Source organism: Drosophila suzukii, assembly GCF_043229965.1.
Source record: "Drosophila suzukii chromosome 2 unlocalized genomic scaffold, CBGP_Dsuzu_IsoJpt1.0 scf_2c, whole genome shotgun sequence".
Lineage (NCBI taxonomy): Eukaryota > Metazoa > Arthropoda > Insecta > Diptera > Drosophilidae > Drosophila > Drosophila suzukii.
The window spans coordinates 36,961,417-37,033,505 of NW_027255896.1; the positions used below are offsets into that span (position 1 = coordinate 36,961,417).

General features: G+C 38.4%; 2 protein-coding genes and 4 long non-coding RNA genes across 7 annotated transcripts; 1 reads left to right on the forward strand and 5 right to left on the reverse strand.

The window, feature by feature from the left end:
- Window positions 1-4,499: 4,499 nt before the first annotated feature.
- LOC139354471 (uncharacterized) lies at window positions 4,500-5,555 on the reverse strand. 2 transcript variants are annotated; one of them, XR_011605428.1, is made up of 4 exons: window positions 5,247-5,555; window positions 4,844-5,014; window positions 4,698-4,777; window positions 4,500-4,643 (listed from the first exon to the last, which is right to left on the reverse strand). It is a non-coding gene; the product is annotated as an uncharacterized lncRNA (long non-coding RNA). The 2 variants fall into 2 exon arrangements; XR_011605427.1 differs by lacking the exon at window positions 5,247-5,555 and having other exon boundaries at window positions 4,844-5,119.
- Window positions 5,556-5,722: 167 nt separating this feature from the next.
- Window positions 5,723-7,258, reverse strand: LOC139354485 (uncharacterized). The gene is made up of 3 exons (XR_011605447.1): window positions 7,145-7,258; window positions 6,473-6,624; window positions 5,723-6,277 (listed from the first exon to the last, which is right to left on the reverse strand). It is a non-coding gene; the product is annotated as an uncharacterized lncRNA (long non-coding RNA).
- Window positions 7,259-8,207: 949 nt separating this feature from the next.
- LOC139354542 (uncharacterized) lies at window positions 8,208-8,760 on the forward strand. The gene is made up of 2 exons (XM_070998794.1): window positions 8,208-8,521; window positions 8,584-8,760. The coding sequence occupies exons 1-2, from the start codon at window positions 8,225-8,227 to the stop codon at window positions 8,758-8,760; spliced, it is 474 nt and encodes a 157-aa protein (XP_070854895.1). The 5' UTR covers window positions 8,208-8,224.
- Window positions 8,528-9,095, reverse strand: LOC139354543 (uncharacterized). The gene is made up of 2 exons (XR_011605514.1): window positions 8,965-9,095; window positions 8,528-8,910 (listed from the first exon to the last, which is right to left on the reverse strand). It is a non-coding gene; the product is annotated as an uncharacterized lncRNA (long non-coding RNA).
- Window positions 9,096-31,063: 21,968 nt separating this feature from the next.
- On the reverse strand, window positions 31,064-31,717 carry LOC139354445 (uncharacterized). The gene has a single exon (XM_070998681.1). It carries the CDS (start codon window positions 31,715-31,717, stop codon window positions 31,064-31,066), a length of 654 nt encoding a protein of 217 aa, XP_070854782.1.
- A 6,450-nt stretch (window positions 31,718-38,167) lies between these two features.
- Window positions 38,168-41,808, reverse strand: LOC139354146 (uncharacterized). Its single transcript, XR_011605228.1, has 3 exons — window positions 38,897-41,808; window positions 38,771-38,827; window positions 38,168-38,707 (listed from the first exon to the last, which is right to left on the reverse strand). It is a non-coding gene; the product is annotated as an uncharacterized lncRNA (long non-coding RNA).
- Window positions 41,809-72,089: the final 30,281 nt, after the last annotated feature.

The following is a 72,089-nucleotide window of genomic DNA, read 5'->3' on the forward strand; positions in this document are numbered from 1 at the left end:
AACAGCCGATGCAGCTCGGCTTAGGAAGATCCTCTCCAAAACAACCCCCTCCTTGGGGTACCTTCAAAAACCAGATGGCTCGTGGACAGACTCTAGTAAGGAGTCCCTAAGCCTACTACTAGACACCAACTTTCCGGGTAGTCTCCCGGTAGAACGCCTCCCACAAAATTATGCAGGTCTAAGCATTGACTTGGAAACGCTTCTTTCCGAACGCAACATAAGTTGGGCCATAAACAGCTTCAAACCCTTCATCTCTCACCTGCGCACATCCAACACGCAGGTCAACTTGCCATCAACTGGCTAAAGACAATTTTCCGTACCATTCTTAGGATAGGAACGTTGCCATCAACATGGAGGGAAACAAAGGTAGTCTTTATACCCAAAGCTGGCAAAGCCTCGCACACGATGACGAAAGATTTTAGGCCCATAAGTCTGACATCCTTTCTCCTTAAGAGCTTTGAGCGACTGATTGGACTGCACATCAGGTCAGTCATGGACTCGAAACAGTTATCAGCAGCGCAGCATGCATATTCAAAAGGCAAGTCCACCGAATCAGCTCTACACGCGGTAGTCAGCCAAATCGAAAAGTCACTCAATCACAAGCAATACGCACTTGCTGCATTCCTGGACATAGAGGGCGCTTTCAACAATGTTCTCCCTACAGCCATAACCGAATCCCTCACCGACCTGGGGGTTGAGATCCAAATCGTGGAGTTAATCCATAAATTGCTGATGAGCAGAATGGTAACCTCCACGCTAGGAATCTCAACACAAACAAGGGTCGTGAACAGGGGAACCCCTCAGGGTGGTGTACTCTCCCCCCTGCTATGGAACATCGCAGTAAATAAGCTGTTGTGCTACATGGAAGGGGGTGGATGCAAGGTTGTGGCATATGCGGACGATGTAGCCATTATTTTCTCAGGAAAATTTCCTCAGACACTATGCGATCTAATGACCGCCAAACTTAAAATACTCTCTGACTGGACAACAGAAAGAGGTCTAGGGGTAAACCCCTCGAAAACGGAACTGGTGCTGTTTACAAACAGATACAAGATTCCTCAACTAAACCCACCAATATTAAATAACTGCTCTCTCTCCTTTAGTGACAACGCCAGGTATTTGGGTTAGTATTAGATAAGCATCTGACATGGAGACTAAACAGCCAAGAGAGAACGAGGAAGGCAACAATTGCCCTCTACTCCTGCAAAAAGGCCATCGGAACGAAATGGGGCATGTCCCCAAAAATCGTCAACTGGATACACACAGCGATAGTTAAGCCTATTCTGCTCTACGGAGTGTCAATATGGTGGCCCGCGCTAATGAAGCAGACAACCACAACAAACCTAAACAAGGTACAACGAATGGCATCCTTATGCATAAGCGGAGATCTTCGCACCACCCCCAACGAGGCGCTAAATGCTATTCTGAACCTTCCAAGTCTGGACTTAGCCGGCATGGAACGAGCTAAGATAGCTGCGGTTCGGATGAGGGACTTAGGGCAGTGGAAACCCCAAATATACGGTCATGCCAGGATACTCCAGCAAGACACAATGATCCCACCCAGTACAGATCTATGTAAACCTATTGAGCTGGCCAGGCATGGCACTACAGTTCCTCTCCTTCCGGACAAGGAGAACATTGGTATGCCGATGGCCACCTGCAAGCTTAACATTAGAAATCAATATAAGAAACTTGCGAGCCTAGCATGGACACATGTTAAGCACTGTCGCATCTCTCGCCAGACATGGCCAATCATCGACGCGAAGAGAACTTCGGAACTATTAAGACTAAACCGTATCGAGTGCGGAATGGTAATACGAGTGTTAACAGGCCACTGGTTGGTTGGCACACACGCAAGCAGATTGGGCGCGCCCCGAAACGATTTCTGCAGAAGCTGCAGGGACGAGGAGGAAGAGGAAACGGTGGAACACCTGTTCTGTTCCTGCCCGTCCCTGAGCAGACTGTACCACTTAGGGAATCCCTTCATGAGAAGTCTATCTGAACTGGCGAACATAAGCCTAAAACGAATAATAAAATTCATTAAAGCAACCGGATGGGAATTATGCTAAGCCAGCTGCAATAATGGCAGCAGATTTTTAAGAAAGGGGATACAGATCCGCGCGGTACCACAATGGACCTTTAAGGACTAAGTGTGTCAATGATTTGGAAGCCGCTCTAACCTAACCTAACCTAACCTAATATTATTTAATAATATGTGAAGTTTTAAGAATATATTTTTATAAACCGATTTGCATAGTCGGATATGTCTATAAATACCCTGCTTTTATGTGCAAGATGCATAGACCAAACGGGAAATGCCAAAAAACAGAACAACAACGGATTAGCGGAACCGTTGTTGTTGTTGCTTGTTGTTGACTTTTTCGTCTTTTTCACTTGCGTTTACTTATGTGAAGGAGTTAGAATTGCACGCAATTAACGTAGTTAAATAAAATAAACCAGAGGTTTAAAAGTAATACCTATACGATTCCCAGGTAAGTCTGTCGCAGACCAATATTTATTTAATCAGTGAGAGTAAAAACAAGTTAAAGTATATTAAAAAATGGAACGGAAAAAAAGTAGCTGTGAAAAATATTAATTTTTGATGTGAAAAACAACAAATGATGCATATAAATAAACATATGAATGAATCTGTGAAAAAATTTGAAAATCTTATTGAGTGCTAAGTTCCTAGGGACCAAAAATAAGAGATGTTTGTTTTTATAACTTATGATTTTTTGTATTAATAACATTAAAGCACAATTTTTATTTTTGTGTAAGTAAACAAACATGGCTGTTTAAATAAAAACCTCAAACATCTCTAATTTTCCGTCCTTGGAAAAGTGGTATTTTTTCCGCATCTGCAAAATAAATAAATAATTTAATAAATAATAAAAAAAATACATAAATAATTTTTTACAACAAAATAAAATAAATCAAGTGACCGAAAACAAAAGTTTGCAAATTTCTTATCGATATTTTTTTCATTTTCTTATATTTTTAGACAAGGCTGATGGTAAATCTATAAAAAAATTTAAGGCTAAATCGTTCCATCTTAAGCTTATTATCCGAGGAACTTGTTCTGTCCCACAACTTGGGGGGGGGGGGCAAAACAAGAAGAGGCTCAGACTACCCAAATTTCGTCCGCGCCTTATTAAGTAAGTTTTTATTGAGGCTGAAAGTAATATTGTTTGTAAGTTTAATTTTTAAAAGACTTCTGGGATTTTTACATTAAATGCCAAAGATAACATTTCTTTTATTATAAACAAATCTTACAAATAACGATTACTTTCGGTCACTCGTTTTTATTCTCGTCTTGTTTTATTTTTAAGACTAATTTTTTTCTAATACTAGATGCAATCGCCCTGGTGGATCCCTTGGAGCCTCCCGAAAAGGCGCTGCAGAAGGCAAGGCGGTGCGTTAAAAACTTGAGTTGTACCAAAAAAAAGGCAACGCCGGCACCAGATGCTGAGGAGGAGGTGCCAGCGACCCCGATTGCACCGGAAACCCCCGAGCTCAAATTTTAAAATAAACAAATAAAAATAAAAATTACAACTGAAATTTTATTTGCTGCTAAGAGCTCAACGTGTGCTGAAAGTGCGCTTTTTCGCTGCTTGAATGAGCGCTCAACGTGTGCTGAATGTGTGCTTTTTCCGCTGCTCAATCGAGCGCTCAATATGTGCTGAATGTGTGCTTTTTCCGCTGCTTAATCGAGCGCTCAACATGTGCTGAACGTGTGCTTTTTCTGCTGCTCAAAAAAGCGCTCAAAAGGGTGCTCAAAAAAGCGCTCAATGCGTGCTATTTTTTGAGCACTGATGAACCCTAGGACATGCCTATGTTAATTTAAGCACTTAGTTCCATACAAATTGTGCGCTCATTGAGCGCTCAGTGATGAGCTTTTTGCAGTGATTGAGTGCTCAATAAGCGCTGAATGGTGCTGCAGGGTACTTATGTAGATACACTGGCAAAGCACATGTTTAGGATTGCATTAATAATTGCGATCCAGTAATAAAGTTTTGCGGGTTTTTATTTAACAACCCTTCAGTTCCAAAAAAAAAGTTTCACTTGTGAATCACCTTGTGAATCCCGTGGGACATGTCCTCTTGCACAAGTGAAGAACAAGTGACGCTCCATATAGAAAATTGTATGGGATGTCCGCATTTTCACAAGTGAAAATTCAAATGAAAATTTTTCGAAGTCCTACGGGATTTCACTTGTTCCTTATACTCATTTTTCGTATGGCCTGTCACGTGCCGGTGACTCGTCCCAAGTGAATCACTTGGGAAAATCAGAATTTTTCCTTGAGTTTTCACTTGTCAAATCACTTGCAAGGGACACGTCCCAAGTGAAACACTTGGGAAAATCAGAATTTTTCCTTGAGTTTTCACTTGTGAAATCACTTGCAAGGGACACGTCCCAAGTGAATCACTTGTGAAAATCAGAATTTTTCCTTGAGTTTTCAATTAAAAAAATATAGAATTTAATTCATTTTATTTTAATTCATTTTAATTATATGGTACTATCTAGATTTTCAAAAATTGTACAATTATTGTTTCTGTTTTTTTGCTTCGTAAGCTTATTTTTAACGTTAGACATCGCCGTTCTTAAACCTTTGTCCGGGTCCTCTGAATCCTTGGCCAACGCTCCTGAAAAAACATATGTTTAAAAAATGCGTTTTATTTGTTTAATTGTATAATTACCTTTTATAGCTTGTTGCAGAATTTTTATTGGCACAAAACATTTCGTCATCCACTTTCGGCTAACGGAACCCATTGAATACCTTCAAAATTTACGTACTTTAAACTAAGATCAATGCACAACATCTTAAACTTAATGTAGCACTTACCTGTGTTTATTATATTAACTAAACGATTAAAGTAACTCTGCTGCGCACCATTAAAATGGATGCTTCCCTTTCAATCACTCAAACAGAATGCACCAAGTCTTCTCACCCCTTTACTAGATTTCTTTTGTTTTCTCTTCGCTGTTGGCGCGTGCCACTGCACCTATACCCTTTCTAAAGTGAAATATATCCGACTATATAGTTTTTACTTCTTGAGTAAAAAATACAATACGATTTTTTCTTAAATGTTAATACTTAAATGTTTTAAATACTTAAATCAATTTTAACGGACTAAATTTCTATAACTTAACTAAAAAATTATATTGTAATAAAAATGTATAATAAGTAAATATAACATTATAAGTAAATTCAATATACTAAATTTTACTATAATCAAATAGTTTACTTTTATAAAACAATATTAGTTGTTTTTTTCGATACACAATAATGCTCCTAAAATATTAGGGCATTCACATGTCGCTGCTCCACGAAAATTTTTCCGCCGAAATATTAGTCGCTAGCCGAACATAACGGAGAGACGCAAAAAAAATAACGGACCAGCCGAAATTTGTCTCTGCGAGCGCGGAGTGCAGGCAGATTATAAGACAAGAAAGAGAGGGATATATCCGAATATCTGCCTCTCTTTGTTGCACGATCGTTTTCGTGGGCAGTCTTCTACGCTGCGCCGACTGCTCTGCTGACGTCAACAGCGGCACAGCGTTTTAGGCACAAAAAAAAAACAAAAAAAGCTTTTTGCCTTGAGCCATGTCACCGCGTCCCTACTGCAGAACTGAAGGGAAGTTATACTATATACTTTTTATCGCAATGGCTTATGCAAGCCTGACCATGTGCTTTACCACCCTGCAGTACCATTCAGCGCTTATTGAGCACTCAATCACTGCAAAAAGCTCATCACTCAGCGCTCAATGAGCGCACAATTTGTATGGAGCTATGTGCTGAAATTAACATAGGCATGTCCTAGGGTTCATCAGTGCTCAAAAAATAGCACGCATTGAGCGCTTTTTTGAGCACCCTCTTGAGCGCTCGATTGAGCAGCTGAAAAAGCACACGTTCAGCACATGTTGAGCGCTCGATTGAGCAGCGGAAAAAGCACACATTCAGCACATGTTGAGCGCTCGATTGAGCAGCGGTAAAAGCACACATTCAGCACACGTTAAGCGCTCATTCAAGCAGCGAAAAAGCGCACTTTCAGCGCTTAGCAGCAAATAAAATTTCAGTTGTAATTTTTATTTTTATTTGTTTATTTTAAAATTTGAGCTCGGGGGTTTCCGGTGTTATCGGGGTCGCTGGCACCTCCTTCTCAGCATCTGGTGCCGGCGTTGCCTTTTTTTGGTACAACTCAAGTTTTTAACGCACCGCATTGCCTTCTGCAGCGCTTTTCGGGAGGCTCCGAGGGATCCACCAGGGCGATTGCATCTAGTATTAGAAAAAAAATTAGTTTTAAAAATAAAACAAGACGAGAATAAAAACGAGTGACCGAAAGTAATCGTTAGTTGTAAGATTTATTTATAATAAAAGAAATGTTATCTTTGGCATTCAATGTAAAAATCCCAGAAGTCTTTTAAAAATTAAACTTACAAACAATAGTTTTCAGCCTCAACAAAAACTTACTTAATAAGGCACGGGCGAAATTTGGGTAGTCTGAGCCTCTTCTTGTTTTGCCCCCCCTCCAAGTTGTGGGACAGAACAAGTTCCTCGGATAATATGCTTAAGATGGAACGACTTAGCCTTCCATTTTTTTATAGATTTACCATCAGCCTTGTCTAAAAATATAAAGAAAATTAAAAAAATATCGAGAAGAAATTTGCAAACTTTTGTTTTCGGTCACTTGATTTTTTTTATTTTGTTGTAAAAAATTATTTATGTATTTTTTTTATTATTTATTAAATCATTTATTTATTTTGCAGATGCGGAAAAAATACCACTTTTCCAGGGACGGAAAATTAGAGATGTTTGAGATTTTTATTTAAATAGCCATGTTTGTTTACTTACACAAAAATTAAAATTGTGCTTTAATCAAAAAATCATAAGTTATAAAAACAAACATCTCTTATTTTTGGTCCCTAGGAACTCAGCACTCAATAAGATTTTAAAATTTTTTCACAGATTTGTTTATTATATGCACCATTTGTTGCTTTTCACGTCAAAAATTAATATTTTTCACAGCTATTTTTTTCCGCCACGTGTTATTTTGGGAATCTTGTATTTCCCTTATTTTAAATATAGATTATCTTGTTTTTTACTCTCACTGTTTTCAATATTATTAGTCTGCGACAGACTTACCTGGGAATCGTTTCTTTTTCACTTTTAAGGCACTAATTTAATTTAATTTAGTAAATTGCTGGTATGTTTGCTTCAACTTCTAACTCCTAAACGCAAGTGAAAAGACGAAAAAAGGCGCGTGCCTTCCAGAAAAACAACAAGCAACAACAACAACGGTTCCGCTAAGCCGTTGTTTTTTTTGCATGTCCCGTTTGGTCTATGCATCTTGCACATAAAAGCAGGGTATTTATAGACATATTCGACTATGCAAATCGGTTTATAAAAATATATTTTTAAAACTTTACATATTATTAAATTATATTAATAAACATATAAATTTGTTTAAGAAATACAAATATTTTAAAACAGAAACCTATTATTTTAAATCGTTGTTTTAACATTTACGAACAAATGTCGCATTATTCAAAAGGCAAGGGTGCACAAAGGTCTATATATTTTAGTTGCTGGGCCTCCTTCCCTTCACGCGCACTTTTTCGTCTGAGACTTGACGAGAGAGGGAGAGCCCAAAATTACTTTTTTGTGCGTTCTCTTTGCGGACCCGACTGAGAGCGCGTCGCTTTGCCGCCGTTGCGCTCAGCTCTGCCGGCATCGCTGGCTTCTCTGCCGACGTCGCAGTCGGCTTCGTGATGATTGGGCGCTTAACTCAATTTTGGAACTGCAGGGCAGTGTATCTATATATGTACATATATACAGTGTATAACATTAATATTCGGTTTTGTTTTCAACTTCAAACGTGAACAAATGTTTTGAAACAAATAAAAACAAAAAATGTAAGGATGCAGAATTAAAGCTTATTTTATTACCTTTTCATAGATTTATATACATTAATACTTTTCTTTAAATTTAAAGAACAAACATGAATAAAAAAACCGAATAATAATTTTATACACTGTAAGCATGTACATATTTAAGACTGAAATATAATAAATTAAACATTCTTAGGTGCACAAATTCAATGTGATTAAAAAAATATTTTAACTAAGGAAGATTTAAAGAAGCCGTTCCACCTTTGGGTCCTAGGTTAAGATTTCGAGAGAAGCTGCTGCCTTGGAGAAAATCAATAGTAAGTAATTTTTTTGAATGCAGCTTGGACCAGATGGTGAATCGCAGTTGCTTCCCACAAACATAACCAAATCGCCGGTGACGCCACCAAAATTTTATTATAAGGTGCTAGGCAAAACCTTGGAGACCAATAGAGGGAAAGCTATTTTGGATCAAGGAAAAAAACAGATGTCTTTAAGCCTGGATATGAAGAACGATCTTTTAAGCATTATCCTTGAGGAGATCTTCTCAACAGGGATAACTATCAAATATTCTGATTTTAGTCTGCTGCTGGACGAAATTTGCTGTCACTTACCTGGCGAAGAAAAATGCAAGGTAAAATTTAGTTGAAGAGCTTTTAATATTGATTTTTACTGATATTTTAATCAATTTTATAGGATTACTACTTCATTTCCCGAGACGGTAAAAAAAATCCATCGGGCAAACTGTACTCCAAATACAAAAATCGAAGGTCAAGAATCAAGCTAAAGCTAGCACAAAATGAGTTGTTTGAAAAGTATGAAGATTTGGAAAACCAAACCCCCAAGGTCTCAGAATCGGATCGTGTCTCTTAACAGAGACGATGACAATTGGGACTTGGTGTGCGAGAAATGGAAGAAGACCTTCCATCTTTGCCAACAAGAGATCAAACAACTTGACAGCCAAGACTTTTTCGCAGCCTGGTAAAAATTCGCCCACGCACAGGCAACTGACTTGGTAAGTTGCTGAAAAACGGGATAAAATATATTATATGAATATATAACCATTTCATTTTTTACCTATATATTGAAATTGATTTTGAAATGATGTACCCGACGAGAAGCTCGTTTATGTTTTCGAAATGGGAGCCGTTCAAAAATAAAATTTTCAATTTCTATGACTGCAACATTTCAAACGAAGCTCGTAAAAGGTTGCTTAAACAAGCAAAATTATTTTAAAAAAATTGGTAAGTATTTTAATTTTTATAATTTGTCTTTACTAAATTAGCTATTAACTATTTTGTTTTGTTTTTATTTTTATGATTTTTCACAGATTCCCAGGATTACTTGATCAGCACTCATCTATGCGCGGTTTTACCATCAACTGCGCGCCTGTACATATATGAAAAAAACATTCAAGAATTCATAATTAAATAATTCTAGGTCTTATATAAGGCTGAAGTATGTATAACATATAGCGCTACAAAACTTATGTATGTATTATTTTCTTTTTAAGTTTACAGTATTATACTACAATAAGAATCAACAAACTCAATGAAGCGATACTTTAAAACAAGAAAATAAAACAAAAATAAAAAAAACCGCCTTTTTATTTCTGCAAACCCAATGCCTTCTTAATTGAAGAATTATAAGTTCTTATGCACAGATCTTTTTCGGCTGGATTTTGGAATTTTAAACTCTTTAATGGAGCATGATTTGTTCTTATTATAAGTCCAAGTTATGTTAAAGATAATTCATTTTAATACTTTAAGTGAGAACATACTGTTCTTAAGTGTAATATGAATACGTCATTTCTGAAGACTAAGTCAAGTTTAAAATGGGAATTATATATTTTTGATGGAAGTTGCATATCATCTTGATATAAGCATTGGCCATAGTTCATTTAAGAACATTTAAGACCTGTTTTAAGAATATATATGGCTATATTACGGCATTAGTTATCTTTAATTTTAGTACAATTCATACTTGATTTGAGAATTCTTAAACTTAATTAAAGTACAATTCATACTAAAATAAAGTTGTCTTTATACTTAAATAAAGAAGATTTCTTACTTAAATCAAGTAGAACACATTCTTAATTTCGCCCAAAAATGTTCTCAAATTGAGAATGCCGGTTTAAGAACAAAACATTCTTGAAATGAAAAAACAAGCCCATAATGTACCTGTCGAAGTTTTGTGACCATTTGGGCTTGAAAAAAGCCCAATGTGCTTGGTTTTTTCTTTGAGTGTAGGTTCTTTTGAGGATCTCTTAGTTGCACTTCGAGCTAGTCGATTAAATAGCTTCCTTTTGGGCAATTCCACGCGCTGATCTGGATATCCTAGCAGTTTAGAAATATCCTTTTAATTGATCAGTAAGCTCCCGACTTCGTTTTTTCGCAAGGGTATTTTTTTAAGAGATCCTACCGGCTGCGTCATTTACATGAGTCGTTCTTCGCCCGAATAAAAAATCAGGAGATTTTTTTATATTTGTTGGTTATTCTTTATTATAACGTTGGAAAAAGACTAATTGTATGTTACAGAATTGGTTAAAATGAAACCTCGGGTTGCGTCTTAGAATTTAATGTTAGTGCATTAGGCGACGCAATGTTAACATAATTCGGTCTTGTTAGATTTTGCGATCTTATTGGATTTTTACTTTTATGGAACTACGTCATTGTTGCCGTTCGGTTTAATCGATTTTCTTTGTTTGTTTGCATTGCAGGATCTCTAGCTTCTGTAACATTTTTAAACAAAGCCGAAATTGACGATCCTGTTTGTTTGTGAACGGTTTCGTTCTTTGAACTGGTCACTATATATATATATGTATATATATATATATATATTTTCATTTTGTTCTTTTGTTTTGTAACTCTCTCTCAAATGGCAATAACGTTGCATTACATTAAAAGCTCCCACCATAAACAGTTCTCTGATGATGCGTAAGACCTTTAAATCAGTGTCAGAAAGTATATCTTCAAACTTCTTGCAAAATTCGTCTATTTCTTTTTTTAGTTCGTCACCCTCGCAATCAGCATCATCATCATCACCAACAATGTTAGAATTAGTCATTATTGACTATTGCTTTTTAATAAAATGTGAGTTAACAAGGGAGAACGCTATAGTCGAGTACCTCGACTAACAGATACCCGTTACTCAGGTAAGGGGACCATAGGGAAATGGAGACATGCAAGCGAGATTAAAATGCGCCACCTACCCGTGATCTCAACATATGTGGGCGGTAGACAGATTTAAGCGTTATGGGCGTTAGAGTGGGCGTGGCAAACTGTTTTTTGAATCAATCGATAGGTATTGACGAGACCAATACATTTCAGATAAAGTTTTTTATCTAGCATGAAATTTGTGGGCGCCACAGGTTTGGTCGGTTTGTGGGCGTGGCAATCTTTTTTTTGGATCAATCGATAGGTATTGACGAGATCAATACATTTCAGTTAACATGTGGGCTGTTTGTGTGCAAATTTGCGCTGCGTACAAGGCTACGGAATTTAAATCTGAGATCCCATTTCTCTATCTTTGATAGTTTCCGAGATATTTGCGTTCATATTTACGATTTTTTGAAGTTTGTGGGCGGTTTGTGGGCGTTGAAGTGGGCGTGGCAAACCTTTTTTGGGTCAGTCGATAGGTATTGATAAGAACAATACATTACAGTTATAATTTTTATTCTAGCATCAAAACTGTAGGACCCACAGTTTTGGGCGGCTTGAGGGCGTTAGAGTGGGCGTGGCAGTTTTGATGCTAGAATAAACATTCTAACTGAAATGTCCTCATCATTGTCCTCATCAATACCTATCGACTAAGTATATTTGCCACGCCCGCTTTAATGCCCACAAACCGCCACAAACTTAAACAAATCGTAGATATGAACGCAAATATCTCAGATGCTTTAGGAGATAAAGAATTGGGGTTTCCGATTTAGATTCCGTAGCCTTGTACGCAGTGCAAGTTTGTCACGTGAAGATGCCACGCCTACTCTAACGTCCATAACGCCTAAGTCTGTGGCGCCCACAATTTTCATGCTAGAAAAAAATGTTAACTGAAATGTATTAATCTCGTCAATACCTATCGATTGATCCAAAAAAAAGTTTGCCACGCCCACTTCAACGCCCACAAACCGCCCACAAACTTCAAAAAATCGTAAATATGAACGCAAATTTCTCGGAAACTATCAAAGATAGAGAAATGGGATCTCAGATTTAAATTCCGTAGCCATAAAGCCTAAATCTGTCTATGTCTGTTATGTGGGTATAACCATATATTGAGATCGCGAGTAGGCGGCGCATTTCAATCTCGCTTTACTGCTTGCATATCTCTATTTTCCTTTGGTCCCTTTAGCTGAGTAACGGGTACCTGATAGTCGAAGTACTCGACTAATAAAATTGTTATTTTAAAAATTTTGCGAGTTTTTACTTTTTTCTGTCTAGACGCAGCAGGTATGGTTATGGTAACCTACATGGGTGCTTTCATCAACGTTATTCTCCGGTACTTGGGTAAGAATTTGGAAAGCGCTGTCTTTTTCTTCTTTGTCATCCTCATCGGGGGTTTCATAACAGTGGCTGTTGCTGCAATTGCATATACAATCAATGCAACGAACTACTGCGCCTTTCGGCGGAGGCTGAGTGTTGTTCCATCTCTTGCAACATCCTTCTTCTTGCTGTTGCTGGAGTTGTTGTTGTTGTTGATCCATTTTGTCCTCGTTCTCGTTCTCGTATTAGGGGATTGAATCGAATGAAATTCAACTTTAAACTGATTTCAAATTTGAATGCCTAGCGCTATTTATTTGCAATTGCTATCTAGGATTTTTCTGACTCGATGGTGTTTATACCCGTTACTCGTAGAGTAAAAGGGTATACTAGATTCGTCGGAAAGTATGTAACAGGCAGAAGGAAGCGTTTCCGAGCCCATAAAGTATATATATTCTTGATCAGGATCACTAGCCGAGTCGATCTAGCCATGTCCGTCTGTCCGTCTGTCCGTCTGTCCGTCTGTCCGTCTGTCTGTCCGGATGAACGCTGAGATCTCGGAAACTATGAGAGCTAGGCTATTGAGATTTGGCGTAAAGATTCCTGAGCTTCTTACGCAGCGCAAGTTTGTTTCAGTAGACTGCCACGCCCACTCTAACGCCCACAAACCGCCCAAAACTGTAACTCCTACAGTTTTGATGCTAGATAGAAAATTTTAACTGAAATGTATTGTTCTCAACAATACCTATCGATTGACCCAAAAAAAGTTTGCCACGCCCACTAAAACGCCCACAAACCGCGAAAACCTGTGACGCCCACAATTTGCATGCTAGATAAGAAATATTAACTGAAATGTATTGTTGTCGTCTATACCTATCGATTGATCCAAAAATAAATTTTCCACGCCCACTCTAACGCCCATAACGCTTAAATCTGTCTACCGCCGGTAGGTGGCGCATTTTAATCTCGCTTTGCTGCTTGCATATCTCCATTTCCCTTTGAGTAACGGGTATCTGATAGTCGAGGTACTCGACTATAGCGTTCTTCCTTGTTTTATTTTATTTTCCCACACTTTCAACAAAGTTTTGGGTGGTGTTGGTTTCATCATAATTTACTGTGTTTATGCTATGCCTATTTCATGAAATCAATTCATGAAATTCATTCATTAAATGGGCAGATTCGTGTGTGCATGAACACCTTTTCATGAATTGAGTGCCAATGCACGAAATGTTGAGGCACAGGCTACTTCACAGCCTACTACTCTATAGAGCTCTATATCAAATTCAAAAAATTTGTCAGCTTTACTAGTATAATTTCATGAATTTGTCTGTGTTGTATCGGAGAATGCATGAAATTCATAGCATAAACATAGTAATTGTTTAAGTCCCATTCAAACAAAATAACTTTTCTCTAACAGGTCTCGATGACATTGCTTGCAGCATTAAAGTGATGAAAATAAATTCGCAATGTATTAATTTTGAAATCGCTATGACAACTGCATCGAGTATTGACAGCACGTCTCGAGTATTGTAATTGGAGATATCTACAAACCACAGTGGGCGCATCAATTAGTCCACCAATATCATGTTCTTTTTTAATTAAATCTCGTCGAAAATTTTCAACTGGATCTTTGACCGTGGGGAAATAATGTGGCATTCGCTCGTATACCACATCTCGTTTAAATCTATTGCCATGTTGATTTACGGTATTTAGATCAAGAATTAAATTTACTTTGATAGTCAATGTTTCGTTTACAACGAGATCAAATCTAGAGTATTTAATTTCCGTTTAATAGGGAATTTTGATATCTTATTCACTTCTTACTTGCGATATTCCAAACCCATGTACAAATAATAATAAAACCACAATTATTTTCATTTTTTTACTTTATTAATTTGTTGTGGGATTACATGTTAACACTGTTAAGGAGTAATTATAAGTCGATACAGATCTTGGGTGATTTTTGGATCACCCTAGTGTGTAGTTGCAAAATCAGCATAAACATCTTTAGGGGCCGTGCCTGGTTCTTATTGGTGCACTGTATGGTGAGTTATGTTGATTTTGCTAGTGTCAGCACTTTGCTGCACGAGCGGTCGGCTTGCCGGCCGCGCATAGCTTACGTAAAGTCAAATATGTTTTTAGTTTTACTTGGACATTCATTAAAGAGCATCGGCTTGAATATAAAACTCCGGCATTGGCCGTCAACATTTACTTTATTAATTGAAATTGGTTATCGAGCCTTAAGGGCCGTTAGCAACGGAGTTAGTTACTCCCGACGTAATCTTCATAAGAAGAGAGCCAGTGGCAACCGCCCAGCTCATCCATAATAGCAGCCAGCCACGGCGGCAACTGTATCATCACCCCTTCCCCCGGACCAGCCACGGTGGCAATTGGATCGCAACCCCTCACCCCCCACCCTGCCTTCAGAATGAAAACATAATTGGCACCCAACTTTAACACGAATTCACGACACAAAAATATGTAAGTGGGCTGATCAAAATTAATACAGTCAAACTTCAAATACATACAGGGAAAAAATAAATACGAATCCCTACAAATTATTTACACAAAATTAAAAAATTTTACAGTTTAAATAAAGCAATTGTAAAGGTGACTTATAGATAAAGTGAATAAATATCAGCCGTCCCTAAATAAAATTTTCTTTCGGACGCCAAGCACCCGGTTATTAATATAAAATTTTAATAAACAAAATTCATTATGTCGAATTAAAACATTCGGCCTTCCAATAACTTGTGTTTAGTGTCAACTAATTAGTGGCCTTATGAGTTTTCCAGGCCCATATAGGGAAACTAAAAAAAGACTTGACAGTGACAGTGAAGAAGAATTAATCCGTAGTTATCAACCAGCACGGGCACAACAAGAAAATAACGCAGAAACCATGAACGCGGCACAAATAGAGGCGGTAATTCAGGCCGCATTAGCTAGCCAAGAACAGAGGCTCAGAGCCGAATTCGCGGGTCAGATCAATGCCGTTAATCAACAGCTTCAGAGCTTGCGTATAGAAGCGCCAGAGGTAGAATCTTACCAGAGGGTAAAGGTAGTACCGGGAGCACCACAGTGCGATATACCATTACATATAGTGAAGTCAATTCCAGATTTTACTGGCGTACAAGATGAGTACGTGGCATGGAGGCAATCCGCCACCGATGCCTATGAATTATTCGAGTCTTACGAGGGCAGTTCCGCGCATTACCAAGCCGTTACTATTATTAGAAACAAAATTAAGGGACCTGCGCGCGCGCTGATAGTTTCTTATAATACAGTGCTTAATTTTAAAGCCATACTAGCTAGATTAGACTGCTCCTACGCAGATAAAACATCTTTGCGCCTATTACGGCAGGGACTTGAGTCGGTCCGCCAGGGCGACCAAACACTCATGCAGTATTACGATGAGGTCGAAAGAAAATTGACCCTCGGTACAAACAAAATTGTCATGACACATGACGACGAAAGGGCTTCATTACTCAATACAGAGGTTAGGGCTGACGCCCTACACGTATTCATTTCCGGTCTAAAAAAATCACTAAGGTCTGTTGTATTTCCAGCACAGCCAAAAGACCTGCCAGCAGCACTGGCGTTAGCTAGAGAGGCAGAGGCCAGTATCGAACGAAGTATGTTCGCGGCCACATATGCCAAAGTAGCTGAGCAAAGAAGTCAGAATACAGATTATCACAAGGGCCAGCACAAAGCTCCCGAGAAACAAGGGAAAAATTCTAGTGCCGACCACGGACCAGAAAAAAATCCCCATTTTTTCAAAAAGCCAAACAAGTATCAGAACAACGATTCATGGCGTAAACAGGACCACTGGGTAGATCAGGGTAAACAAAATCAATCCCAGGAACCTATGGATATTGATCCATCATATTCTAAATTCCGAAATCCTACGAGTTTTAGACAGGGAAACAACACTCAATACCAAAATTTGCAGGCCCCAAAAAGACCAAACTCTTCGGAGAGAATGACTGGCCAAAGGCGCCAGCGGGTTAACCACGTTGAGCAAACTGCAAACGCGGAAGAAACTCAAGATTATGAAAACGCGGCCACAGCCGCATTAAGTGCAATTGATGATGACAGTGTCTCATTTGACGGTAACGACCTTGTCAATTTTTTTAGAGGAAGGTCTCGCTTGCCCTTCATTGAGCGAGGGCTGGCGGGGAAAACTATAAAAATCCTCATAGACACTGGAGCGGTAAAGAGTTATGTAAAGCCCCTAAAGGAGCTGAAGAACATAATGCCTGTCGACTCCTCATTCACTGTGAGTTCCATTCATGGCTCCAGTAATATAAAAGAAAAATGCTTCATGCACATATTCGGCCTAAAGGCTCAATTTTTTTTACTCGATACTATCAACACTTTTGATGCCATAATAGGTTTCGACTTGCTAACGCAGGCCGGAGCGGCATTAGATTTACAAAACAGCGTAATCAGGTATGGAAACATATCTGAACAGCTCAAATACCACGAATGCGATAACGTGAACTTCACAAATATCGATGACTTAATAGTCCAAAATTCAGTGAAAGCTGCATTTAAAAAAATGATCCTTAAGAGGAAACAAGCGTTTTCTCACTCTAACGAGGCGCTACCTTTATACACCTCGATCATTGCCACAATTCGTACGGAGACTAACGAACTCGTATATTCCAAGCTATATCCCTACCCCATGGGAGCAGCAGATTTCGTTAACACAGTAATCAAACAGCTGCTAAAGGATGGCATTATCCGACCTTCTAGGTCGCCATTTAACAGCCCAACATGGGTTGTTGACAAAAAGGGACTTGATGCAGATGGCAACAAGAAAAAACGGCTGGTGATCGATTTCAGGAAACTGAATGAACGAACTATCGCCGACCGTTACCCTATGCCAAGTATTCCTATGATTCTAGCGAATCTAGGAAAGGCAAAATTTTTTAGTACCCTCGACCTAAAATCGGGGTACCACCAGATTTATCTGGCTGAAAAAGACCGCGAAAAAACTGCTTTCTCCATAGGAGGAAAGTATGAATTTTGCCGTCTACCCTTTGGACTGAAAAATGCGGGAAGCATCTTTCAAAGGGCGATCGATGACGTACTACGTGAGCAGATTGGGAAGATTTGTTACGTCTACGTAGACGACGTGATAATTTTCTCCGAAAACGCTGCCGACCACGTTATACACATTGACACAGTCCTTAAATGCCTGTGCGAAGCCAACATGAGAGTGGCACCAGAGAAAACAAAATTTTTCAAAGAAAGTGTTGAATTTTTAGGTTTTATTGTTACTTCAAACGGAGCCAAAACAGACCCGGAAAAGGTAAAAACCATTCAGGAGTACACTGAACCAAAAAATTTGTTCAGCCTCAGGTCTTTTCTAGGGTTGGCTAGTTACTACAGAAGTTTTGTCAGGGACTTCGCTACCATAGCCAGACCACTTACCTCCATACTTAAGGGAGAGAATGGCACGGTTAATAAACACATGTCGAAAAAGGTGGCTATCGAATTTGATGAGTCCCAACGCAGAGCGTTCGAGCGCCTGCGAGACATTTTGTCATCAGAAGATGTGATACTAACGTATCCAGATTTCAAACTCCCTTTCGATTTGACCACCGATGCCTCAGCAAGCGGTATCGGTGCGGTACTTTCCCAAAAAGGCAGGCCAATCACAATGATATCTCGTACGTTGAAAGACTGTGAACTCAATTACGCAACCAACGAAAGAGAATTATTGGCAATTGTTTGGGCTATAGGACAAAACTACCTATATGGCACAAAAGAGATCAGGATTTTTACGGACCATCAACCTCTTACTTTCGCTGTATCCGAGCGAAATACGAATGCTAAAATTAAACGATGGAAAGCATTCATCGAAGAACATAACGCCAAGGTGTTCTACAAACCCGGAAAAGAAAATTTTGTGGCCGATGTTTTGTCACGTCAAAACATAAACGCTATACAAAACGAACCCCAATCTGACGTAGCCACTATTCACAGTGAACTTTCCTTAACCTACACGGTCGAATCTACCGATAAACCCCTGAACTGCTGCAGGAATCAAATAATCCTGGAGGAAGCAGAGCAGCCTTTACGGCGACACTTCATAGTTTTCGGGACCAAAAACCGACACATAATCCAATTCAATAACAGGGACTCGCTGTTCGGATTGGTCAAAGAGGTAGTAAACGTAGACGTTGTTAACGCCATTTACTGCGACCACTCCACACTAGCATGCATCCAACATTCCTTGGTGACCGAATTCCCAGCAACCAAGTTCTGGCATTGCAAAGAATTCGTGAATGACATCACGGATGCAAATGAACAAAAAGAAATAATTATCTGCGAACACAACCGCGCTCACAGGGCAGCCCAGGAAAATGTTGAACAAGTCCTTCAGGATTACTACTTTCCAAATATGTCCAAAATCGCCAACGAAGTGGTTGTAAACTGCAAGACATGCACCAAGGGGAAGTACAACAGACACCCCAAGAAGCAAGAGTTAGGTATCACACCAACCCCCTCATATGCTGGCGAAATGCTGCATATTGACATATACTCTACGGATAAGAGATTTTTTTTAACCTGCATAGATAAATTTTCAAAGTTCGCTGTAGTACAGCCATTACTTTCTAGGGCCATAGTCGATGTGCGCAGCCCCATATTACAACTAATAAATTTTTTCCCAAACATTAAAACAATATATTGTGATAATGAGGCGTCTTTCAACTCTGAGACTATAACCTCATTATTGAAAAATCAATATGACATTGACATTGTTAATGCACCCCCTCTACACAGCAGCTCAAACGGGCAAGTGGATCGATTCCACAGTACCCTAACTGAGATAGCTAGGTGCATGAAAATCGACCAAAAGGTTCACGACACCGTTGAGCTTATTATGAGAGCCACGGTAGAATATAACAAGACAATACATTCAGTGACAAGACTGTCACCTAAGCAGGCCTTGCACTCAGCTAATTCCGAACAAAAATTGGCAATAATAGGTAATATTGAAAAGGCACAACAGGCCAATCTAGACAGGATCAACCCTACTAGGTAAAACAGAATTTTTGAGGTAGGAGAAAAAGTATACCTCAAAAATAACAAAAGGTTAGGAAATAAACTAACCGCACTGTACACAGAAGAGCGTGTACAAGCAGACATGGGAACGTCTGTCCTTATTAGAGGGAGGGTGGTCCACAAGGACAACCTTAGATAAAAATACCCCTCATCCTTTTTTACCTTTTTTACTTTATTTTCATATATACTTACACCTTAGCATAGTTACTCCATTTTATACACAGTAGATTAACATTTCGCCTTCTTACAGGATCGCGGGAATTTTATTGATAACGTTAACTGTAGTTAACGCTAGAGTAACGGATTATTCGCATGCTCAGTATATCCCAATTTCGGACGGAATCGCGTTGGTATGGGAACAAAGAAACTTGCTTCGACATTCAAGTAACTTGTCCGAATTTTCAATTATAGTAGAAGAAACTACTAGGTTGTCCGATTTATTCCCACAGTCTCATATGAAAAATTGTTAGACGTCGATACCGAACATGTTAGAAGTTTATTGTCTGTCTTAAAAATACACCATAGGATGGCCAGGAGCCTAGACTTCCTAGGCACCGCACTCAAAGTAATTGCGGGCACACCTGATGCGGCCGACTTCGATATGCTAAAAGTGTCCGAGGCACGTTTAATTGAGTCAAATAACCGGCAGGCTATAATAAATACGCAGACGCAGAATAAAATTAATGAATTAACAGAGGCCGTTAATAAAATTATCAAGGCAAAACAAAATAATATAGTTGACACTTCCCACCTATACGAAGTACTTTTGGCCAGAAATAGAATACTAATAACCGAGATTCAAAACGTAATGCTTACAGTCACACTTGCAAAAGCCAACATCATAAACCCAGCAATTTTTAATCAAAATGATTTGAAGTCTGTATTTGTTGATCACCCCACAGAAGTCCCCATCATTAGCCTACTAGAGGCGTCTAACATTAGAGTCCTTCAGTCCGATAGTATAATCCATGTGCTAATCCCATACCCTAAGATTAAAACTATTTGTAAAAAAGGTCACGATCTTCCCTGTATCACACCAACATACCATCCTGCAATTGAAGGAGAACACAGTAGCCGAATGCAATAGCGACGTCTTAGCAGTCACCGATTGCGTAACAACAACTTACGCGTCGTTTTGCAAGCTGGCGACCCATGATACTTGCGCTCGAGGCCTACACGCGGGGAGTACCGCACTATGCGAGACGCAAGCCAGCCACCTAGACCCCATCACGTTAATAGATGACGGAGTAATAATAATCAACGAGTGTCCAGCTAAAGTCAGCACTGACGACGGCCCTGAAATAGCCACCGACGGCACACACCTCATTACGTTCGAGCGAGTGGCTTTCATTAATGGCACCAAATACTCAAACCAACGTGAAGCCATAAGAAAAACTCCGGGCATGGCGGCATCCCCGTTACTCAACATCATCGGCCACGATTCCACACTAAGCATGCCACTTCTCCAAAGAATTAACACCCAAAACTTGGAGGTTATCCAAGGGCTTAAGGAAGAAGTGAAATCGGCTGGAACTATCGACACCTGGTTCGCGGTTGGCTTGGGAGCCAGTCTTCTCATCAGCTGCTCCTTCCTACTCATCAAGATGCTGAGGAGGAGACGAGACGCACGGGAGATCCAACAAGTCGTTGACAAATTCCAGATGACCGAGGACGGTCATATTCCTAAGGGGGGAGTTGTTAACACTGTTAAGGAGTAATTATAAGTCGATACAGATCTTGGGTGATTTTTGGATCACCCTAGTGTTTAGTTGCAAAATCAGCATAAACATCTTTAGGGGCCGTGCCTGGTTCTTATTGGTGCACTGTATGGTGAGTTATGTTGATTTTGCTAGTGTCAGCACTTTGCTGCACGAGCGGTCGGCTTGCCGGCCGCGCATAGCTTACGTAAAGTCAAATATGTTTTTTGTTTTTACTTGGACATTCATTAAAGAGCATTGGCTTGAATATAAAACTCCGGCATTGGCCGTCAACACTTACTTTATTAATTGAAATTGGTTATCGAGCCTTAAGGGCTGTTAGCAACGGAGTTAGTTACTCCCGACGTAATCTTCATAAAAAGAGAGCCAGTGGCAACCGCCCAGCTCATCCATAATAGCAGCCAGCCACGGCGGCAACTGTATCATCACCCCTTCCCCCGGACCAGCCACGGTGGCAATTGGATCGCAACCCCTCATCCTCACGGACAGCGGCGAGGGATAGATCGTGGCTTCAGAATTAAAACATAATTTACATACTTTCCCCTTTGGGCGATTGCCTAACATCTAGTTCTACAAAATTGTTTCTAGGTATATGCATGAATAAAGTATATATATATACAGTTGCGGTCAAAATAATAGTAGTGTCGTTCGCACAGAGAGTTTTTTATCATTATTTTCTTTATTTCTTCGCCAATCTAATTCATTTTTTCTCTTAAGTAAGTGTAATTATCTGCTCTCTAAGAATGTGCAGTTCATTTCGGTTCTCATACCTCTTTGTATTTGTTTTCGCCTTTATTTGCAATGACCCGCGTGCTTGACTCAGTCAAAATAATAGTAGTGCCAGAGAAATTATCAAGAATAATTTAATTTACTCAATTTTTAACAAGGTTTGTGTTGTTTAACAATACATTTAGATGTTATTTAATAGTCCCTAGCATTTTTGAATTTATTCTCTAAAATTAGTTCTAGCTACATGGGGCGTGGGAAACACTGTACTGCCGAGAGGCGAGATCTGATTAAAAAAATTGATTTCTGCTGGAAAGACTTATGTCGAAGTGCAAAATATTATTGGCTGCTCTTCTACAATGATTACAAATGCTGTTAAATATGAGCCAGCAAATGAAACGCGTGGTCGACCCAAATTATTAGACAAAAGATCAGTGGATCGCTTAACAAGACAGGCAAGAATAGAGCCTTTCGCGTCTGCTGCATCTCTGAAAAAAACATGTGACTTAAATGTAAGTTTGGAAACGGTAAGAAGACGGCTTAGAGATAATGACCTCATTTCAAGAAGTCCAAGAAAAGTGCCCTTACTCACAAAAAAACATGCCGCCAAACGTTTAAGGTTCGCAAGGCAGCACTTGAATTGGCCTTTGGAAAAGTGGAGGAATATTTTGTGGTCGGATGAGTCAAAAATAGTTTTGTTTGGAGGCCGAGGCTCTCGGCAGTTTGTTAGACGACCACCCTTAAGTGCTTTTTCTCCAAAGTATACGCTAAAAACGGTAAAGCATGGTGGTTCATCAATTATGATTTGGGCAAGTTTTTCACACTATGGAGTTGGGCCAATATATTGGGTCAAAACCATCATGGACCGTTACGTATACGTCAATATTTTTAACGACGTGATGCTCCCATATGCCTCCGAGGACATGCCTCTTATTTGGACGTTCCAGCAGGATAACGATCCAAAACATTCAAGTAAACATGCTAGGGAGTGGTTCGCAGCCAACCAAGTAAATGTCATGGAGTGGACCGCACTGTCACCCGATCTCAATTCTATTGAGAATTTATAGTGTGACGTTAAAAGAGCAATCTTAGAAATAAAACCAAGCAATAACTTCCAACTTTGGAAAGCTGTACAAAGGACTTGGGGCTCTATTCCTGTAAAGAGGTGCCAAGACTTGGTTGATTCCATGCATAAGCGCTGTGCAGCTGTTATAGCAAACAAAGGATATGCAACAAAATACTAAAATATAATATAAATATAGATGAATTATATACAGTGCATAATTCATCCTTTAAACGTTTTTTTTGGGCTGTGAAAATTTTGAAACTTTTCACTACTATTATTTTGACCGAACAATTTTTTGTAAAAATTCACATTATTATTTTTTTTGAAAAAATCCTTTGAATTATCCCTAGTCTTTTGCACTCTATCTGGTTCCGGCTCTCTAATGATTATCAGGGTCTGTTGTTGTCATCGACCTCTCTCTCAAGTGATTGTCATCTTATCAGTTTGTAAACAGTTGTTGATGTCTTCCATCAGGATAACTTGTTGCAGGGTGTCGGGGCTTTTTTGCACAACTGTTTGCTCAATCTCACCGCTTGCCAATACACGTTTAATTATTGTTGTCTCAAAATATTGGGTTCATTTTATATTTAAAGTTTTCTTCTCATAATTGCTTTTATACAAACAACAAACTGATAAAGCCGTCGATTTATAGAATGGTGCTGTTGCATTCAGTATTCCTCCAATATTTTTCTCTTTTTCTATCAGGTTTGTTTGAAACAATTGCCTCATCTGGCGTAAATTTAATATCATCGTCATCGTCCTCATCGTTAGCTGTTTTTGTTCTTAATGTTGATGCTGATGGTGTTGTATTTGTTGTCGTTGCTGCTGCTGTTGTTGGTGATATAGTTGTCAATTCAATTAACTCATCGGTTGTTGGTGTTGTTCTCGTTGATGGTTGACTCATGAACTCGAATGAGAGGTTTACTTTTAACACCTCATTGTTCGATAATGTTAAATTAAATTCTATACTTTTTGTATTTGTTTTGATATTATTGGTGATATTCAAAGAAATGGCAAAATCAGGACCAGAAATAGGATTACAGTTTCCTGAATAAAAACCGAATAGCAAAATAATTGGAACGATTATTATTATAAGCAACATTTTTATTTTTTTATTCCGTTGATTGTAGTTTCTAGCTTGCAGTTTGACTTGCTACTATTGCTTACACTCACAAAGAAAGAAATAGAAAAATATTTGTATATATATATTTACTATATTTTTCTAACCTCGTTTGATAGCGGTGTATTTTCGAATAATTTGCCATGAATTATGAGGCAGTATGGAGATGTTTTTGCAGGGATATTATTTAATGTTTTAACATCAATTCGTATATCAATGGGTCCACTTTTTACTGACTCATTTTGATGCGTTAAATCTAAAACATTAATAGGAGCCTTATCTTTGTAATTCTCCAGCGACATTAAAGGTTGTGACTCAACCATAATAACTTTTTTGAAAATTGATATACATATCTTATAAAAGTGTATATCTATGCAAATTAAAATTTTTATTTAATCCGTCATACGGATAAGCCTCAGAATTAAGATATACTTTCACATCGGTTAAATCACAATGAACATGCTTCTTGTCTCTTTTAAATGCAATAATAATAAAACGGGGGCTTTCAGTTTCAACACCTAATTTAACATTCCATATAAATGTAGTACTCTGTGAAACTACTTGATTATAATAAAAATCCCAACTCCTGAATGGGACCAATACTGCAGTTTGTTTGCTTACTACATTAATCTTATACAATTTGTACGCATCAGACGTGGTCATTTTCAATTGCGCCATAGTTAAAGTAGCGGCAGTGCGTTTATAAACATCATCGATATATTTTCCTTTTAATGGAATTAGATCATGTTTCCCATTAAGCAATATTTTGTTGTAGTCTTCGGCAAATCCAAGTAACAGGTTCAACGGCACACAAAAATTAAAGTTTCCTTTTTCAATTTTTAGATCAGCATCATCGATGGACCATCCAGAATTTTCTAGCAAAAGTTGTTGTTTGTAATTCTTCTCATACGATCGCAAATAAGGGGAATAACTATGATAATCTTTCTTTATTATTGAACTATCAATAGTGGGTTTATCGAGCACATTAATTAATTGAGACATTTTTATTTGAAGCCTAAACTCAATAAAAATTTTTTAATGCACTCCGTTAATAGGATTTGTTGATGTCGTCGTCGTTCTCCTCCACGTTGTTGTTGTTGTTGTCGAGTGACCGATCTGGTCAACGTTGGTAAAGCGAGAGAGGATAAATTAAATGATATAAAAAATGATAATCATCTTTTTATACCCGTTACTCGTAGAGTAAAAGGGTATACTAGATTCGTCGGAAAGTATGTAACAGACAGAAGGAAGCGTTTCCGACCCCATAAAGTATATATATTCTTGATCCGGATCACTAGCCGAGTCGATCTAGCCATGTCCGTCTGTCCGTCCTTCTGTCCGTCCGGATGAACGCTGAGATCTCAAAAACTATAAGAGCTAGGCTATTAAGATTTGGCGTGCAGATTCCTGAGCTTCTTACGCAGCGCAAGTTTGTTTCAGCAATGTGCCACGCCCACTCTTACGCCCAAAACTGTGGCTCCTTCTGTTTTGATGCTAGAATAAAAATTTTAATTGAAGTATATTGTTCTCATCAATACCTATCGATTGACCCAAAAAAGATTGCCACGCCCACTCTAACGCCCACAAACCGCCCAAACCTCTGAAGCCCACAGTTTTCATGCTAGATAAAAACTGAAATGTATTGGTCTCGTCAATACCTATCGATTAATCCAAAAAAAATTTGCCACACCCACTCTAACGCCCATAACGCTTTAATCTGTCTACCGCTGGTAGGTGGCGTATTTTAATCTCGCTTTGCTGCTTGCATATCTCCATTTGCCTTTGGTCCCTTTAGCTGAGTAACGGGTATCTGATAGTCGAGGTACTAGACGATAGCGTTTTTCCTTGTTTTTTTTTTGCAAATGGTAAGTATTTCATTTTCAATTGTACTTGATGTTTGTCTAATTGTAATATATTTATTTTTTGGACACTGTAACGTGCGCTTCGGTGGCTGACTACACACACTGCACTACACAAAGTCAAATATCCGGCCAAGATGCCGAACTGGGCAAGTTTGCGTCCACCACTTCGCTGGGAAGCTTCTATCGAGGACAGCTTCTATCCTGACGCTGATGCAAAGCTACAGGAGGCATTCGAGTACAGCGTGATCGGTCATTTATTTCTAAGTCCTGATATAATTTTTATAATTGATCCGAAATATATAAAAAATATATATTTACAGCGATCTTATGGGTTTTCAATATTTATTTGTTTATAAGATGCAAAAAACTAAAAACAAAACTGATTAATATTTATATTACAAACATATCAATATGATATGAAAGTATATCAGTTTGATATGAAAGCATATCAGTTGGATAATTAAAAAATACCACAATTTGGTCACAACTTTGATATGTGCCCATATCAATCTGGTATGAAAAATACCAAATTGACATGATCGAAAATATGAATATGATATGGCAACATAAGGGATCAAAATTGATATGCAAAAATACCCGATTGATGACCAGTTTTGGTATATTATTTTCTCTGTGTTGAAATTCTTTCACCACGAAAACTAATCAGATTACCGTCTGGATCAACGATTTTTAAAGTTATCGAATGTATTTCTTTTGTGTTTACTGGTTGATATATAACATTTTGAGGCACCTCAGTTATTTTATATCCAGGTCTAACGACATGTATCTTGTATTAGGTTTTAATATTTTCGAAGTGAATCCCAATAATGATCCGATTGATTGATTCTTATTGAAATGTATTAAGTCAGTTGTAGAAAAAATTTCCGATTTCAAAGTGTTGTAGCTTGGAACTAGATAAAATGTATTACTTCCAACGGGTTCATTCTGCGTTAAATTCGCATATTGTCCCGGCAAAAGTTCACTAATATCACTCATTTCATAATAACCTACGCGGATTTTTATCACATGTTTACCAATATGAAATAGATTACTTTCCACATTAACGTTTGGAATCGAATTGTAAGTGTCCAGAGTTATAAAGCCGCACTGATAGTTGTGATCAAGTTCAATTGGAGAAAAATAATTTGCGACAAGTTAATGTTATCGACATCATAATGCGTTTGTTTACAAATCAATCCAGGAATTACGCTGTGATGAGAATCCTAACCATTTAACAAATGATATGATATGTGTCGGGAAATTTAGTTTTCATCAACTCATTTTAGTAAAATCTTCCTTTAATATCATTTCCTTGATAATCTTTTAATATGTACGTAATAGAATTGGTATTTTGTTTGGTTTGTTTTTGAATATCTCAGTTGTCCAGTTTGGAGTTTAGCCTTTTTCAAATACATGTTTATATTTACTTATTCGCACATAATCATCAACTTTGAATTTTGGATTATGAGTGATTTTCAAATGATCGAGAAGGAATGATTCATTTATGAAATTTACGTCGTTTGGTGCCATCCGTTTTATTGTGTTATTATATTTCGCAATCAATGCATTGTAAATATTAATCCATTTGTAGGTACCTTGATAGCTGAACTCTTTCCGCATCATATTTTTGATGGTCCTATTAAATTGTTCATTGATACTATCTTTTAAAATACTATTCGTTGAGTAATGATTAATATGATTTAATTTCATCAGATTTTGAAACGTCTTATTGAAAAATTCTTTGCCATCATCTCTTTGTAAGTTTTTCCGTTTTCTTTGTACGTCATCGAAAATGCTTTTCATACTTTTTGTGACGCTGTCTCCTGTTTTGTTTTTAATAGCAACAGCCCATGCTTGCTTCGAAAAAGTGTCAATAACAATTAAAAGATAACGATATCCCTTATTATATAATTGATAGTGTATCATTTCCACTAAGGTTAGGTTAGGTTAGGGCGGCTGTCGGACTATAGTCCGACACACTTAGACCTCTATGGGTCCATTGTGATACCGCATGATCTCGTTTTTCCTTCTCTAGGGTCCCGTTTCTAGTAGTTTCAACCTGTTAAGCTGATCAGCATGTCTTCCACCCGAAAGATTTAATAAAGGCACTTATGTTTTTGAGATTAATCTCCGATATTTCGGTAAGATCGTCGATGAAGGGTCTTCTTAAGTGTTTCAGTCTAAGTCTGCATAGGGCTGGGCAGAAGCAGAGAAGGTGCTCTACCGTTTCCACTTCTTCCTCATCCCTACAGCTTCTGCAGAAATAATTTTGCGGGGCTTTTAGCCTGCCGGCATGCGCGCCAACAAGCCAGTGGCCTGTAAGAGCTCGGATCAACATGCCACACTCTGTGCGGCAAAGCTTGAGTAACTCCGAGGTTTTCTTGTTGTTTATCACAGGCCATGTCTGGTGAGAGATGCGACACTGTGGTGCGTTTTGCCAATGGGTGTTGGCTAGTGTGTTGAAGTGGTTTTTTATGTTTAGCTTGCAAGTAGCCATAGGCATTTTCCTCTCCTGGTAGGAGAGGCTTGGTGGTGCCCTGCCTGGCTAATTCGTCCGCTATGCAGTTGCCTACGATGTCCCGGTGACCCGGAACCCATATTAGGCTGATAGTAAACTGATTTGCCATCTCGTGGAGAGATCTGCGACAGTCTGCTATTGTACGGGAGTTGGTGTTTGTCGAGTAGATCGACTTAATAGCCGTTTGGCTGTCACTATATATGTTTAGGTGTCCTCTCTGAAGGCTAAGGTTCCTTAAACAGGTTAGTGCTTCTTTAATAGCGTGGACCTCCGCCTGAAAGACGCTACAGTGGTCCGGGAGCCTGAATGACTTCCTGATATCTAATTGTTCGGAGTATACACCTCCGCCAACGTGTCCTTCTAATTTGGAGCCATCTGTATAGAAACAGATTGCGTCCGTCGTGCCCGGTCGGCCCTGTTCCCATTCAGGGCCTCAAAGGGTGTGTGACTATATTCAATGGATTTGCATAGATCCGTGATCTTCGGAATCGATTTATCATGCTGGAGAATTTTAGCATGTCCATAAAATTGGGCTTTCCAATGCCCTGTGTCCCTCAGTCGAATAGCTGCCGATTTGGCCCTCCGTACAGTAGAATTGGCTTGACTACCGCTGTGTATATCCAGTTGACTATTTTAGGGGACATGCCCCATCTTAGCCCAATTGCTTTTTTACAGGAGTAAAGTGCAATGGTTGCTTTCTTGGTTCTCTCTTGGTTGTTTAAGCCCCATATGAGGCGCTTATCTAGTACTAACCCCAAGTACCTGGCGTGATCGCTAAAAGAGAGATTACAATTGTTTAGAATGGGTGGGTTAAGTTGTGAAATTTTGTATCTATTTGTAAATAGAACAAGTTCCGTTTTCAAGGGACTTACCCCGAGTCCGTTCGCTATCGTCCATTTTGATAGTATTTTATGTTTAGCGGTCATGATATCGCAAAGTGTTTGTGGACATTTTCCGTTAAAGACGATGGCGACGTCGTCTGCGTATGCCACAACCTCCTCCTTCCAGAATCCGCAGCAGTTTATTTACTGCAATATTCCACAAGAGGGGTCCCTCTGTTCACTAGTCTAGTCTGGGTTGTGGTCCCTAGTATGGCTGTGACCATTCTGCTTATCAGCAATTTATAGATTAGCCTCACCATTGGCGACTCAACCCCTAGTTCTGTGAGAGATTCTGTTATAGCAGTGGGGAGCACGTTATTGAAGGCTCCCTTTATATCCAGGAAGGCGATCAGTGTGTATTCCTTGATGCTGAGTGATTTCTCGATGCTGCTTACCACCAAGTGTAGCGCCGATTCGGTTGACTTACCTTTGGTGTAAGCGTGCTGTGCTTATGTGTAGGCTTATCATTCTTTCAAAGCTCTTAAGCAGGAATGATGTTAGGCTTATTGGCCTTAAATCCTTTGCTGTGGTGTGAGTGGCCTTCCCTGCCTTGGGAATGAAAACCACCTTTGTTTCTTGCAACGCTGTTGGTAGTTCTCCTACCGCCAGGATGGATTGGAAGATTTTTTATCCAGTTTATGGCTATTTGTCCTGCTTGTTGGATGTGAGCCGGTGTTATCCCGACCGGTCCCGGCGATTTGTATGGTTTGAAACTATGAATAGACCATTTCATGTTGTGGTCTGATAGGAGTGGATCTAATTTGATTCGCTCTCCTGCTCCTCTTTCAGGAGGACGACATGCGTGTTGGCTCCCTGGGAAGTGAGCGTCTAGGAGCAGGTCCAAGGACTATTTACTGGAGTCTGACCATGATCCATTTGCTTTTTGAAGATAACCCAAAGGCGCGGCTCATCATTTGTTTTTTCTATGTCAGAGCAGAAGGTCTGCCATGCCATTCGTTTTGCTCTTCTAATGGCCTTTTTGTAAGAGGCTAGTTCATACTTGTAGCCAGATAGTGTCCTCATTTCCCGCCTTTGCTCTGTTAAACAGGCATCTGGTTCTGAGGATTGATAGTTGTTGAGTCCACCAGGGGGGCTTTTTCCTTCCCCTTGGTCGGCAAGGGCGAATCAAGGGACAATACGGAAGAATAGGTTCGAATTTAGAATAAAGTCAAAAAGAGACTCACCTCTGTCGTTGTTGTTTGGGCAACCCTACTGGGTGTGATGGCCGCTGGCCATTTAGCTTCCGAATCAATGTGTATTACATTTGGCGTTGCGATGACGGTTCTAGGGATGGTTCTTAAACAGATAAATGAGGTCGATATTTCTGATATCGGTACATCGAGAATTATCGAGTGCTTATACATGACATAAGAAATTAAAAATTAAATTTAAATTATGGCGGCAACATTCCCCCTCCTGTAATTGATCCTAGGGGGTCAGTTACCATCTTCTAAGCCGACATCTAAGACCGCAATCTTGATGGCTGGTCGATCGAGGACCCCATGCTGCGTTTTAATAGTGGCTCGACGAACTTGTCCGTCCTTGGCGGGGATGGTGTTGGTCACGCGGCCCTTAAGCCATAAGTTTCTAGGCAAGTTTTCGTCGACGATAATGACTACGCTTCCGACTGATATAGGGGGACATCTTTCGAACCATTTTGTCCGTCTAGTAAGTACCGGTGTAAACTCCTTCACCCAGCGTTGCCAAAAGCGATCTCCAAAAAGTTTTACCTTGTTTTAATGACGTCTTAAATCCATCTTCTCTTCCTTAATTGGTTTGTACCCATTTGATGAACCCATTAGCAGGTGGTTTGGAGTCAGCGCGGAGTCGTACTCGGAGACCAGGCTGACGAAAGTTAACGGACGTGAGTTTATGATGAACTGTGCTTCCATTAGAGCACACCTTAGGCTTTCATCGTTGAATGAGTAATTCGGGCAGATGCTTTTTAGGACTGTTTTGGTTGTGCGGACTAATCTTTCCCAAGCACCGCCCATGTGAGGAGCTCCTGGAGGGTTAAATTGCCATTTAATGCCGTCGAACTTGATTGCTATTTTATCGAAGTCGATTTTGATCAGCTCCTCTCGTAATGCTTTCTCCGTGGCCTTGAAATTAGTGCCATTATCGGAATAAATTTCTCTTGGTGTCCCACGTAGTGCCATGAAATTCGTGAAACACATTACACAGGAGCTTGTATCGAGGCTGTGAGCGATCTCGAAGTGGACTGCACGCAGTGTTAAGCAGGTAAACAGCGCAACCCATCTCTTCTCCTTGCGTCTTCCAACGTTGACTAGGATAGGCCCAAAATAATCAGCGCCGGTGCACGTGAACGGTTTTTCGAAACTGGTCAACCTAGCTTTTGGAACCGGGGCCATTTGTGGAGGCTGTGGCATTGCGCGACGAATTTTACATAACTGGCAGGCTTTTCTTACGGATTTGTGGAGTACTCTTAGGCGCAGAATATAAAATTAGGATTTTATATCATTTGTCACGGTTTCGTGAGCGAGGTGATGTCTGCCCTCTTATTATTCAATTCAATTTTATTTTCTAAGCTTAAAATTTTTGTGAGTCGACGAATAACATTATGAGTTATAATTTTTCTTAAATCTTCTCCCAACTTTCCGAGGATCTCATCAGTATATTGTTTCGTTGCTAGATCATTGTTGTCTAAAGGCTTGGATCCATTTTTGATACGTTTATTTTGAGCATTTAGATTACCGTCCTCATCGATGAATAATCCCTCAGTAAAATTAACACGTCATTTCAAATTTTCTGATCGTTCCTTATCAACAGAAAAATGTCCAAACTTGTCGACAGACATGATGTTTATAAATGTAAAACATATTTGTCCTTCCTATTTATACCCATTAAAATATAATCCTTTCCTCACGCAATTCCTCTAATATGGAAAAAATTTCGTTATTGTGGCTGGTGTTACCCGCTCCTTTTGATGCTACTAAAATTTCCAATCGTTCGACTAACTCATTTACATCATTCCAATATAAGTAGGTAGTTAATACGGGAGCTGGCTCACTAGGTAAAATCATGTCAAAAAAGGAGGTGGGGGTGACCCTAATTAGTCACGCATGGTTGCACACTGACCCTAATTAGTCACGCATGGTTGCACACAGGTGTTCTAATGACCTACTTAGCATAATTAATTCAAAAAGGGGGGTGTTGCTGACCCTAGTTAGATGAGCATGGTTGCACACAGGTCACTTAATGAGGTTAGAAAGTGGTGTGTAGGAGTGTGAGAGAGTGGTGTTTTGATATGTCTTGTTTTGTCTTGTCTTTTTCTCAAGCTAAAGGTGCGTGTGTGATAGGGGTGTTTTGTCATGCGTGGAATTTTGTGGAGTGCAATGGTTGCACACAGGTCACTATGTTGCTTCTAACTTGTGTTAGAACGCGTTATGCGTGGGCGTTTTGTTGAGTCAATTAGGGTTGTAGGTGACACCTGGCTTGCGTGTGTGATAGGGGTGTTTTGTCATGCGTGGGATTTTGTGGAGTGCAATGGTTGCACACAGATCACTATGTTGCTTCTAACTTGGGTTAGAAGGCGTTATGCGTGGGCGTTTTGTTGAGTCAATTAGGGTTGTAGGTGACACCTGGCTACGGTCTTGTGGTCAAAAGGTGTTGGTTTGAGGGATATTAGACCGCATACTTTTGTGGTGTGAAACAAGCGTGAGTTCGGTAACCTCCCCCTCTTTAGCGAGCATTAGATGGGAAAGTGAGCGTGGGAGTGTAACAAAAACGTTGTTTTGTTATGCGTGGGCGTTTTGTTGATTCAATTAGGGTTGTAGGTGACACCTGTTAGTGTAACCTGCCTACGGTCTTGTGGTCAAAATGGTGACTGTGGTGGTGGTGGTTCCTAACAGAACAAAACCAAATGAGATCGTTTGTTTAGTCAAATACGTTTTTCTTTAATCATATTTGAAAATTTTTTCTCATGCGCTTACATGAGAGAGAAAACGGTTACCTTCTAAGTTTTCAAAAAATGTATGTGTTAAGGAGAAATGTGGAAAGTAGTTCAGTTTTAGAAAACTATTCGTTTTACAAGGGGTGTTTTGTCATGCGTATGAATTTGTAAAACTATATTTAGGCGGAGGAGGAGGAGGAAGGGAAGTTGTTTTTCTATGCGTGGGCGTTTTGTTGATTCAATTAGGGTTGTAGGTGACACCTGTTAGTGTAACCTGGCTACGGTCTTGTGGTCAAAAGGTGTTGGTTTGAGGGATATTAGACCGCATACTTTTGTGGTGTGAAACAAGCGTGAGTTCGGTAACCTCTCCCCTCTTTAGCGAGCATTAAGGGGAAAGTGAGCGTAGGAGTGTAAGAGGGATGGTGGTGGTGGCGGTGCTTGTGGTGGTGGTTCCTAACAGAATATACACATTTATACACAAAAACAAATGAGATCGTTTGTTTAGTCAAATACGTTTTTCTTTAATCATATTTGAAAATTTTTTCTCATGCGCTTATAGAAAGAGAAAACGGTTACCTTCTAAGTTTTCAAAAAATGTATTTGTTAAGGAGAAATGTGGAAAGTAGTTCAGTTTTAGAAAACTATTTGAGTTGAGCGAACCATCTAGAATCGTCGTGTGAACCCTCCGGTAATTCAAAGCTAAAGTAAAGTTGTGTTAACTTACGTTCCATCCGAATTCGATTTGTGCGAGATTATCAAATTGATAAAAATTAAAATACTTTACCAAGTGTAAAGTAAAGTTGTGTGAACTGTGAACTACCCAGATTTGTGTTGTGTAAACTTATCAAATTGATAAAACATAAAATACTTTACAGTAAAAGTAAAGTATAACAAAGTGAAAAGTACAAGTAACAATACAATACTTCCAAAAAAAAAAAAGGAAAAAATAAAAACAAAAAAAATGAATAAGTATTGTGGAAAGTGCAACATTACCCTATCGGGTAACATTTCGTGGGCTCATCATCTGCGAACGGAGCAACACAAGAAGAATGTTGTTGAACCAGTGGATTCAAGGATAAAAAAAATCAGTTCTGGATTTCAAGGAAGGATTGTTCACTACTTATATGAAAACACCAACAATGATGTAATTTATCCAACACAATTTATGGAGCAAGCAGGAGAAGCTTTTCTACCTCACTTGTATCCATTGTTGGAAAGTTATGCATCGGTGAAAATAAATTTTGAACTTTTTGGAGAGTACGGACTTTTGAAGGAAGAAAAGGAATGTATTGAAATAAAGTCATTTCAAAGTAAGATGACAATAATTAGTGCCTATTCGAACATTGAAAATGAATATAAGGAGCACATGGAAAAAATTTTGGCGAGGATGGAAGAATTCCAAGAAAGGGATAGTGGATGGACTTTGCTTCATCTCACTCGATTGGAGATGAATATTAATCAATATTCACCCTTAAGAGGATCATCTTATATAAAACTACCCTCTTGTTTAGAAGGAAAAAAAGCAATTATAAATGTAAAAAACACAGATGATGAATATTGTTTTAAATGGAGCTTAATCGCAGCATTAAGTAAACTAAATAAGAATGCGAACAGATGCACAAGCTATAAAGTGAATATAAATGATGAAGTAATTCAAGTCAATGGGATCACACTAAATTTCACTGGATTGCAATTTCCACTAAAGCCTGCGGATATATCGAAATTTATGGAAATAAATAAGGACATAAATATTACACTTTTTGGATTCGACGATGGAGTTATATTCGGGCCCATATTTTACTCTCCTGAAGTGAGGAGAAATCATATAAATATGTTGATACTGGAGGAAGGATGTAAAGCACACTATACTTGGATAAAAAATCTCTCAAAGTAAGTTGTTTTATTATTTTATCATTATTATATCTTTTACCTGTTTTTGTTTTTAAATTTCATAATATTTATTTGCTTTCATACTTAAAAAAAAAATTTTTTTTTTCTTGTGTTTATCTTTTTTTTAGTTTGGTTTCCTCTCAAGTTTCGAGAGACAAATCAAAAAAATGGTTCTGTCAAATTTGCTTAAATTACTCATTGAGTGAAGATGCTGCCAACCGGCATTCAGAAGTCTGTGGGAAAAAAGTCTCGCGTTTACCCAACATGAAGGATGCCACTTTACGGTATACAAATGTTCAAAAGGAAGTGATGGTCCCATTCACAGTTTACGCTGACTTTGAATCCATCCTTCAACCAATTAATAAAAACGAAACATTAAATTTAAATATTATAAATATACATAGACCTGTTTCATATGCATACTATATAAAGTGTGCACATGATAACAGTTTAGATAAGTTTGTCTTAGAAACTGTATTTAACTCGGGAATGAATTTCCTGTTATCACTAATAGAAAATTTAAGTTTTATATATGAAAACTATATTTCAAAATCTGTTTCTTTAATAATGTCAGATGTTGAAGAAGATGATTTCCAAAAATCGAATAATTGTCATATATGCAACACTCCTCTTTTATTAGACAGAGTTAGGGATCACTGTCACTTCACAGGAAAATTTAGGGGGGCAGCACATAATGAGTGTAATTTAAAATACACAGTTCCAAAATTTATTCCTGTTTTCTTCCACAATTTCACCAGGTATGATTGCCATCTATTTATTAAAGATTTGGCAGTCATACCTGGTGAAATAAAGGTAATTCCATTAAATAAGGAACAATATATATCAATTTCAAAAATTATAACTTTAAGTAATGGTGATAACTTTGAAATCCGTTTTCTAGACTCGTTTCGATTTATGCCTTCTGCTTTAGATACATTAGCTTCAAATCTAGATAGTGAACAAATGTGTATAACAAGATCATTTTTCCCTAATGAAAATCATTTCAACTTAATGCGACGAAAGGGTGTATTTCCATATGAATATTTAGATTCAGTTGAGAAATTAAAAGAAAGTAAATTACCTCCTAGAGAAGCTTTCTATAGTTCCTTAACCGAAAATGAATGTTCAGTTGAAAATTATACTCACGCACAAAAGGTATGGAATGAGTTTTCTTGTAATAATCTTAAAGATTATTTAGAATTATATTTAAAAACAGATGTTTTATTAATGTCTGATGTCTTTGAAAACTTTCGAAGACTTTGTAGTAAAATTTATTCACTTGATCCAGCACATTTTTTCACTACACCAGGATTATCATGGGAAGCTATGTTAAAATGTACTAAAATTGAATTAGATTTATTAACTGATATAGATCAGTATAAATTTATTCAAAGTGGTATTCGTGGTGGCTTAGTTCAATGTACATGTAGATATGCTAAAGCAAATAATAAATATATTGAGAATTTTGATAGTACTCAAAAATCATCATATTTGATTTATTTGGATGCAAATAATTTATATGGTTGGGCTATGTCACAATCTTTACCATATGGAGGTTTTGAATGGATTTCAAGGGGGGAACTTGATAGTATTAACATTGCTGAGATTGCAGATGATAGTGAATATGGATACATTTTTGAGGTAGATTTAAAATATCCTTTAAAATTGCACGATAAACATAATGACCTTCCATTTTGTTGTAATAATCAGTTACCAACAAAGTCAGACAAAATACAAAAATTAATTGCTGATTTAAGGGATAAAGAAAAATATATAATTCATTATAAAAATCTTCAACAGTGTATAGAAAATGGATTAATTCTAACAAAAATTCATAGAGGTCTTCGCTTCTTTCAGAAACCTTGGCTAAAAACATATATTGATTTGAATACATTCCATAGAACTAATGCAAAAAATACATTTGAAAAAGATTTTTTTAAACTTTTAAATAATGCTGTCTACGGTAAAACGATGGAAAATGTAGATAAGCGCGTTAATATTAAATTAATTACTGAATGGGAAAGTGCTTCACCATCCGATTCTTCTGGTCCAAAAAGGCATTGCGGTAGATCTCTTATTTCAAAGTCAAACTTCCATAGTGTCAAACAGTTTTCAGAAAACTTCTTTGCCTTTCAAATGAAAAGATTAAATGTGTTGTACAACAAACCTTTATATTTAGGTTTTGCTGTATTAGATTTATCGAAATGGAAAATGTATGATTTTCATTATAATTATATCAAACCTAAATACAATGAAACTGTTCAATTAAATTATATGGATACAGATTCTTTTATATATACCATTAACACTGAAGATTTTTATAAAGATATTCGGAATGATGTTGAGATGAAGTTTGATACATCAGATTATTCTGATGAATTACTTAATCTCTATAATTTTCCTAAAGCTAATAAAAAAAGGTTGGGTTTTTGTAAAGATGAACTCAATGGAAGACCTATGACTGAATTTGTTGGTTTGAGATCAAAAATGTATGCCTTTAAAACATCTAATAGTAATGACAGCTCTGAAAAAACAGTGAAAAAATCAAAGGGTGTTAAAAGAAGTGCAATAGATCAATTAACTTTTAATAGTTTTAAAAAATGTTTGTTTTCGGAAGAGGAAGTGGTAGGCTCTATGTCAATGATTAGATCTAAAAATCATCTTTTATCAACAATTAAATGTAAAAAAGTAGTTCTCAGTCATAAAGACACAAAGGTTCTTATACAAGACAATAAAATTAATACACTACAATATGGCCATTATAAAATAGATGAAAAAAGATTAGAAAATAAACTTAATGAAATGGATTCAAATATTTATGTTTATGAACAAAGAATAAAAGAAATAGAGAATTGTTCTAATAGAAATAATTATCAAGAGAATGAAATAGAAAAATTTAAGAAAAATATATATGAATGTGAATTTGAAATGTTTTATACAGAACTAGAATTAAATTTATTAGATTGTAAAAAAAATGAATAAATGTACTCTATAATTGTAAATAAGACAGAACAAACAACGCTTTTTTATTTAAAGGGTAAAATGTAAGGTAATGTATAAACTAAATATTACAATTCACAATATTATTATTATTATTATTATAAAATTTTTATTTAACAGAACAAACATCGCTTTTACTTACAGGGTAATGTTAAAATTTATGAGAATTAACAGAACATGAAAATTTGAATTTAACAGAAGAATTACAATATTTTCTTTGAATTACATTCAATTTGTTTACTTTCTTCTATATTTAGTGGTATAGTTTGTTTATAGTTATCTATACCACCCTGTAATCTATATACTTTATTGTCATCATTACTTAAAGGAATTGATTTAATGTATTTATCATTATCTTCATCTAAATTAAACGGTATAGTTTGAACATAGTTATCTATACCACCCTCAACAAGAATAGTTTCATCCTCACTAGATGATCTTGGAATACATGGTTCCGGATTTTCATCATCATAAAGGATTGTATCATGGTCATCATCATCATCATCATCATCATCGTCATCACCATACAAATTATGAGAAAATTTACCATCCTCTTTTTTATTAATGTTTTGGAGATCTGAAAATATAAATATTTTACTATATATATATACAAATATTATTTTATATGTATTTAACCAACCTTTTTGAGCTCCATCCGAAATATTATTTTCAACTTTTTTATTTATGTTTTGGAGTTCTGAAAATATATATATATATATATATTAGTATATAAAATTATATATATATATATATATATTAAACTCACCTTTTTTTAATTTACTCGAATTATTATTTTCATCTTCTATTTTTATATTCTGTAAAAATAAACATATTTCCCTACTAAATCAGATTATGTTATAATATCACTATTAGTTATTTTGAAATCGTTAATATCGTTAATTGATATTTTATCTGTACTAATCTGACTTTCTTTTTTATTTAAATATTCAAGCATCATTTGAGCTGCTAAATTTCTCTTTCTTAAATATATCCCATTAATTCTTTCTGCTTCCTCTATTTCAATTTCTTGGATTTGTGGACCATCACTAAGATAACCTGTTTCTTCTTCTTCTATCTCTTCTCTTTTACTCTCTTGTTTGGAGAGAAGATCAGCATCCTTTGATATTTTTTCATAGACAATCCTGTCTTTTCGTCTCTCTGCATTAATTACTGTTTGGGATAAAACTTCTGCAAATTCAAAACAATTTATTCTTAAAGTTGCTAAGGGGGTATTAGTATTGCGTTTAGATTTTTGATGGCGTTGGCGATTAGATAAATATTTTAAATTCATACGCTTAGATTTACTTAGACTTCGTCTAGAATGTGTTCTTCTATAAATATTATTGTAATGACATTTAACTCCTACTGTAGCAGTTTTGTATTGGATGGTAAAGAATCTGTTTAGACCCCTTCTTCCCAAATCCATATGCCCTCCTATTCTCCTTTCATTTTCAACTAATTTTTGCTTAAAATTCTCAATTATAGCTCTCTTTGTGAATTCGATTTGAGAGTTGTGTATGTTTTCAGTGCTTTTGAATTTATGAGTAGTGTTCCTTTTTATTGGAACCCGACTTACACTTTCAAATTCTGTATCACTATCACTGATCCCCAACACTAATTCTTGTGACGTATTACTAAATGTTGGTGCTCGACTTACGTTTTCAAATTCTCTCTCACTATCAATTATACCCATATCAATTTTTTCTGATTTTTCTTCTCCTATGTTCTTATTTTCTATATGATCAACACTTTCATTTTCGCTATTAAAATCAAAAAGATTGGTTGGGGTTGTAGTTGTTGATGTAGCTGTTTTTGTTGTATCTTCTTCCAGAAGTTCTTTTTTTAATGTAGTTGCTGCTGTTGTAGTTGTTGTTTCTTCCTTCTCCTCCTCCTCCAGAATTCCCCTTCTCATTGTAGGTGTAGTTGCACTTGTTGTAGTTGAGGTAGATGTAGTTGTAGTAGATGTTGATTTAGTAGTTTCTTCTTCAACTGTACTTGCACTTGTACTTGTTGTTAAGTCTTTTTCATTAATGCTACCATTAATAGCATTAAATATTTTAGTATCGAGTTCACTTTTTAAGTTTGGTATCTCCTTTTCATCACTTGTCTTGTTTATGAGATCCATAAAAATATGACTGTCCTCTAGGATCTCAAATTTTAAGTCAATTTTAATGATTTTTTTTAGTTTTGGAACATTGATAAATAACCCAATCGAATTATTGGAAGTCGATGGGTTTTCAATTAAAGTCATTTCATTGGGGAGTGGTACCATTTTCACCATCGGATTAAAGAGGGAAAGTATCACAAAAAATATTATAAAAACCGTCATTTTAATTTTGATTTTGTTTTTTTGACAATCGAACAAACGAACTATCGAATGAATAAGCAAACGATCCGAAATTGAGTTGCGTGAACGAATAGATGGAAACTGAACACTTTTTGAAATTCTTCTGCCTTTATACCCTCCAGATTTGTATATATAAATATGTAACGTTCTGTTTAAATTCTTATCTGTACATGCTTTTCTTCACACTTTATAAATAGGAATTGCGTGATTGTGAAGAAACATAATTTATTTCACGCATTGACGTCAATGTCTACATTTTTATTGTTGTTTATAGAATTTCGTTTTTATGAATCCAACTATCTTCTGATTTTGAAAGGCCTACCCAACGCACAAGCACATAATCAAGTTCCACCCAAAATTCTTATCTGTATATACTCTTTTAGTCTAGCCAACGCACAAGCTCATAATCAAGTTCCGTTCCGTTTATAAATAGGAATTGCGTGCTTGTGAAGAGGAAACATAATTTATTTTCACGCATTGACGTCAATGCCTACATTTTAATTGTTCTATGCTTCCACTTGTTGTTTATAGAATTTCGTTTTTATGAATCCAACTATCTTCTGATTTTGAAAAGCCTAGCCAACGCACAAGCACATAATCACCTTTTTGTTTCACAATCTTTTCAACAAGATAAGTATTAGGGAATTTTGTTTTTTTAATTTCTTGTTTATAGAAACCGCCTTGTACTGGATCACCCTTCAAGTCCTCAAGTAAATATGTGGTGGGGGATGTATTTTGTACTTTCCGAATTCGAAAAATTTCCGTTGTCCAGTTTGGGGTATAGCCTTTTTCAAAGACATGTTTATATTTACTTATTCGTACATGATCCCCCTCTTTAAAGTACCCATTTGTAAATATTTTTAGATGATTGTATGATCTCATCAAAATCTGTTTTTCATTTTTAGCATTGACGTCAATAGGCTTCATTTTAATCGTTCTATGCTTCCTGTTATTATAATTATTAATCAACTCTTTGTATATTTGAAGCCAAGTATATTTTCCATTAAAACTAAACTCACGCCACATAAGTTCTTTTATTGTTCTATTAAAACGTTCCACAATAGATGCTTTAAGAGTACTAAATGTTGAGTAATGATTAATTTCATATCTTTTCATCAATTCTCTAAATTGTTTATTATAGAATTCATTTCCATTATCTGTTTGTAAATTCTTTGGTACTCCACGACCAGATTTCATTATTTTTTCCATTGCTTTTGTAACTTCATCTGCATTTTTTGATTTTATTGCTTCACCCCATCCATATTTAGAAAATGTATCTATTACTGTTAACAAATACCTATACCCCTTATTTGATGATGCATATGCCCCCATTTCAATCAAATCAGCCTGCCATAAATCATTAATACCCTTTACTATAACTCTACGTCTTGGGAAATTCTTGAATGATGGGCGATGTAACTCATTTACAATATCTCGTTTACTCATAGCTTTATTTTATCTGGTATAAATGGTTTCTTCTCTAAAGATTCAGTTTCACCTTTTAAAACTGAGGTTGGTGCAATTATATAATTGAAAATGTTACTTTCTATTTCATTTATATCCTCCACTACCTTATTAAAAGTTTTCATGAGAAATTCCAATTTTTTAGAAATTTCACTCACTTTTCCCTCAATATTATTGATTCGAGGTCTTAATCTAAAGATTTGTTGTTTCTGCGGTTGCTTAGAAATTTCATTAGATGTATTCTGTACTACTTTACTTATTTCATCATCAATATAAATCTTTGTTGCAATATCATTTTCATGAATGGGGGGTAGGGAATTTTTAAATCGTTTCCTCTGAACATTTAAATGTCCATCATAATCATTAAGTATACTTTGAAATTTTTCTAGACCTTTTGTTATATCTCTTGAGTACTCTTTCTCATTTAAAAAACAACCAAACTTATCAACTGACATTTTAATTATAAAATAAATAATGAAAGAGTGGTATATTTATGTATGATCCACATTAATTGTTAAAACTTCTTCTTCGTTTACACGATGTGCAAATGGACTTTTCCGAAGTATTATTCCATCTATTTGTGTCTGATCAGAACGAATGATTGGTGGAGGTTTTTTTAAATGTTGGTTTATGAATTTGTTAAAATTTTCCAATTTATCAACAAACTCTTTTATTGAATTATGTATATACTCCATTTGAGTTATCATTTTTATTACTTTACTTTCCAGCTCTGATACTCTTTTATTTCGTAGTTGAAATGGTTTAGTTATAGTTTCCATTTGATGTGATTTCGCTTCATTAATTTTATCATCAACATACAATTTAATAGCCAAATCATTTCCGTTTATTGGTTTTGAAGAGTTTTTAATTATTTTTTTCTGAACATTTATGTGACCATCAGTGTCTATATATATACCTGTAAGACTCTCAACTTCCCTTTTGAAAAGCAAGGAAAAATCTCTATCATTTGAAAAGTGACCAAACTTGTCAATAGACATTTTACTATTAAACAAAATGAGAAAATGTTTTCTATTTTATTAATATATTATTTTTGCTTCCCGCAATTCTTCTATTATGGAAAGAATTTCATTAGTATGGTTATTATTACCAGCCGCTCTCGATGCCATTAAGAGTTGCAATCTTTCAACAAGTTCATTAACATTATCCCAATATACATAGTTTGGTGGTATTTTTTGTAGTCTCATATACCCAGAACCAGTATGTTCTTCATTTACTGAAGATGATATTAATGGTTTAATAATTGAAGAATATTTTTTAGAACGATTCCCCTTTACTTGACCATCTGGTTGATAGTTTCTTTTGTGAGCACTTGTTTCAATTAAAATGTTTTTATATGATTCTAAATCGTTCTTAGTATAATCCTTAGGACTATTATGAAAAATTAAAGAGTATAGACCTGGTGATAGAGTCCATAAATTTCCACTTCCTAATTCCATCAAATTTTTTTTAATTTTAAGTGTTGTATTACCCAACATTAAAATATTATTTTCTTCTCTTGGTCCATAACTATTGTCTAAAATCTTTTCTTGCTTTAACTGATTAATGTTGAGATTGTACTTCACCCCGGTTTCTTCATATACACTTTCATTTAAATCATCTGTGTGAGGTTGTTGTGAAACATCGGATTCATCTATAAGAGACTGTTGTGAAACATCAGATTCATCTATAAGAGACTGTCGTGAAAAAGCATCAACATAAGCATCACTCTCACTATCACTTTCGATTACTCTCTCGTGTTCCCTTTTTTCTTTTTTACTTTTAGGTACTCTTATATTCTCTTTCTTGAACTTAGTCTTAATATCATGTGTATCATTAATATATTCCTTTTTATTCAATTTTTTATTTTCAGTGAGTAATTCATGTAAAGGTTCTGTAATAGGTTTAAAAGTTTCCTCCAAATTTGATACGTTCTCATTTTTTATTTGTTTCAATTCATTAAATTTTCTTTTTAATGAATTTCTACTTTTCGTCAACTGTTCTAAAAGTTTACGGTTCATTGTTGTCGTTTTCTCTGATACTCATATGCTACTGGGAAAAATGTACTATAATTTAAATATTTATAACAAAGAGTTTGAGTTTGAGTTTTATAAAACTTTATTTTTATTTTTATTTTTTTTTTATTTTTATTTATCAAAATAGATACATTAATAATATTAAAAATGAAAACATTTTAAGCTTTATTTAATTCTAAATAGAGATTGTTATCATTCCTTTTAATAATACAAAAAAGATTATCTTTTATATAATCAATTGTTGAATCCTCTAAAGTTGAGTATCGTTCCGGCAAGTACAGCATATACTCTTCAAGTTCAAGAGTGAGGGTCATCCCAAAGCTGGTTTTCTTACGTTGAGCACGTCGAATAGGGTAGCACACCTCCGATTCCATCTTCGCCTTTGTTAAGAGAGGTTTTGGTGCGTTACCATTAAACTCCTTGAGTACTTTCATCATTCCCGGATTGACCATTTGTAGTTGTTTCTTCTTGTAGTTGTTTTCGTTGTTTTTGTTGCTTTTACCTGTTTTTGTTGTTGATTTTAGTTGTTATTTTAGCAGTTGTAGCTGTTTTTTGTTGTTTAATTTACCTGTTTTTAGCAGTTGTAGCTGTTTTTGTTGTTAATTTTAGTTGTTTTTAGCAGTTGTAGCTGTTTTTGTTGTTAATTTTAGTTGTTTTTTAGCGGATGTAGCTGTTTTGTTGTTGTTTTCAGCTGTTTTTAGCAGTTGTATCTGTTTTAATTGTTGTTGTTGTCTTACTGTTTTAACTGTTTTTTATGTTGTTCTTATTGTTGTTGATTTTGATGATTGCAAGATTTTTTAGGTTGAAACTTTAGGCTGAGAACGTTTTAGCTTGAAACTTTTAGGTTGAGACGGTTTGCAGGTGGTTTTTAAATGTGTGTTAGAATAACTTTTGATCGAGTTTTTATACCTTGAGGTAAACTAACCCTCCCTGTTCTCTCTCATTCTTGATTTAGCATCAACCAATCATAGCAGTGAATAGCATGTAAATAGGGTGGGTTTCAAGAATCATAGAGAAATTACTTGATCATAGTGTAAAAGTTAGGGTGGGATAGAGAGAGTAAGAATTGGAGGGACAGGTGTCCACAGTTGGTACTATTAAAGTCTTGTTTTCTCTCATAGTTATAGTTAATGTTATTCCCCAAGTATTTCACAATTTCTTTTGGGGGTTGTAAATTTCCAAAACTATCAAAGTAATGTATACTTTTTTTATTTTTGTTATAAGCTACCCAATGTGTACCATTTGATGAACTATCATCTAGGTTTATAATTCCTGACTCTTCTCTCCAAGGAGATTTGGGGAGTGAGTCTCTCATAAACACACCTCGGAAATGTGGAATGTACTTTTGAGCAAAATTCAAAATTTCGAAATTTGAAAGAGGTTTTTTAGGTAGCTTAGTAATTAGTTTTTTGGATTTCCTCTAAATGGATTAAGATATAATCCATAACCTTTTCTATAAGGTTTAAGAAACATACCTTCACCCACCTTAATACTTTCCATTTTCTTATTATGTTGCTTACTCTCTTCTAATTGTTTTTTCCCCATATTTGCATTATTAATAGTTTTAGCAATAGCTGCACTACCAGAGGCGAGACTACCTAATGCACTTAGTGCAGTCAAAATGGGTACAATAGGTAAAAAACCACCAATTTTCGGTACATTAATAATACGAGGAATCTTAATTTTTTTTTTATTTCTGCCTATTGATTTATTGACTGCTTTACGTGCAACCTTAATCGCACTCATTAGATCTAGTGGCTTCTGAGTTTTCAATGCCCGCATTCCTGTTTGGATAACATTTGAAAAACTCTTTACCTTTGATTTCCTTTTCTTACACTTTCTCTTTGTTCCCTTTTTCACACCCATTCCGAATTTCTTTTTTGTTTTCATAATATTTGTAATCAAGTATGCTGCTGTTTTCTCTGCAATACTACTATCTTATGAACCAACACGTTCCCACGCTTTATTTATTAGTACTGCGTCAGCCCTATGTCGATCAGCTAGATCCTTATATTGTCATGTACTCTACAAGCTTCATCCAATTGATTTATCCCACGATCACCGCGCTCCAACCTTTGTTTTTTGTACTTCAAATGGAAGTGTGTTAATTATTTTGTTGATAATACCACTACCTCGTTTCAAGTTTGAACTCTGACTGCAACAATTATAAAAACTTTTACCCATTTTATATAATGTTTAATCAAGGAGCATTTCTCATCGAATGAAGTACATTACACACGTGAATATGCGTTTAATACGTCAAAAACAAGAAATCTGTGTTAGAAATATCGAGGGTGGTGATCATTCATTAACAAATTCAGTTCCACGACATAGTTCTTTATTACCCAATACAATAAGAGCATTGGTTGTCGGTCCCTCAAACTGTGGAAAACCAAATGTTATGCTCAGCCTTATTGAAAGTCCAAACGGGCTAAAATTTGAGAATATATATGTATTCTCAAAGAGTTTATATCAACCAAAGTATGAGTATTTAGAGAAACTAATTAAACCGATAAAGGGAATGGGATATTATACGTTCTCACAAAATGATGAAGTTTTACCACCCGCTAAGGCTAAAGAAAACTCTATTATGATTTTTGATGATGTTGCTTGTGAAAAACAAAACAACATTCGTTCATATTTCTGTATGGGGCGTCATAAAAATATAGATTCTTTTTACCTATGCCAAACATATACTCATATTCCAAAACATCTAATACGTGATAACGCGAATATGATTATAATGTTTAAACAAGATGATTTAAATATGCGTCATATATATCGTGATCATGTAAATACTGATATGTCCTATGATTCATTTATGAAAATTTGTCAAAAGTGTTGGAGTGATAAATACGGATTCCTCATAATAAGTAAAGATAACGATATGGAAAAGGGAAGATACAGGAAGGGTTTTAATGAATTTATAATTATTTGAGAATATAAGTTTCATTCTGTAAGCTATATTTTCACAGTACATTATTAGACCCCAAAATGAGTAGATCATTCACTCTTACATTAAATGGTAATGAACCCATTACAAACATTTCTTATTTCCCACCCATTGAACTGACAAATGGTGAATATGAGTGTGCACTCATTGACTTTCATATGTACAACTCTATACCCAATGTTGATATAAATAATAATCTATTTCATATTGGTGATAAAGTAATTCAACTTCCAATCGGGTCATATGAACTCAATGATATTTATGATTTTCTAAAAAATAAACTAAAAGATTATGATCTTGAGAAAACATTTCAAATGGAGAGTAATAATAACACACTTCAAGTTCATATTACAACTACCAAGGAACCTATTTATTTTAATAGAAACAACTCCATTGGACAATTGCTTGGTTTCAATAAAAAAATAATTTATCCCGACTTGAAAAAAACATATATATCTGATCAACCTGTCAACATTTTAAAAATAAACACAATACGCTTAGTATGTAATATTATAAGCGGGTCATATATTGATAGTAGACAAGATCATTCATTATACGAATTTGGAATTAATGTTCCACCAGGCTATAAAATGAATATCACACCACACAATCTTATTTACTTACCAGTCAACACTAGAGAAATAAGTACACTCTCTATTCACATAACTGATCAGAACGGTGAATTAATAAATTTACGCGGTGAAAACTATACAATTCGTTTACACTTAAGATTAATACAATGATTATATACAATAAAAGAGGTGATACCTACCATCATCAGCACACTTTAAAACATAAAGTTATAGGAAGAGGATCGAAACCAAAAAGACACACACTTACATTAAAAAATAAGTTAATTCTTAAATCATTGGGCTTCAAAGTGCGAGTTTAACTAAAGTCATGGGGTTGAATGAAATATTGGCAGTACGGGAAAAACCTTTCTCTGATGAAAGTATATCAAGGAAGGAATATCACAGCTATCAACCCTATCAACAATCATTTAAACCAAATGATGAGATAAGAATTACAATCCAAAATCAAGATTTATATGTACTCCCCCATGAGAGTCTTCTAAATTTTCAAGGAGATATTACCCTAATTAAGGAAGGGGGAGTGGTAGAAACTCAAAATGTTATTGCGAAAATGAGAAATAATTGTATGGCATACTTTTTAGATGAAATACGCTATGAAATCAATGGTGTTGAAATAGATAGAACAAGATTTAGTGGTATTACTTCTACAATAAAAAACTTTGTTTCTTTAAATCAATTTGAAAGCAAGAGACTTTACAATTCTGGATGGAGTGGAGGACCCGTTTTCAATTTAAGCCCCCACTTCAACTTTTCAATACCCCTTAAAAACCTACTTGGATTTGCTGAAGATTTCAAAAAAGTATTATTAAATTGTAAACATGAACTAGTACTATTAATATCAAAAAATTTTAATGATGTACTTGAACAAGATAAATTTGAGAATGCACAATTAGTCGGAAAATATCATCTCAATATGACTAATATTAGGTGGAAAATTCCTCATATAACACCCAGCGATTCAACGAAAATTAAAATGTATGATATTATAAAAAGTGGAACCAATCTACCGATTGCATTCCGTAGTTGGGATACATACATTAATCCTAAACTAAGTAATGGAACAAATCATGTTTGGAATGTTAAATTAGCTGCTAACCGAGAACGTCCACGATTTGCTTTAATTGGATTTAAAGATAACCACTATCTGATTACAAACAATTTAAGAAATCTAAAGGTCTATTTAAACTCTGAAACTTATCCCTACGATGACTTAAACTTGGACTTTGATAAAGATCGATTTGCTCACCTATATGATATGTACTGCAAGTTTCAATCTAGCTACTATAACCGAAGTGAATCTCCTTTACTATCACCTACAGACTTTAAAACTAAAGCTCCTATTATCGTAATTGACTTATCATATCAAAATGAAATGGTTAAATCGGGGCCCATTGATGTTAGGATTTCAATTGAACTTACCAAGCCCGCTATCGAAAATGTTCAAGTATATTGCGTGCTCATACATGATCGTTTAGTTGAATATAACCCGTTGAATGGTCTAGTTCAGCGGATTGTCTAACAATTAATCAATCAATCATGAGTGAAGATATTGTTGCAATTGATGTTCAAGGATTTCTTGGGAACAACAATAAATTTATTCTAAAGGAAATTGGAGTCGTATTCAAAAACGAGACAATCTTGAATTCTAATTTTATCATACACTCTCCACATGATTTTATTAAATTGAATAAGAAATGTAGAAAAACAGCTACTTGGCTAACAAAAAAAAATCACAAAATTTATTGGAATGATGGAGTATACTTTTTCAAAGAAACACAAATGTATCTAAGAGAAATAATTAGAAAACAGGAAATAATTTGTAAGGGATATCAAAAAAGGTTATTCCTACAAAAATTTTTAAAAATTGATAATGTAATTAACATTGATGAAATTGGTTGTCCCTCTCTAAAAATAATGGATGGAAAGCACTTTCCATATTGTTCATTACATGCTCGGGATGGTGTCTGCTCTCTGAACAATGCTCATAAAATCTTAAACTTTTACACAAACGAAAACTCCTAAACACCTTTTAAACAATTCATTCACATTTTGAGAGTCGGGAAAATAAGTTTACGAAATGACTGATTCTAATAACAATCTTAATATACCGACTTATTCATCTTTAAAAAATAAAATTAATTTTTTTATTAATACATTTGGAAATATGATTTCAAAAGAGGACTTGAAATTACTACTGGAGACAAGGAACATGTTCATGGGTACTGACGTAAAGGAGTTTATAAAAACAACATTTGGAGAACATTTAAATTTATGTACATTTTCTAATGATAATATAGAAACTTGTGCTTGTTTTCATTTTGTAATTCAACAATATAGAGTTAGAAAATTAATTTCATCATATATTGAAATTTTTAAATAAAGAGAAAACCAAAAAAAAAAAATTTTCTATTGTTTTGAATTTGTTTTCGAGGGTGGGTCTATCATCAGCTGTTGCATTTTTTAACATCTGTTTTCTAAGTATAATACAACGAGTTATCTCTACCAAACTTTAGTTTAAGATAAACATTCAGACTATTACGTTGAAAGAAAAAATGATTTCCTCAAAAATTGAAGAGTTCTTAAGGGAGCATGGAAGTGAGATCTTCAAGGAACATGCTACGAAATTGAAATCATTTCATACATTTTTTAAAGATGTAGAAGCCACCCCACTAATTCATTCAAAGTATGGAGAACACCTATCATCCTGTGCATGGGCATATGATGATTGTAAAGTTGGACCTGACACTTGCAGGTGTATGCATGTTGAAAAGAGAGAAGAAGACGCCTTAAAATTGATGGAAAGATACATTCATTTATTTAAAAGACTCAATGTAAACTAATTTAAGACGAATATATAGAAATAAAAACGTATTTGACTAAACAAACGATCTCATTTGTTTTTGTGTATAAATGTGTATATTCTGTTAGGAACCACCACCACAAGCACCGCCACCACCACCATCCCTCTTACACTCCTACGCTCACTTTCCCATCTAATGCTCGCTAAAGAGGGGAGAGGTTACCGAACTCACGCTTGTTTCACACCACAAAAGTATGCGGTCTAATATCCCTCAAACCAACACCTTTTGACCACAAGACCGTAGCCAGGTTACACTAACAGGTGTCACCTACAACCCTAATTGAATCAACAAAACGCCCACGCATAGAAAAACAACTTCCCTTCCTCCTCCTCCTCCGCCTAAATATAGTTTTACAAATTCATACGCATGACAAAACACCCCTTGTAAAACGAATAGTTTTCTAAAACTGAACTACTTTCCACATTTCTCCTTAACACATACATTTTTTGAAAACTTAGAAGGTAACCGTTTTCTCTCTCATGTAAGCGCATGAGAAAAAATTTTCAAATATGATTAAAGAAAAACGTATTTGACTAAACAAACGATCTCATTTGGTTTTGTTCTGTTAGGAACCACCACCACCACAGTCACCATTTTGACCACAAGACCGTAGGCAGGTTACACTAACAGGTGTCACCTACAACCCTAATTGAATCAACAAAACGCCCACGCATAACAAAACAACGTTTTTGTTACACTCCCACGCTCACTTTCCCATCTAATGCTCGCTAAAGAGGGGGAGGTTACCGAACTCACGCTTGTTTCACACCACAAAAGTATGCGGTCTAATATCCCTCAAACCAACACCTTTTGACCACAAGACCGTAGCCAGGTGTCACCTACAACCCTAATTGACTCAACAAAACGCCCACGCATAACGCCTTCTAACCCAAGCTAGAAGCAACATAGTGATCTGTGTGCAACCATTGCACTCCACAAAATCCCACGCATGACAAAACACCCCTATCACACACGCAAGCCAGGTGTCACCTACAACCCTAATTGACTCAACAAAACGCCCACGCATAACGCGTTCTAACACAAGTTAGAAGCAACATAGTGACCTGTGTGCAACCATTGCACTCCACAAAATTCCACGCATGACAAAACACCCCTATCACACACGCACCTTTAGCTTGAGAAAAAGACAAGACAAAACAAGACATATCAAAACACCACTCTCTCACACTCCTACACACCACTTTCTAACCTCATTAAGTGACCTGTGTGCAACCATGCTCATCTAACTAGGGTCAGCAACACCCCCCTTTTTGAATTAATTATGCTAAGTAGGTCATTAGAACACCTGTGTGCAACCATGCGTGACTAATTAGGGTCAGTGTGCAACCATGCGTGACTAATTAGGGTCACCCCCACCTCCTTTTTTGACATGATTTATTACCTAGTGAGCCAGCTCCCGTATTAACTACCTACTAATATACATAGTTTGGATTTGATTTCTGAAGAGTCATGTAACCAAAACCTGTTTTTGAGCGAAGTGGAGTAGACGTTGTAGGACTGAAATCTTTGTCTATCAACTTCTTAATAATATGGCTATATTTGTATGCTCGTGTACCCTTGATTCTGTTATTAGGTTTAAAGCATACTCTATGTATATTCGTTTCTAAAATAATTTTTTTAAACATTTTCAAGTCTTGATCATCATAGTTTTCAGGTTTACTAAGAAAAATTAGAGAGTACAGACCAGGAGTCAGATCACAACTCATTCCACTAGAAAAAGTTATTTTATTATTTTTAATTTTTAATTCCTTATCTCATAATGTTAATGAATTGTTTGCACTTTTTTTAGGTCCATAACCTTTATCCAACACATTTCCCCAGGACAAATTACTGATATTAAAATTATAATTATAACTAGTGTTATTATCTTCTAGCTCTGCATGCACACCCATATCGGCCTCTCCTGTATACATTGGTAAAGGTGTTGTCCCTTCTTCTTCAGTCTTTTCCGTCTCCTTTTTCTCATCTTCTATATCTTCCTCTATATTCGTTTGTGAAAAGAATTGATTATAGGAATCACTATCAACGAAAGACCTTGGTGGAGTTATGTTTCGATTAGACTGCAGATCTTTCTCATTAGTTGTAAAGTAGAAATCGTCAAGCTCTCTCTCATCATCATCATATTTTTTAATTTGCTTAATTTCACGCTTTACTTTTATACTATCTTTTACGTTAGAAATCTTTTGTTTTTTATTTTCCTTAACAAGTTCATGTAAGGGTTCAGTAATAGGTTTAAAAGTTTCCTCCAATTGTAAATTTGTATGATTTTTGAATTGTTTGAGATCATCGAATTTTCGCTTCAAAGCCAATCTAGCTATGGTTCACTGTGACAAAATAATATATATTCATTGTAGTATATTTTACAAACTTTATAGGTGAAAGATTTAAATTTTCCGAAATTCATGTAGTCACTCCTCAGTTACTAAACAAAAACTGTTTAGGGAACGCCAAAATCTGTAATATTTATATACAATCTCCGAATAAAAAAAAAGATTCGATAAATTTTCTTCATTATATTTAAAAAAGTGTACTTATTGTTATATTCTTAAAATCTCAATCTTTTTAATGATTACTTACTTATTTCTAAATACAAATTGTCATTACTTTTATAAATATTAAATTTTCCATCAACCATTTCATTGATGATATCATCTTGAAGAGAGGTGTACCTTTCCGGCATGTACAGAATGTGCTCCTCCAACTCGAGAGCAATAGATTCTCCAACCTTTGTTGATTTGCGCTCCGCCTTGAGGATCGGGAATCTTACATTTTCAGGCATCCTTGTCAGTGTCTTTTAGCAGTGTCTTTTTATTAAATTTATTGAACTCTTTAACTACAATGTTCATCTGGTTTTCCTGATTCATGATGGTTGTTGAGGTTTTTGGACTTGGTACAGTTGTTCCACGTTGTATTTAGCTGTATTTTGATGTTTACTACCTGTTTAGCAGTTGTTCAGTACTTGTTTCGTAGTTGCTTACTACTTGTTTTAGCTGGTTAATAGCTGTTATTAGATGGTTATTATCTGTTTAGTAGCTGTTAACTTGTTGACTAGTTGTTATAAGCTGATCACCATCTGTTTTGAGCTGTTATGAGCAGTTATAAGTTTTTTTGTTAAGAATGATCAAAAATTCTTGTCCTCTAGATGACGTTCGATGTGAAGTAAAAACTTAGACTGTGAATTTGAACGCATGCAGGTCCACTTTTTATACTATACAGAGTTCACACTGTGAGGAGTTGAATAACTCCCCACAAATAGAAGCAGCAGCAGATGGCCGGCCGCTTACCAGTTACGCGGCGAATTCGCGATTAACGGCGCGGCGAGGAGAGTTTGGAGACATGGATGGAGAACGAGAGAGTTTGGAGACCAAGGATGGAGAGCGAGAGAGTTTGGAGACCAAGGATGGAGATCGAGAGAGTTTGGACACCAAGGACGGAGAGCGAGAGAGTTTGGAGACCAAGCATGGAGATCGAGAGAGAATGGAGACTTCGCGGGCAAGGCAAGAGTGCCGTGTGCAAAAACAGGATAACGGAACTCCACCGGACTTTGGACTCTTCCCTGAACTTTGGACCCGAAGTGGAGAGATCCAGCGGGCCGTGCGCAAATGGGAAATAACGGTTCCCGGAGGCCCTTTGTCACGACCACACACTGGCGAGTCGCCCGGCGGGTCTGTCAGAGACAAGCAAAAGAGTCCTACGACGAAGAACCGTCAGCTTGGGAGGGAAAGTTGTCTGCGACCCAGTGTACCTTGCCCGACCAAGCATGACCTGGCGTGACGGACAAGCGGTAGATCGATTTGTGGTTTCAAGAGGCGGCCGCCTGGAGAGCCCTGCGATTACCGGCGAAGTTCCCGAACAGCAATCGCCCAACTCCCCGAGTGCCAGAACGACGAGATACTGGTCAGAAGACAGCGCAGAGGACATCGACAGCGACACCAGCAGACATTTCCGGCAGCCACGTTACCATCGCCGCGCGGAGCTCATTGGTGAGCGCAGGAGCGTCGCAGACGTCACGCATTAGGGTGAAGCCGGGTGGAACGTCCGTCTGCGCTAGGCGTAAAGCGAAGTGAACCGCTAGACCTTCCTGGCGGCAGCCTTGACTGTCAGCGCGAACTGAGCAAGAACCTAGCGGGACCGTCCGGGACAGAGCAAGGGACAGGTATTGCCTCGAAAGGCGTCGGCCTGGAGAGCAAGGCTTGTTCACCCTAGTCTGAGAACGGTGACGCTTCCCTAAGCCCACAAGGCCGAACTCTCTGCGAGTCTAAGGCGCAACAAGCGACCCCGAGGCAGCGCGTCGGCGAGCGAGCAGAGGCGGCCACTACGAGCGTCCCGAGACCCAGGATCCAGAGGAAGACGAGTCAACGCGTCCAGGAGCCAGAAAGAGGAGCGCCAGCAGCCGGCGGAACCAGAGCCAGGAGATACCGAAGCCAACGCAGCCACACACCCGCTGTACTAATACCACGAGAATAAATCCCACTGTCACCATTTGAACCCCTTTGTTTTCTCACTGATCTACGGGCAATCACGTCATATAAATTTGGTGTGACGAACACACAATCTTCTGAGCTAGCCGCACGAATCTCGTAGCGAGCAGACACAAAAATCAGTTCGCTACATCTGGCGCACAACGTGATTGTCCCAACAGTGAGAACAGCACAGTAAAAATGGGAAAGAAGTGGATTTACCGCCTCAAGAAGGAAGACTTCGCCCATGTCGCACAGAGGCTCAACGTCGCCCTGGAGGGCAGGCTAGACGACATAAGGAAGGCACTATCGGAATACTACTCCGAAACAGAGAACGATCCACAACTCGTCGACATCTGGGCCGAGCTGGAGGCGACATACTACGACATAGCCGGCCCAAGCATTACGTTAACGAACGCTGAAGGGGACAACCTGGTGGCAAGCCTGAGCATTGACAACATGCAAAAAGAGGCCCACAGGAGAGAATCAAGCCAAGAAAAGAAAGCAGCAGCGCTGACCCCGAGACCAAGCCATTCGGACTATGCAAAGGTCGCTAAGCAGGTCCGCGAATGGTCCGACGGTTCGACGGGGCGGAAAAACCATTCGAGTTCCTGGAGCAGGTAGAATGGTCCGCCAACACGTACGGTTTGGAGCTTGATATGATCCCTCGAGCGATGCCGGAGTTGCTAAAAGGAAGGGCTTTGAAATGGTTCATCGCCAACAATAAGCAGTGGAGAACTTGGGCAGAATTCATTGAAAGTTTCCACACATATTTCCTGCCAAGAGATTTCTTCACCAGGCTGGCGGACCAGTTCCGGCAAGGGAAGCAAGGCTTCAGCGAGTCGTTCAAGGACTACATGATCGACATGCAGACGATGGTGAGGCCACTTAACTATTCTACGAAAGAGACATTGAGGGTCATTAAAGAGAACTGCACCTCAACCCTACGGATCTTCCTAATAGCGTACAAAGTGTCGGACCTGGATACTCTAATGACCCTAGCCGATGAGTACGAAGAACTTAAAAAGGAACAGGAAGTTTTCGCACAGGAGAACAAGTTCTCAAAAACCAAGTCGGCATCATCAACGCAGATCACATGCAGAAGATGCGGGGAGACAGACCAATGGTCACCACAACACCAAACCAACAGAGACAGCCAAACAATACCTTGTGGAGGCCGCCAAGCAACACACAGAGGCCACAAGATGCCACCCATATCACAGACCCGCAGGAGGCCTGTCGGAAATGCGGTGGGAACGGACACTGGGCTAGAGGATGTCGAAACCAGCGGCTGCTGTTTTGCTGGATATGCGGCAAGGTGGGTGTTAGGAGCGTCGATTGCTGCCAACGATCGGGAAATGGCCAGCGATCTCAGCCGCAGAGAGGCGAGCGGGGATCGCACCATGCAACCTCTCCAAACTAACGGGCAAGCTAATCGAGGAGGAGCAGCAGTTGTCCGCAGCTGTGACGATTGGTGGGAAAAGCTACAAAGCCACAATCGACACCGGAGCAACGGCAAGCTTCATTAGCGAAGAATTGGCGGACAATATTGCTGCTCTAGGAAAGATTACCAGGACGAGACGGCAAGTTAGGTTGGCAGACGGAAGGTGCGGCGGAATTGATGCGCAGCTCGAGGTGGAGGTCAAATTCGGCAACAAACAAGTGACCATGAGCCTGTTGATTTTACCCGGAGTAGTGGATCCATTAGTGTTGGGATGGAACTTCCTGAAACAAGTCGGGACCGAGGTGTGCTGGACACGAGATAATAATACCAGCCAGGAACCGACACAATGGATGGCTTGAGGAGAAGCTATCAGTAGCAGTCGTTCAACAAGTAAACGAGTTGGGCGATACTACAGCGTTCCTTGAAGCAGAGCTGGCAGACTTCAGAACAATGACGGGAACATCGAATATGGCAGAACACTAGATCAAAATGAAGGATGATAAGCCAATCAAGCAGAGATACTACCCAAAGAACCCGAAAATTCAAGGGGAAATCAACGCAAAGGTGGACGAGCTTCTCCAAATGGGGTTCATAGAGCATTCAAAAAGCCCATACAGCTCCCCCATCGTGATGGTGAAAAAGAAGACAGGCAAGTGGAGACTGTGTGTCGACTTCAGGCAGATCAACGCGAAGTCAGTGAAGGATGCCTACCCAATGCCCCGCATAAACTACATCCTAGATAAACTAAGGGAAGCGCGGTACATCAGCAGTTTGGACCTGAAGGATGGATACTGGCAGATCCCACTGGAAGAGAGTAGCAGGCAATATACGGCGTTTACGGTACTAGGCAAAGGTCTGTTTCAGTGGAGGGTAATGCCGTTCGGACTTCACTCGGCGTCGGCAACGTTTCAGCGAGTCTTGGACCAAGTAATTGGCCCCGAGATGTCACCTCACGCATTCGCTTACCAGGATGACATAATAGTGATCGGTCGCACGCTGGAAGAACATAAAACAAACCTGAGGGAAGTGTTCCGGCGTCTAAAGGAGGCAAACCTGAGGCTGAATCCAGAAAAATGCCAATTTTTCAAAATGGAGCTGCTGTACCTGGAACATCGAGTGACTAGCGAGGGAATAGGAACAGATCCAGAAAAAGTAGCCGCCATCGCCGAACTAGAACCGCCATCGTCTGTCAAAGAGCTCCGGCAGTACCTAGGAGTAGCGTCGTGGTACCGCCGATTTGTACCAGACTTTTCCAGAATCGTCAAACCCCTGAACAACCTGCTGCGCAAAGGCAGTAAGTGGGAGTGGACACCAGAGCACCAGATGGCGTTTGAGGAAGTAAAGGCAAGAGTCGTTGCAGATCCGGTGCTAGCATGCCCGGACTTCAGTAGAACTTTCATCCTGCAAACAGACGCCAGCGACTACGGCATCGGAGCGATACTGACCGAGGACACCGAAAAGGGCGAAAGAGTAATCTCCTACTTAAGCCGAACACTGAACGGCGCGGAAAAGAACTACTCGACAACGGAGAAGGAGTGTTTGGCGATCGTCTGGGCGATCCGGAAGCTCAGGCCATATCTGGAAGGTTACCACTTTAAGGTAGTAACCGACCACATGGCCCTGAAGTGGCTCAACAGCATCGAAAGCCCTTCAGGAAGGATCGCCAGATGGGCCCTGGAGCTACAACAGTTCGACTTTGATATAGCGTACAGAAAGGGTCAGCTAAACGTGGTAGCCGACGCATTATCAAGACAACCACTACCATAGACGCTACGAGGATTAAAAGAGGCGTCGGCAACAATAACTTCAGGAGGGTGCAGCTGGTTCAAGGACATGGGCGAAAAGATAAGGACCCAACCGCAGAAGTACCCGGACTATGTTATGGATGGTGAGAAACTGTACAGAAACATACCTCACCGAGCAGGCAGTGAAGACGTCGCGTCATGGAAGATGTGCGTCCCAAAGTCGCTACGAGAATCAGTGTTGAGGGAAAACCACGACGCACCGTCTGCGGGACACGTTGGAAGCCGGAGGACAATTGCACGGTTGGCAGCCCGATACTACTGGCCAGGCATGCATGGAGACGCCCGAGCCCACGTAAGAAAAGGCGAGACTTGCATGCGGTTTAGGCCCAATCAGATGCAGGCGGCCGGGAAGATGTTGACCCAAGTGGCGGAGGAACCATGGGCCACGGTATGTGCAGACTTCGTTGGACCCCTACCAAGATCTTAGCACGGTAACCAAATGCTGCTGGTCATGATAGACAGGTTTTCGAAATGGACGGAACTGGTGCCCCTGCGCAGTGCGACAGCAGAGTCGTTTAAGAAGGCGTTTAGGGAACGCATAATCGCAAGGTACGGGGTCCCGAAGGTGGTCATAACGGACAACGGAGTGCAGTTTGCAAGCCGCATCTTTAAAGGTTTCCTGGCTGAGATGGGTATCAGGCAACAATTCACCGCACCATACACACCACAAGAGAATCCAACCGAACGAGCAAACAGAACGGTCAAGACCATGATTGCGCAATTCGCAGGGCAGGACCAGAGAAACTGGGACGAGAAGTGGCCGGAGATTATGCTAGCAGTGAACACGAGCACATCGGAACCCACCGGCCATACACCGGCGTTTCTTACCCAGGGAAGGGAACCACGTCTACCCAGCAGCCTATATGATAAGGAAACCCTAGGCACTGGACGAGCTACGGAGACCCCTGAGGAAAATGCCAACAAACTAAGAGAGGTATTCGAGATCGTGCGGCGAAATATGGAAAAGGCGTCCCTGGACCAAACCAGACACTACAATCTGAGAAGGAGGCAATGGTCACCAGCGGTGGGCGACATAGTGTGGGCCAAGGAACATCACCTGGCCAAAGCGGCTGAAGGATTCGCTGCAAAACTAGCCCCGAGGTACGATGGCGCTTACCAGGTTGTAGATTTCGTCTCTCCAGTGATCTGTAAAATTCGCCACACACAGTCGAAGAAAGAAAGGACAGTTCACGTTGGCGAGCTCAAGCATCAAAACGAGCAGACAGCAGAAACGTCAGATGTCTTACAACAGGTACGAGGCGACAGGATTAGGCGTCAGGCCGAAGCGAGAGTCATCCATACGCCACACGGAAAGGACAATCAGGATATAACAAGGACATGGATAAGGATCACACGTTTATCCAGACTGCGAGGCCACAGGATTAGGCGTCAGGCCGAAGCGAGAGTCATCCACACGCCACGCAGAAAGGTCAACCATAAGGGTAGGACGTGGATAGGGATGGATGGTGATCTTGACCGCAAGGCAACAGGATTCGGCGTCGGGAAGTTGCCAGAGTCATCCGCGATAACGCCAGGCGGAAGGGACACTTACAAAACGGCACAAGCATACGGGTAACGTAGAAGAGAGTATGTGCGGAAGGAGACAAGCAACACAAGTCGCGCAGTCCAGACATACACCGCAGCATCCGGAGATTTTATACGGAATGCGCCGAACGAGCTCGTCTAGTTGTTACCCGAGGAAAAGGGGAGGACGGTGCAGAATCAGATCTACACCGTAGCCAGCTGGTCACAAAAGACAGAAACACGCACCACACCAACAGTTAACTAAAAACAAGAAGAAGAACGGGGCATGTATGGGCCGCACCAGCAACCTGAAATTTAAAGGGGGCTTAATGCAGGAAGCAGAAACGGACATCATAATACTTACCTGCTGTCCTGGTTGCAAAGTGAATGCGAAGTCCTCTCCGCACCCGCTCTCGAAAGCTGCCAATATGGAGTCAGATGCTGCCAAGAGAGGACGAGTGAAGGGCGAGAGAGGACGAAATGATGAGATGAAAAGGAGTGAAGGAAATGCAAAAGAAACTTACCAATGAAAGTTGCAAAATCACCAGGAGCCACGGAAGGGGGCGGCTCGATAGGCGATCAATTGGCACTGGACGATAGTGCGATCGATGGGCACACGAAAATGGAAATATCGGCCAAGGTGGAAATATCGCAACGAGCAGGTGGCAACGCCGCACCGTCGGTATCGATATGCGAATAAACATCGATCACGCACGAATGGTGTGACCAGGCGGAGGAAGACATGGAAAGGAGTGAGACGCAGCAATGAGCAGCAAGCTGGGGATCGATAGCCCATGAGTATCGATGTCCCAGTGGAAACACGGGAAATATCGGCGCGGGAGATTTAAAGTTGCTACGAGGAGGATGACCAGCGCTGTAGAAACTCAAGGGAGTTAAGAGCGTCGAGGGAGCATCCAGGGAGCAACGAGGGAGCGCCGCGGGAATCACAAGGACTCTAAGGCTAGGACATGCAAGGAAACGCCGGACAGTAGAAACAAGTTCTAAATGTTTCCCGAAGTAAGGGGGGAATGTGAGGAGTTGAATAACTCCTCACAAATAGAAGCAGCAGCAGATGGCCGGCCGCTTACCAGTTACGCGGCGAATTCGCGTAGTAACGGCGCGGCGAGGAGAGTTTGGAGACATGGATGGAGAACGAGAGAGTTTGGAGACCAAGGATGGAGAGCGAGAGAGTTTGGAGACCAAGGATGGAGATCGAGAGAGTTTGGACACCAAGGACGGAGAGCGAGAGAGTTTGGAGACCAAGCATGGAGATCGAGAGAGAATGGAGACTTCGCGGGCAAGGCAAGAGTGCCGTGTGCAAAAACAGGATAACGGAACTCCACCGGACTTTGGACTCTCCCGTGAACTTTGGACCCGGAGTGGAGAGATCCAGCGGGCCGAGCGCAAAAGGGAAATAACGGTTCCCGGAGGCCCTATATAAGGCCGCAGAGCGCTGGCAGCTGGATCAGTCGATCACGAGGAGTCAAACCTTCAAGATCAGTTAAAGTACCAAGTAAACAGTCAGTCAAGCAAATAATCTACGAGGGAGATACAACCAAGCGAGTCGTCGGAAGCAGCGCCGTGGGAAGCACACAAGGAGCGAGATCACCACGTCGAGACGTTCGGGATTGAGACATCAGGAATCTCCGAATTGAGACACAGGTGGCTGAGTTCTGGAAGGCGTCACGCGGCTAAGTCAAGGCGTTTGTTTTCCAACTTTGTCACGACCACACCCTGGCGAGTCGCCCGGCGGATCTGTCAGAGACAAGCAAAACAGTCCTACGACGAAGAACCGTCAGCTTGGGGAGGAAAGTTGTCTGCGACCCAGTGTACCTTGCACGACCAAGCAGGACCTGGCGTGACGGACGAGCGGTAGATCGATTTGTGGTTTCAAGAAGCGGCCGCCTGGAGAGCCCTGCGATTACCGGCGGAGATCCCGAACAGCTATCGCCCAACTCCCCGATTGCCAGAACGTCGAGATACTGGTCAGAAGACAGCGCAGAGGACATCGACAGCGACACCAGCAGACATTTCCGGCAGCCACGTTACCATCGCCGCGCGGAGCTCATTGGGGAGCGCAGGAGCGTCGCAGACGTCACGCATTAGGGTGAAGCCGGGTGGAACGTCCGTCTGCGCTAGGCGTAAAGCGAAGTGAACCGCTAGACAGCTTCCTGGCGGCAGCCTTGACTGTCAGCGCGAACTGAGCAAGAACCAGCGGGACCGTCCGGGACAGAGCAAGGGACAGGTATTGCCTCGAAAGGCGTCGGCCTGGAGAGCAAGGCTTGTTCACCCTAGTCTGAGAACGGTGACGCTTCCCTAAGCCCACAAGGCCGAACTCTCTGCGAGTCTAAGGCGCAACAAGCGACCCCGAGGCAGCGCGTCGGCGAGCGAGCAGAGGCGGCCACTACGAGCGTCCCGAGACCCAGGATCCAGAGGAAGACGAGTCAACGCGTCCAGGAGCCAGAAAGAGGAGCGCCAGCAGCCGGCGGAACCAGAGCCAGGAGATACCGAAGCCAACGCAGCCACACACCCGCTGTACTAATACCACGAGAATAAATCCCACTGTCACCATTTGAACCCCTTTGTTTTCTCACTGATCTACGGGCAATCACGTCATATAAATTTGGTGGGACGAACACACAATCTTCTGAGCTAGCCGCACGAATCTCGTAGCGAGCAGACACAAAAATCAGTTCGTTACAACACATACACGTACCCATACATCGATTTTCAACCCCCCAAATGTAAATTAACCATTAAAATATACCGGTTTTGACTCCACATTTTCTACGAAAGAAAGTAGAAAAGCGAGGCACAGGTGTCCACAGTTGTATGTATCAAGTATTTCACAACTTCTCTAGGTGGCTGAAGATTTCCAAAACTGTCGAAATAATGTATATTATTTTTATTTTTATTATATGCAACCCAATGTGTACCACTTGATCGTGAATTATCTAAGTTTACTATACCACACTCCCTACTTTTTGGTGCTTCTGGGAGTAGATCTCTCATAAACACCCCTCTAAAATGTGGGATATATTTCCTAGCAAAATGTATAATGTCGATATTTGATAGTGGTCTATTGGGTAGCAGAGAAATTAGTTTTTTCGTTTCTTAATTCCTTTCCCCTTACTATGGGGCTTAAGAAAGAAACCATAACCCTTTCTATAGGGCTTGAGAAATAATCCTTCTCCTACAGCAACACTTTCAATTTTCCTGTTGTGACGTTTTTTCTCCTCCATATCTTCTTTAGCCATTCTCGCTCTGTTAATTGTTTTTGCAATTGCTGCACTACCACTTGCTAAACTACCAAGAGCGCTGAGGGATGTCAGGATCGGTACGATTGGTAGAAAACCTCCCATTTTGGGTACATTAATTACACGAGGTACTTTAACATTTTTCTTAGAACCCATTGATTGATGAATTGATTTACGTGAAACTTTAATTGCACTCATAATGTCTAATGGTTTTTGTTTTTTTAATGTCTTAGTAGCCACATTAATAACAGTCGAAAGGTTTGTCTTCTTCAATTTATTCTTCAATATCTTTTTCCTTCCTTTCTTTTCCGTTTTATTCAATCCCATACTAAATTTGTTCTTGGCTTTCATTATATTTGTAACAAAGTATGCTGCTGCTCTTTCACCAAGACTGCTATCTGGTGTCTTGACACGCGACCAGGCTTTGGCAATTAATATGGAGTCTGCCCTATGTCGTTCACTTAATGCCTTGTTTTGAGAATATGCAATATCGTGCTCTTTGCAATCTTCATCCAATTCCTTGATCACCACGTTCCAACCGTTTCTGTAACTTTGTACCCGGTCCACAAAAACTATATCCCGGAATATGGGCTTCAAACGGTAATGTATTGATTAGCTTATCAACAAGACCACCACCGTGTTTACAATTAAAAATACGACTGATGCGATTATAAAAACGTTTCCCCATTTTATTGATGTTTAATCATCAAAGATTTCTCATTGAATGAGGTACATTAGGTTAAAAGATGCGTTTAATAAGTCAAAAACAAAAAATTTTAGTTAGAAATATTAAGGATGAAAACGAGAAAAATCTACCGCCACGACATAGTGATCTCTTACCGAACACTCTAATTGTTGGGCCTTCGAATTGTGGTAAAACTAATATTATGTTAAGTCTAATAGAGAGTCCTAATGGATTAAAATTCGAAAATGTTTATATATTTTCAAAAAGTTTATATCAACCTAAATATGAGTACTTGGAGAAATTAATCAAACCGATTAAAGGAATGGGATATCATACATTCTCCCATAATGAGGGTGTACTAGACCCCAGTGAAGCTAAAAAAAATTCCATTATGATATTCGATGACGTAGCTTGTGAAAAACAAGATGACATAAGATCTTATTTTTGTATGGGTCGACATAAAAATATTGACTCTTTTTATTTATGTCAAACGTATAGTCATATACCTAAACATTTGATTCGTGACAATGCCAACTTTATTATAATGTTTAAGCAAGATGATTTAAATATGCGGCATATATATCGGGACCATATTAACACTGATATGAATTATGAAACATTTGTGAAAATTTGTCAAAAATGTTGGGAGGACAAGCACGGATTCCTATTAATTAGCAAGGATAACGAAATGGATAACGGAAGATACAGAAAAGGATTTGATCAATTTATTATGATTTAAGGAGTAATTTCAATATAAAGCTTGGTTAGATACTTACAATCCCACAGTTTATCAAGAGATTTCAATATGTCTAGATCACTTGCAATATCCTTGAATGGAAATAGTTCCATTATAAATACAAACTTTTTTCCACCTATCGAATTGAATGGTCGATATGAGTGCGCTCTTATCGATTTTATTATGTATAATTCGATTCCAAATATTGATGAAAAAAATAACCTCTTCCATATCCAAGGTTATTACAATTTCAGCTGGATCATATGAATTGATTGATATCACCGATTTCATTTACAATGAACTAAAAGACTATAACCTTGAAAATACATTTAAAATTCAAAGTAATAATAATACACTTCAAGTTGAAATAACTACCATGCGAGAGTCAGTTTACTTTAATAAGGAAAGATCGGTTGGACAACTGTTTGGTTTCCATCAAAAAGTACTAGAACCACATCCTACAAAAACCTATTAATCAGATCAGACCGTGAACATATTACGAATTAATACAATTCGTTTGGAATGTAATATAATCAGCGGTTCATATGTAGATAATACACCGAATCATACATTACATGAGTTTGGCATTAATGTTCCGCCTGGGTATAAAATGACAGTGACACCACATAACCTAATTTATTTACCAATCAACTGTGACGAAATAAGCACACTATCTATACGCATAGTTGATCAAAACGGTGATTTGGTGAATTTACGTGGTGAAAACGTTACGAGTCGCATGCACATTCGGTTAATAGAATGATTATTTATAATAAAAGACGTAGCTTAAGTCCTCAGCCAAGCATTACTAATTGTAAAGCTGTAAAAAGAGGATCGACAGTAAAAAGAAGCTCACTTACTTTGAAAAATAAACTATTTTTAAAGTCTAGGCTTGAAGCTTCGAGTATAATATAAAAGGTGGAAAGGAAAACAATGAACGAAATTTTAAATGTTCGAGAAAAGGTTTACTCAGATGAGAGTATTTCGAAGAATGAGTTTCATACATATTCATCGTATAATCAAACATTTAAATCAATCGATGAAATTCAAATTACTATTCAAAATCACAACTTTTACGTGCTTCCTCACGAAAGTTATTTTAATTTTCAAGGAATTATTAGAAAAGATTCACCGAATGGAACTACAATTGATAATGTTACCACTTTTTTTAAAATAATTGTATGGCTTTCTTTTTGGATAAAATTAAGTACGAAATAAATGGATGTGAGATTGATAAAACACGATTTGTCGGTATGACTACAACCCTAAAAAATTATATACCTCTGGATAATCTTCAAAGTCAAGATCTATTAAATTCCGGATGGAGCAGTGGGGATGAAATTTCTACGGGACCCCACTTTAACTTTTCTGTACCATTAAAAAATTTATTGGGATTTGCTGAGGATTCCAGAGTTGGGATTCATATGTTAACCCCAAATTGGGGTATGGAAGTCAACACAGCTGGAATGTGAAATTGTCGGTTAACCGCGAAAAACCAAGATTTGCCATAATTGGATTTACACTAAATGGAGAACTTATCACAAATAACTTATCATAATAATCATAATAATAAATAATAATCTGAATGTTGATTTTAGTAAGAATCAGTATGCTCACCTATATGAAATGTATACAAGATTTCAATCTAGTTACTATAATCGTGAATCACAACCATTTTTGACCCCAAATGAATTTAAATTGAAGGCCCCTATTATTGTGGTTGATCTTTCATATCGAAACGAATCAGTAAAAACTGGTCCTATTGATGTGAGAATTTTAATAGAACTGAAGACACCACGTCATGAAAATACCCAAGCTTACTGTCTCCTCATACATGACCGCTTAGTTGAATATAACCCATTAAACGGACTAGTACAACGAGTTCCTTAACATTAGAAAAATGTTGAAGGATACTGTTTCGATTGATGTTCAAGGTTTCTTTGATAATAATAATAATTTTATTTTAAAGGAAATTGGAACTGTATTCGAAAAAGATCCAAACTTGAATAATAGTATTTTAATAGAACCTGTTTGTGCCTAACCGAAGTAGACACTTCCGGGTCACACCGCGGGACAAGGGGGTAATGAGCACTTAAAGCTGGCACGGGGACGCTTTGATGGCAGGACGATCGCGTCGCGGCAATGGTAACGATGGTTACTGTGATGCCGGACCACAGGCGATGCTGGAGCTGCGCTGAGGGTGAGCTAACGTGGTTAGCTACTAGTTGAGATAGTGTATTACGAGCCCTATTCCCAGATGTAGGAAGTAGAACCGCGGAGTTAAGAGGTGTGTTGATAACTGTTTTATTCTTCATTTGGAACATGTTTATATACTACTTGGAACACGGAAGTTTAGTATAATGATTAGTGAAGTAAGCTATATTCTAAAGTAGATCAGGGAATTATGATTATGGTAGCAGTTTGCGTAGTTGGCTTTGAGTAGTTGGCTGACGCTGCAAAATGTGCTGACTGCATTGGCGGGTCAGTGTGCCGTTGAGTCGGTGAGACGGTGAGTTAGTGCGACATGTAATATGCTGATCAGCAATTCTCATATGCAGTGGGTGCTACTGAGCGCCTGGTACTGTTCCCAACTTGGCTGCTGCTTGACTTGCAGGGTGTGGTCATATTGAGCACCTTTGGGTACGAACAGAACCACCATATGATTTTACTTTGCTAAATACAAAATCTCGAAAGACTGCAACTTGGTTAACCAATACACATCACAAAATTTTTTGGAACGATGGAGAGAACAGTTTTCCACAAACTCGAAAGTATCTAAGGACAATTACAAGCGGAAAACAAATTATTTGTAAAGGTGTGGAAAAGAAACGATTTCTACAGAAGGTTTTTGGGAGTCGTCAGCTCATTAATATCGAGGAAATGGGCTGTCCGTCATTAAAAAGGTTTTCCCTATTGTGAAACACACCTTAAGGGCGGGGTTTGTGCTCTAAATAATGCATACATTATTTTGACATTTTTTAAAAGTAGCTCCAAAACAATAAAATAATTGTTATACATCATTTTAAGGTTGAGACTAGATGTGTAAGGACCTACAAGAAAATAAAATTAGCAAAATGAAATTTCATGAGGAAATTGACCAATTTATTGAACAATTTTAAGGAGAGATAATTGGTCAGCATTTTCCATATCTTCTAAACACAAAATCTATGTTCATGAATCGAGGTGGACATGATCTCAAAACTACGAATTATGGTGAACACTTTACATTTTGTAATCCAGAAATGACGTCGGAAACGTGCGCCTGCTTCTTCTATGCAAATCGCCGGAATTAAAGCAGAAAATTAATTTATATATATAAAAAAAATGTTCGCAATACCAAAATAAATGAATAAATGTATTATTATGCTACAAAATAAACTTCTGACTTTTTATATCGAGTTAAAATTACAGGTACGGAGAACGGAAAATATTTTCTGACTGAGACATGTCGGCTACTTGCGAGTTGTTGCGCGGTCGTGATTTCAACCCCTATTATGGGAACGTATTAGAGCTAGCAATCAGCCGTGAGGTCGTTGACGTGAGGCCCATGATCTTAATCAATGAGCGTGTGCCTTCTGGGTTGTGCATGTGTCCCTTTTATTGCACTTGTCAATGAGCGTGCGCCTTCTGGGTTGTGCATGTGTCCCTTTTATTGCAGTCAGGTAATTGACAGGTGCGCATGTTCGGGTAGCTCTTGCTTGAGTCCCTTTTATGACATGTTTTGACCCATTTGTGGAAAGGAGAGAATCTTAGACAATTAACCAGTTAAACGTTCTGGGGCGGAAACAAAAATGTGTATTTGAAAATATTCCACATCTGAGAATCATTAACTTGTGAGATTTATTTTATTGGGGTTCTTTTGATTTCTAAATTAGTTTTACAATCATAGGAAACATTATTCCCCAACATGGTCGGACATGTTCCTCTAAAATAACCATCTTTGAATACTTTGGGTGTGCGACCTTTCACACATGCACAGCAACACCTGTGATAATGAGGCAAAAGGGTAGGTGATCACACCTTTCCCCAACATGATCGGATATGTTCCTCTAAGATAACAACCTTTGGATACTATGGTTGTGCGACCTTTCTCACGTACATGTTTTTCACCTGACTATTAATTGCACATAATGAGGGGAAGGATACATGATCAATATTGTCACATGGGGATGTGGGGGCGATGGGGGCAATTAAGTATACTCTTTATGGACATGATCGTGACATTTTTATGACTTCAAAGCCCATTAAAATCAGGTAATTTATTGAATTATGCTTATTGTCCTAGAACCCGCATATGTTAATGAGGGGGTAGGGGGGCCGGGGGCCATTAATATGCTAAATGTCCCCGAAGCCGTCTTTCCCTACTACTCGTTCATTAAAGTTTTAAGTAACACTCTGCAACTATTCCCAAAATAAACTAAATTTGTATTATCCCACAAATTTAATGGGGGCTCGTCCGGGATTTAGTTTCAGAAAAGTGAATGTACCCTGTATGCGCTAACATTCAATAAAACTTGATATAAAAAATAAATTCTTTTCAAATTTGGAAAAATTTAGGAAATTTGGCAGCTGATTAGGCTTTGCGTGTATTAAAGGACGCTGGGTTTTCAATGCCAGGTGAACACTAGAGAAAAAGAGACGACTATTACCCACAATTAAAAAGTAAAGCGAGAACCACAAAAATTTCGAAAAGACGAGCAAAGTTGCGCCACCAGAGAGAAGCGGCTGGTAGAGGTGGTACCAGAGGAATTTGGCTATCAGAGATGCGCTACCAGAGAAGCGCTGCCAGTCGAAATTTTGCAACTTGCCACACCTGCTAAGAGACGGACTACTACGAGAGGGGCTACCAGAGAAGACCAACCAGACGAAGGGCTACCAGAGAAGCGGCTCCAATCGGGTCTAATAGAGAGACTCCACCAGAAGCGGTCCTGCCAGGAGAGATCGTACCGAACCAGTGAAGCATTGCCCGAGATGAGCTGGAAGAAGATCTGCAAGAGGACGTGATTCCAAGAGCTGTGCCAACGAGGGCGCAGAGAAACAAAAGTTCTTTCAAGACAAAGTGCCAACTTGCTGAAGTTGAAACAGCTGACGAAGACCACAGCGCTACCCAGTGCTGCACCGAAAACTTGAGTACTTTCTTTCCACTAAGTTTAATTTCTTTACATTTCGACAAAAATTTGTTTATGTAAATTGATTTTGTAGAGAATAAGTATAACACTGTGAGCGACATCTTGTCGTAACCACTGACAGTACCTTTACTGAAAGAAAAGCTGACTAAGTTGGGCTTGAGTACGGATGGTAGGAAGAGCACATTGCAAGATAGACTTTTAAATCATTTCCAGGTGCCAGATACTGTTGATGTTGATGAAGAAGATAATGCAAGCGAGGTTGGTTCACAGAGTACTGAATTCCAAGATGCTGTCAACTCCACGAGTTACAGGCTTACCTTAAGAGACCTTCAGGATAGCATTTCAAGTTTTTCGGGATCAGATCAGCAGGACATTAACCATTGGTTAATCGAATATGAGGATGTAGCTGTAACAGTTGGTTGGTATAATCTACAAAAATACATCTACGCAAAACAATTTTTAAGCGGAGCAGCTAAGCTTTTTATTAGAAGTTTGACAGGAGTGCGTGGTTGGAATATCCTAAAATCTGAGCTACTAAAGGAGTTTGGAAGGCAGTTGTGTTCAGCCGATGTTCACAAAATGTTAAGGCATAGAGAGAAGAAAGCAACAGAGACATGCTTGGAGTATTTGTACAGTCTGATGGAACTGAGCAAGGCCAATAAGCTAGAGGAAGAGAGTTTGGTATCTTACTTTATTGAAGGAGTCCCTGACAGCAAATCAATCAAAACTGGCCTGTATAGAGCCAAAATGACTTAAAGGTTGAGATTGAAATCTATGAGAAAGTTAGAGGCAATGCTATACATAAGGAAGTAAAGAAAGTATATCAGCACAATATTCAAAAGCAAGCAAAGAAGGTTCAAGAAAGTGCTACAAGTGCGGAAAGGAGGGTAATTTTGCAAAACAATGCGTCGATGAAGGTATTTACCACAAATGCCACAAAACTGGGCACATTTCTAAACAGTGCGGTGAAACTCAGCAGTCCTCTTCAGGCAATAAGGAAGCAACGAATGTTCTTGAGGATATATCCCCAAAAGCAGGTCTTATTTACAAAAGCTTCAGCGCTCAGAATATATATTTTAGAGCCATGGTAGATTCTGGCATCGATCTGAGCCTCATGTGAGAAGATATGTTCAGAAAATTCGAAGGTCTTAAGCTTACGAATGAGATCAAACATCTTAAAGGCATTGGGAAAGGTGAATTGATTTGACTTAGATGTTTTCGTTGACAATATTAGCTTTACAATAACCTTCCACGTAGTCAAACGGGATGAGTTACAATATACACCTATCGTTGAACACAATATTCTCCAGTAAGTCGACATTTTGTTCAGCACAAAAGGAATTCGCTTCATTGCAAAAACTACCGAAGCTGGATTTGCTGAAACTCACAGAGATGATTGAGGAGCAAAGCGTAGTTGACAGAATCGGTTTGAGTCATTTAGATAGTCTCAAAAAATCGGAGGTAGAAAAGCTTATCACAGGATACGAACCGAAACAGACAATTAGATTTCCAGTCGAGATGAAAATAATATTGGAAGATGATACCTATACTTCAACATCCGATGCGAACATCATACGAGAATAGGGTTCTAATCGATAAACAAGTTCAGGAATGGCTAGATGCGGGGATCGTTATTCCAAGTTGCTCAGAGTACGCATCACCTGTGGTGTTAGTGTCAAAGATAGATGGATCGAAACGTTTCTGTTGCGATTATAGGAGGCTCAATCTGAGGATAAAAAGGGACAACTTCCCATGGCGTTAATCGATGACGTGTTAGATTGTTTGCAGGGTTCCAAAGTTTTCACCACCCTAGATTTAGCCAACGGATTTTTTCACGTGTCAATCGAAATTGAGTCTAGAAAGTTTACATCCTTCGTAACACATAACGGACAATATGAGTTCACGTACGTCCCATTTGGTACAAGCAACTCCCCCGCAGAATTTTGCCGCTATGTAGGTGCTGTGCTAAGTGACCTGATGCAGTCCAACAAAATCGTCGGCTACATAGACGACATAATCATACCAACAGCAGATGAGGACTCAGGACTATCAGTATTGAAAGAAGTCTTAGAAGTCGCTTCTAAAGCAGAGTTGCGCATCAAGTGGGAGAAAGGTCAGTTTTTGAAGCGAAAGATCACATTTCTTGGATACTTAATCGAAAACGGAACGATTGCTCCAACAGACGACAAGGTCAAGGCAGTTGTTAACTACCCAGCCCCGCAAAGCAGAAAGGCACTTGAGCGATTTTTGGGGCTAACATCTTACTTGCGTCGTTCCATGAAAGGCTATGCTCTGGAAGCAAAACCCTTAAGTGATCTACTCCGCAAGACCGACAAGTCGCGTGACGGAAGAAACATTTAGCTTGACGATCAGTGCTTAGTTAGCTGTAAAAATCTGAAGAACCTTTTAGCCACTGCCCCAGTTCTTAGACTGTACGATCCTTGTGCAGTAACTGAAACTCATACGGACGCGAGTAAATTCGGATTTGGTGGAATCCTCATGCAAAAGGACTCCGAAGATCAACTACTTTTTCTTATCGAAGATTCGTCAAAATATATTTAAGAGAAGCACAGAACAAGGAAGAGTGGATTAAGGCCGTGAAAACAGTTCTAGGTAACGCAGAGAGTTATGAGGATTTTTTCGTTAG

Coding starts and splice junctions, on each gene's coding strand:
- LOC139354445 (XM_070998681.1), bottom strand. CDS start 31,717: ATGCCACAGCCTCCACAAATGGCCCCGGTTCCAAAAGCTAGGTTGACC.
- LOC139354542 (XM_070998794.1), top strand. CDS start 8,225: ATGCAGCTTGGACCAGATGGTGAATCGCAGTTGCTTCCCACAAACATA. Junction 8,522..8,583: donor CTGGCGAAGAAAAATGCAAG/GTAAAATTTAGT, acceptor TCAATTTTATAG/GATTACTACTTCATTTCCCG.